Genomic DNA, 71353 nt, shown 5'->3' with positions numbered 1-71353 from the left:
TCAAGTTGGTGCTGTTTTAACCTTCGCAAGGACCGGGCGTAGCCACACTCGGTTCAACTAAAGTGAGAGAGACAGACACCCGCCGGTCACCTTTAAGCAACGAGTGCTCCCAACGGTGAAACCAGTCTCGCGTAAGCGTACGCGTAATGTCGGTCCGGGCCGCTTCATCTCACAATACCGCTGAACCAAAGCATGACATGCTGGTAAGCAGTATGACTTATATCGCCCACAACTCACTTGTGTTCTACTCGTGCATAGCATCAACGCATATAACCAGGCTCGGATGCCACTGTTGGGGAACGTAGTAATTTCAAAAAAATTCCTACGCACACGCAAGATCATGGTGATGCATAGCAACGAGAGGGGAGAGTGTTGTCCACGTACCCTCGTAGACCGAAAGCGGAAGCGTTGTCACAACGCGGTTGATGTAGTCGTACGTCTTCACGATCCAACCGATCAAGTACCGAACGCACGGCACCTCCGAGTTCAGCACACGTTCAGCTCGATGACATCCCTCGAACTCCGATCCAGCCGAGTGTTGAGGGAGAGTTTCGTCAGCACGACGGCGTGGTGACGATGATGATGTTCTACCGACGCAGGGCTTCGCCTAAGCACCGCTACGATATTATCGAGGTGTAATATGGTGGAGGGGGGCACCGCACACGGCTAAGAGATCAATAGATCAATTGTCCTCTAGAGGTGCCCCCCTGCCCCCGTATATAAAGGAGCAAGGGGGAGGCCGCCGGCCTAGGAGGTGTGGCGTGCCAGGAGGAGTCCTACTCCTACCGGGAGTAGGACTCCCCCCCTTTCCTTGTTGGACTAGGAGTGGAAGAAGGGAAGGGAGAAGGAGAAAGAAGGAAAGGGGCGCCCCCCTCCCTAGTCCAATTCGGACTAGCCCATGGGGAGGGGTGCGGCCACCCTTTGGGGTCTTTCTCTCCTTTCCCGTATGGCCCATTAAGGCTCAATACGAATTCCCGTAACTCTCCGGTACTCCGAAAAATACCCGAATCGCTCGGAACCTTTCCGAAGTCCGAATATAGTTGTCCAATATATCGATCTTTACGTCTCGGCCATTTCGAGACTCCTCGTCATGTCCCCGATCTCATCCGGGACTCCGAACTCCTTCGGTACATCAAAACTCAATAAAACTATCATCGTAACGTTAAGCGTGCGGACCCTACGGGTTCGAGAACTATGTAGACATGACCGAGACACCTCTCCGGTCAATAACCAATAGCGGGACCTGGATGCCCATATTGGCTCCCACATATTCTACGAAGATCTTTATCGGTCAGACCGCATAACAACATACGTTATTCCCTTTGTCATCGGTATGTTACTTGCCCGAGATTCGATCGTCGGTATCTCGATACCTAGTTCAATCTCGTTACCGGCAAGTCTCTTTACTCGTTCCGTAATACATCATCCCGCAACTAACTCATTAGTCACAATGCTTGCAAGGCTTATAGTGATGTGCATTACCGAGTGGGCCCAGAGATACCTCTCCGACAATCGGAGTGACAAATCCTAATCTCGAAATACGCCAACCCAACAAGTACCTTTGGAGACACCTATAGAGCACCTTTATAATCACCCATTTACGTTGTGACGTTTGGTAGCACACAAAGTGTTCCTCCGGTAAACGGGAGTTGCATAATCTCATAGTCATAGGAACATGTATAAGTCATGAAGAAAGCAATAGCAACATACTAAACGATCGGGTGCTAAGCTAACGGAATGGGTCAAGTCAATCACGTCATTCTCCTAATGATGTGATCCCGTTAATCAAATGACAACTCATGTCTATGGCTAGGAAACATAACCATCTTTGATTAACGAGCTAGTCAAGTAGAGGCATACTAGTGACACTCTATTTGTCTATGTATTCACACATGTATTATGTTTCCGGTTAATACAATTCTAGCATGAATAATAAACATTTATCATGATATAAGGAAATATATAATACTTTATTATTGCCTCTAGGGCATATTTCCTTCAGGCGGGAGGGTTGCTTGTTGGCCGCAGGGTGAGACGGGAGGCCAATGTGCCACAGACCAGCGGGCCCGGGGAGAGGAGTAGGAGAGCGCGCGCGTCCGTTGCGTGTCCGCGTCGACGCAAATCCGGCTCAAAAATGGGTCGGGAATGGGTCGCCCGCAGACGAAAAACGGACGCGCGTCCGTTTGGATCGGCGCGTTGGGCCGCCTTTTGTGTCTGCACCGACCCAAACGGACGGCCACGGACGAAATGGGTCGCCCCTTTGGAGTCGCTCTTATGAGCACCTTCGAGAGACCGAGCCGGCATATCATCTTAAGATTCATGAAGTCGGGCGCCTCGTAGTCAACGAGAAGGTCTACTTTCACTTAACATGCATCGCCGGAAATCCTGACATAAAACCAGGAATAATACAAGCACCTGGACTTGAACCTTGGTGGGCTGAGGATACCGCTGTCCTCCTAAAAATCCTATCACAGGTTGGTTCGCTACGACATCCTTTCTTAAAGGCATTGTTGTGAAAGAAGTTAATCTAATGGTTGGTGCTGTTTTTCACATCTTGTAATGTTTTGACCCTAGTTGTATTTGTTCTTCACTCTGTTAAATACTCCCTCCGTAATAAAATATAAAATCATGTAGATCACTAAAGTAGTGATCTAAACGCTCTTATATCTCTTTACGGAAGGAGTAATTATAAAAATATCTGTGTGCATCACAATGATGCAGAGCCCAGAGTTTTAACCTCCTTCCAAGAAAAGGAAAAATCATCTCGGCTGAAATGTCCTTTCGTAACGAAGAGAAAAAAACCTGACTAGCCTCTAAACTTAAGGAGCATTACATAAACTCTGTCTTTATACATTTTTTGGCAGAGAAATATTCCAGCCTATAAAACGTGGCCAAACCTGTTGAAATCAAAGTACGCGTACATATAAACAGCACGTATGGATAAAAGAGTTTTACTTTGTTTTTTTTTTTGAAGCTAAAAGAGGTTTAGTTCTACCACGTGCCATAGAATCGTATTCCTGAAGAGGATTTGAGAGTACGTTAAATTCCTTTTTCTTTGCTGCCACTAACTATTTTAATCTTTTTAGCTTTTCATCAGAAATCTTTTTCTCTTTTTACGTTACTATGTTTAATTATTATGTAGAATAAATAATATGATGAGGTAGGTATTTTGGTGTACAAGTAAGGGCAAATCCAAAGCGGACCCTCAAATCGACAGACCGACCTGTCCAGACACAATTTGATATCTAATGTAGTACCCATCGGTCCGCTGATGCGTCCGGACATCCTTTTTTCACAAACCGGAACCAAAACAGGGGGACTTTGCGAGAGTCCGAACATCCACATACGAATCAAAAGCCATCACATACCCTCTCCTCTCTGTCCGTGCAGGATTTGGCGGAAGACTAGAATGATAGCACATGCATTTGGCGGATAGCTTTGAGTGGCTAGCTCTCGTATCAATGTATGGACACCGATCCAGACCGGCATGCGGACATATGCAGTATCCGTTTTAGGGGTATGTGTTGAAGATGCCCTAACCTATCTGTTGTTGTACATCTAGGTAGTTAATGGTAACTCGTTAATGCAGTGTTGTATTGGTGATGTTCTCCTTATAATCTCCTTCGACGAGAGAATAGTACTTGTCGCCAGGTACCACGGTGCAAACTACAAAGCAGGCGCAAGGTGTAGGACGACGCTACAGTATTATAGGTTGTCAAATAATCGCAACATGGATGATGTTGCCAACATCCATTGCAACATGGATCATATTGCGGTCACCTTCGACTTGCGTAACAATTGTAAGTGCGGGCATTTGGTCACCCATTGCAACATGGACCATGTTGTGATCACCCATAACAACATGGATCAAGTTGCAGTCACGTCGTGTTGCGATACAAGGACGATCTCGGCAAGGATATTGCAACATGGTGGTTTTCTTTTTCTTTTCTTTTTTGCAGAAAAACTTCCAATCTACTCCCTCCGTCTAGGTGTGTAAGTCATCTTACGAAAACCAAATAATCTCAAAACACTTAGGCGCGGTACATTAACTCTCATCTCGTTTCTTGTTTCGTGTCATATCAACCAATAAGATATGTGAGCCATGCATGTTTTAAATGACTTGAGACTACCAAACAAGACATGCAGTGGTTAGTCCATTGCATGCAATGTTATTAATTAGCAAAAATACATTAAGTTCTCTCGTTTTTCCATTCACCTTGGTCGCGGTGCGCAACCTAAGATGACTTAGACTAGCCACAATGGGTAGTAACATAGAGTAGTAACATGCACATGTTACTACTCCAGGTTACTACCTCTATAGTGGGGAGTAACATATGTGTGGTAACATGCAATACTTCATTTATTAGGCTATAGACTCATCTTGTCTTGATATGTGTGATGTTACTCATACTAGTAGTAACTAGCTATGTTACCACATGCCTCTCTTTCTTCATTTATTGCTTGTCACATCATCTATTTTATCTAGATATGTGTGATGTTACTACCTATGTTACTCCCATTGTGGGTAGGCTTACACACCTAGACGGAGGGAGTATTCATCTTCAATCATGGCAGTACAACGAACAACAGAAATAAAAATTACATCCAGATCCGTAGACCACCTAGCGATGACTACAAGCACTAAAGCGAGCCGAAGGCACGCCGCAGTCATCGACAATGCAGTTCTTGAAACACGGCGGCTGTGCATGGCAGCGGCGACAAAGGGTATTGCAATGTGGTGGTCTCCACGGTTGCCTTGCAACACGGTGGTTGTTCCAGCAACAATGTGCGGCGACAAGGTAACCTTGCAATTGGATGGTTTCCGCGGTTGCTTTGTAACACGGCGACTATTGCAACGATGGGCGGCGGCGTGCACAGTTCTTCTCATCTGCATCAGTGCATGAGCGTGCGGCTCAATGGCGACGGAGGCATCAGCCATGGCGGTTGCTCGGTGGTGAAGAAAATAAGGAGAGGTTGAGGAAAAGTCGTGTGGAGGAGGAAGGGGATAAGGTAGAGGAGGAGAAAGGTCATGTGGGCCTAGGGCAACGTGACGTGTGATGGAGGTGGTTGATTTCTTTCCATAAATCGGCCAAGTATTTCCCTGTGTTCCCCGTTCCTTTATCTACAAACCGGCCAAGTTCGGTGTCATACGAAAATAGCCTCTCATTTTTGCGAACATGACCCACGTCTATTGAGAAAATTTACTAGAAGTACAAAGCAAAAATTACATCAAAATCACTGGACCACTAGAGTTGTCAGAATGAGACATCGGCGTGCCACTGTCTCTGCTCCCTTACCGGAGTCAGGCCAACCTTGTCGATGACATCCGAAAAGTCTTCGTGCATGTACCCTAAGAACCAACACCACAGAGTTATAGTCGTGGTGAGAGACTCTAACCTCATCGACTCAAGGCGACGACGGGAATCTAAGTCAAAGTTGTGTCGACTCCGCCCAGACGGGCAAACTCGAGGAGGATCGGAGCCAGTAAGACCAGTAGAAAGATGAAGCGTCCCCCCTACAAAGACTGAATAAAACCTAACCTAAACTACTAACCGAGGCATCGGAACTCTCCCCCCCCCCCCCAATCGTTGGCGCCGGAGCGGTAGATAGAGGGACGTCCACAGGCTCGGCAACGGAGCCTCGAGGGCCCATGGTAGGGGGAGGAATAGGTCCATGACGATAGAACAACTCCAACGCGCCGACCCATTTTGTTTGCACGCGTCCGTTTGGGTCAAAACGGACACAAAAGTCGGCCCAAAGCGCGGGTCCAAAAGGACGCGCGTCCAATTTTCGTCCGTTTGGCGACCCATTCCAGGCCCAAATTTGTGCCCCATTTGCGTCGACGCGGACACAAGATGGATGCGCGCGCCGCCCGCCTACTCCTCCCCTGGCCCGCCAGTCGGTGGCACATAGGGCATTCTCTTTCTCCCATCCACAACAAGCACCCGGCCGCCCCACCCCATCGCCGCCGCCGCCTAGTTTCGGTGCCCTTGCCAGCCAGCCGCACCCACATGCCTCCCCCTGCAGCACGCACCTTCCAACGTCGCCGCCACCACCGCCTCGTCGCCGGACCACCGCAGCTTCCTCCAACGTCGTTGCCAGCACCAACTCCCCCCCCCCCCCCCCCGCCCCTTCCCCGTCCAGCTCCTTCGGCGATGACGCCACTGTTGGCTGACGCCGCCACGCTTGCCGGACGCCGCCAGACCAGCTACTATGATATATTTATTTGGCTTGTAAACTTTGTTGCTCCCTCTATCCGGTGAAAAGTGTATGTTTGGCTTCAAAATTTATCCACAAAAGAGTGTACATCTATCTTTCCAATGCACATTAAAGTAGAAAAAATTGCTTCTCGCTTATCACACAGTAATCAAGACCAACAGCATTCGTCTCTTTAATTTTTTTTCATGCACTTAGGTCACTGGGGTAGGGTAATTAAAAACAGAGAGATAGTGGCTTGCACCTTTCCAATGCATTTTTTACTCCACTCCATAATTTCTCCTAAAAATTATATATATACACTTTTCACTAGACGGAGGAAGTATATTTGTTTGATTGTGAAACTACGTAAGATGTTTGTATTTTTTTTGAGGAAAACACGGTTGGCCGGCCGCGAGGGTGAAAATGGGTCCGTGTTGGTGGCACGGCCGACCCAAACGCTAAAGGGAGCGGACGACGAGCGAGCGGGCGATCAAATGGACAAAAAAACAAACAAAGCGCGCGTCCGTTTGGGTCGGCGCGTTGGAGTTGCTCTTATTGCTCTGCCCAACCATCCAAATAACTACCTAGAACACTCAAAAATCTAGTTGGAGGTTCATGTAGTCCAGCCAGAAGCCCAGAAGTGTGACGGCTAACAAGAACACAAAATCTGAGTGACGCTGACAGGTTCATCATCCTTCCTTGGATGGGTACTCATTATTGCGTCCTTATCCGCTGTATCCCCCCATCCCTTGCAGTTAGTTGCAGGCAGCATGGGCCGGCCTCGCAGTTGTGTTCCATGAAGCGAAATCCTTGTATCCTCTTCTTCGGCAAACATAGGCCATGTGAGTGACTGACCGGCATGCATGCCCAATTAAGGGATCTGGTTTGGATAAGGGCTCACTCTCAACTTTCCTGGTAATAATCTGTACTATTTTTTTTCTCTTCTTTGGCAAAATCTTACAACAATGCACGGCAACCGAGTGGAGGATAGATAAACACACACGGATGAACAGTACTCCTGCATGTGTTCTTGATGCAGCTAAGTTTAATTGGTGCTGATAATTAAGTCACGTTCAAGCATATGTTCCCAGTAAGTACATTATGGCTGATGTTAAATCAATTCATGCCCGTACCAGTTGTTCACTTGTCAGCAAGAAAGGTCCATGATTTGTCTTATCACTGTCTCGTTGAATCTCTGATAAATAATTCGGTACTGGTTTTTTAAGCTCCAACCACATGATCGATGATTCTGCATTTGAAAGAACAGCGAGAAATAACAGCACCACCGATCGATCAAGTGAAGATGAAAGATCTAGTCTTGAGCAAGATGGCATGAAGGAAATTGCCGTGGTCAATTGATCTTCTTGTTCAGAGGCCAAATCAAATACGTACAGTAGAAAATAAGGACAAATGTACGTATGCGCGTTGAGTGCCCTCATCATCCCAATTAACTGACGCATCAACTAGAAACAAAAGGATTAAACCAAGCAAGGATCATGAACCATGATCAAGAACAAGAAGTAAAACTAGGAGACAATGATGAAGATTAGAGAGAGCCCCTCGCTTCGCTTCACTTCAGTCCCCCTGTTTAATTAATCCCTCTTCCCCTGTCGGAAGTACAAAAATAATGATGTGGGGATTCGTGAGCTTGTCCCCTCCCATGGCTACGGGCACCCTACCGTTGTTGTTGCTGCTGTTGGGACTGTGGCGGCTGCGGCTGCCTCCTGTGGTGCTTGTTGTTGTGCATCCAGACCTTGAAGACCTGCCGCCGGACGCCAGCCTGCGCGCAGAGCTGCTCCACCAGGGCCTCGTCTTGTTTCAGCATCCGCCACCCCACCCGCTCCGCCAGCGCCAGCATCTGCCCCCTCTGCTCTGCCGTGAACCTCGTCCGGAACCGCTTCGGCCGCCGCGCCTGCCCGTGCCCCTGCCCTGGAGCCGACGTCGAGGGCGGGCCCGGGCCGGGCTCCTCGCTGGACGACTCGGTCGTCGTGCCACCGCCGCTGGGTGTGCGTTGGTATTGGTGGTGGTGGGGGTTGTACGCGAACGGCGGCGCGTGCGGGTGGCCGGCCGCGTAGGGGTGGTGGTGCTGCGGAGGCGGCATGAGCAGCGGCACGCGCGGAGCCGTCGTCGGCGTGGCGGCGGGCGCGGGGAGGAAGAGGCGGGGGTGCTGCTGCCCGTCGTCCCTGCGGTGGAAGCTGCGGTGGCACCCGCAGGCGGCGCACCTGAGGAGGTCGTGGGCGCCGGAGGGCATGAACTCCCCGCAGCCGTCCACGGCGTGCCCGCCCTGCGCGGCCGCGTGGTTGCGCAGGCACTCGCGGTACCTCGCCTCCCAGCTCCCGGCCGCCCCGCTGTTCCCCGAGGAGGCGTCGGAGGGCGCGCGCGTGCCGGGCGGCGTCCCGGCGGCGTGCTCCGGCCCCGTGAACTCCATCACCGCATGCCTCTGGCTCTGGGCTCTGGATGGATGCAGCTAGCGCGCAGGCGCTTGGCCTCTTGTGGTTTTGTAGCCACCAAGGAGCGAGAGCGAGAGATGGGCTTCAGCAGGGGAGACACTGGTTCTGAAATGGCACTTTTGTCTCCTACAGGGCCGGCGATGCGTGGTGGTGGTGGAGCGACGAGCGACCGACAGCGGCACGGCAGGGGAAGGCGTCACCCCCTCCCTGCAGCCCTTTAATTGTCCCACGTGCAGAGATGGGGGTTACTACGAGCATGTGCAACATCTGGTAAAAAAAAAAGTCTAACAATTCCTCCGGTCTGTGTGTTTTTTCATTTATTAACCGGCTATATTGTCCCGCCTTTTATTGAACTAAAATTATACTTTTCTTTGGAAAAAAAGGCCAAAGGTGTTTATCAAATCAAATTAAGTTTTCGATAAATCATAAATTAACATAGTAGAATATTTATGTCCCGCTGCAACGCACAGATGATTATCTAGTGCTAATAAAAAATATTTTTATAATGACTTCTAGTTCAAGCACTAGATCTCTCTTTAGTTTGTTCCCGGATACCAGGATTAGTAATGACATTACCTATATTAAACACTTCGGGTTCATGAACACAAACTTGATATAATTAAAATTGGAATGAGAACCGTTCAAACCTGAATTAAAATTAGCCACATAGGAAGAGCGCTAACTTGATTCGCAAAAAAAAAATGCTAACTCATGTTAACATTTTATTTTATTTTTGCGAGGGAAACTCGTGTTAACATTGTGGCATGCGTAAAGGTTTTTTAAGGCATATCACTAACACAGCACTAAAAACACTAGATCTTCAACTTCCCTAAATGGACATCAAGAAATAATACTACATGGCAAAAAGGGAGAGAGGTGCTTCATCATCAAACGTGATCACCAAGACAAACCAAACCAAACAATTCCATCCATCCTACTACACACTTTAATCTTCGAAAACTTCTTTCTCAAAGAAACGATTGGACGCGAACACGGCGGCTTGCACCACCTAAGGCCGTGGCCATGGCGGGCACCCCACCCTCTCCTGCCATCCAGCTCGCCGCGCACCTCTCCTCCATTTCCCCATCTTCGTTACGCACCGCACGCGTCGAGCCCTCGCCGTCACAGTTGTCGTACAGGGCCTCAAAAACCACCGGATACCGCCTGGCGACCAACTTCTCCCTCGCCGCCCCACGGCGCACCTTCCCCGACGTCGTCTTCGGCACCGCGCCGCTCTGGACAAGCATCACCCGACCAACCCTCACCCTTTCCGCCTCCCACACTGACCGCCTTATGCCGTCGCAGAGACTCGTGTGATCATCGCTGCGGCTTCCCTTCTGCAGCTCCGCGACGACGCACATTTGCTCCTTCGAAGACCTTGTCGCCGGCGCGGTGAAAGCGGCGATGCAGCCACCCCTCACGCGGTCCGGCGCGCTGCCGAAAGCGGCCGTCTCGACGTAGTGTGCGTGCACGTGGCCGTCAAGCGCGGAGACGACCACGTCGACGCTACGGCCGACGACATACAGGTACCGCTCCGGTCCGGTGACCACGCCGCGGTCGCCCGTGCGCACGAAGCACGACCCCGCCCTCCCCGGCATCCTCCCGCAGAATGCCTCGTGGCTCGCCGACGGGTGGCCTAGGTACCCCGACGCGTTGCTCGGCGAGGACACCCAGACCTCCCCCTCCGTGCCGTCCCTCACCGGCTCGCCGGTCTTCTCATCCACCACGACGATCTCGATCTCCGACGCCTCGTGCGCCCTGGACGATGGCAGCCTCGCCGACGGCAGAAGCTTCTTGTACGACGGGAGGCCGTCCACGCGGCCGCTGGTGCTCCGCCACGCCGTGGACACGAACGTGCAGTTCTCGGCGAGGCCGTACGACGGAGAGACCGACTCGGAGCGCAGCCCGTGGCGGCCGAACTCTGCGACGAACTCGTCGACGCACGCCTTGTAGATCGGCTCGTTTATCAGGATCAGGTTGCGGAGGCTGCCGAGCTGCAGTCCGTGCGCCGACGCCGAGCGCCCGCCGCCGCGGCGGAGGACGAGCGGCAACGTGAATGACGGTACGGGCGTGCACGTCGCCTTGAACTCGGAGATGAGCTCTAGCCAAAGGCGCGGGCGCCGGAGGAAGGCGTCGGGCGAGGCCAGCACGCAGGTGGCGCCGGAGACTACCGTGAGGAGCAGGAACATGAGGCCGCAGTCGTGGTACTGCGGCAGCCACGAGACGATCGTGCTGCCGGGGCCCAGGTCGTAGGCCCGCCTCGCCGCCCGCACGTTGTGCGCCGCCGAGCCGGCGGTAACAACCACGGGCTTCGGGACGCCCGTCGCGCCGGACGTGTACTGGACCAGGTACGCGTCTCCCGCGCCGCAGCCCGCGTGGCCCGCCATGGCGCCCGGCAAACCAGCTTCACCTTCGTCCAGCCCGTCCACGGACAGCCAGCGCAGGCCGCTCAGCGCGGCGGCTAGCCGGCTCGACGAAGCGACGGCGGTGACGTAGCGCGCGTCGGCGACGGCAGCGCTGGGCCTCGTCTGAGACACGGCGCGCAGGAGTTGCGCGTGCGCGGGGCCGGGCCTGGACGGGTCGGGCGGGATGACGGGCACCGCGGTGAGACCGGCGCGCTGGCACGCGAAGAGGAGCTTGACGAGGCGGAGGCCCGGGGAGGCGAGCACGAGCACGGTGTCGCCGCGCCGTAGCGTGCCGAGGAGCCCGGACGCCAGGCGCTCCACCGCAGCATTGAGCTCGGAGTAGGTGATCGCGGTGGATGACATGGCGCCGGTGGCCGCGTCGTCGTCGGCCCAGACGAAGGCCGGCTTGGCGGCGAACGCCGGCATCCTGGCCCACAGGGGCAGGTACCGGTGCACCACCGGCTGGTCCGGGTAGCAGGGGTCGTAGTTCTCGGTCGCCATGGCCGTGCGTACTACTGCCAGCTATGTCTCCAGTGTCAGTAACTTGTCTGTAACAACGCATGCAACGCAGCGGTATTTATAGTGGCACCCGATCCGCCATGGCGATGGCGACGGTCGCCAGCGAGCGAGATCGCGACGATCGATGTAGCGCAGGCGATGTGTCAGCCGACGGCGACGTGGACGAAAACAAAGAGGGCGGTGGGTTGGTGTCGCCTCCTTGGGTGCATCCCGGCGGCGGCGGATATGTGAGGGCATATGCCGTGCAAGCTGTTTATTTTTGCCGCGCTCAACAGTCTCGTGATCGGGACCTGCACCGCAGCATGCACCAGTATATCCTCCCACTCATCAGTGATCCCAATCTCTGTCGCCCGCAACAATGTCCGAATCCGTTGATGCCGAGGAGTGTGTGAGAACGACCCCCGGAATGTGGGATCTGCACGGGCATATTCACGCTATCGCACTCACGGAAATGTATTTTTGGGAGGATGTAGCGATTGGGCGATATCGCTCGTGTTGATGCGATGACGCCGACGAGTCTATCCACCTCTCTTTTTTTATGGTAATACGTGCCTCATTTATATCATAAAAAACATTGTACAAGTCACGTACATACCGACCTGACAAAACTGAACAAATAGCAGAACGCTAGCCTTTACACAAAGGCACGCCAGGCAAGAGTAAAACTACAAACAAGACTTAAGAAACCTCTGAGCTTGACACCAACGTCCGTCACCTGCCTCTGGCACCACAGCAGTCATCAAAGGAAAAAAATGACGGATCACCTCCACACCCGAGCTCGACGCGGCTCCATCGCTGATATGCAGCTTTACGGAACTCCAAGGTGGCTCGCCAAAGACAAAATCATTACCATTGAACGAATCAGACCGCGGCAACACCCCGGACACGCCATCGAACTCCAGATCTGGCACCCCCACACGACTAAGACGTCGGAGGAGGAAACCATACCTGCCATCCACGTACTACGAACCCAGCACACGACCCACCATCTTCCAGATGCCGCCGATGTAGACCACAATCTGCATCCGCTCCTGGACTACCTCCCAAGCTCCGTGCGGCGCTTGAGCAAATCCCGTCGCAACGACGAGGCCCAAGGACACAGGTCCACCACGAGGATAACGCCGTCACTGCACCATCCTTGCTTGAACAGGCTGGATTCCAAATCCATCCCTAACCATAGGACCGATCGCCTTGTCAGAGTAGGATCTAAAGAAACTTTATTGAGCGCCGCCATCGCCATCGCCGAAGCCAAGACAATGAACAGCCTAAAAACTAAGCAAATTTGGCGTAAAACTATCCACACGCGTGGATCCGATGACCCCCCCCCCCCCCCCCCCCCCCCACCACCACCACCGACAACCGAGGTCGTCGGCGGAGGAGAGCCGCCGGAGGACGGCGATGGAAGAAGCGCTCCGCGAGGACAGGCGAGATCGCCTTTCTTTCCTCTCCTCGAAGAAAGAAAGGAAATGAGTCTATCCACCTCTACCCGGCGCAACCAGGCTGTTTCCTATTCAATTCTACGCTCGCTTGTCCGTATAATAACACCCACCTCAAGGTTCCCGACCCATTATTCTCAACAACAACAAAAGTTCCCGACCCATTTAGCTTCTTCTTTTTTGCGGGAGATTTAGCTTGTTATTTTTCTCTATATCTACTCCTTTTCTTGTCATTTTCCCTCCATTTTCTTCTCCAGTGTTTTTTCATTTTCTGTTTGACCAACTTTTCCCCTTTTGTGCTTGTTCTTCTTTTTATTATTTGTCCTTTTCACTTTGTTTTGTTGGGAGGGGGTGGGGTTAAATACGCGATTTAAGAAAAATGAACATAAATCCTAGTCGTGCATGAGTTTATTATAGTTACCCCTTTTAAACATTAATACTTTTTTTCTGAGCACCAATTTTTTAACATAATATGAACATTTTCTTCTGTTCTAGAATCATTTATAATTTTCGCTATTCTTATTTTTACTGATTTAGAATAGAAAAATATGTTAAATAAATGATTACTAAGATATTGGCCTTTCCCGTGGCGGGACCATGTAGGAGCTTTGTAGGCATTAAAATGGTAATTTGACGCACAAAACGTTACAAGAACTCGACAACCACTAGGTTCCCACAAAATGAGTTATATCTCGCTTACTACGCTTGCCTTAGTGGGCCCGCACGGTTTTGGGAAGCTTGTGTGGACCCGTGCGAATCAGTTTTAGAACCTTCCACGTGGTTTTATATTTTTCTTAATTTTGCATCGATTTTTTGTTTTTTATTTTCTACGCGTTTTCTGCATTGGTTTCATGGTTTCTTTTGGTTTCTATTTCCCCTTTTTATTTTTAGTTTTAAAATTGTCAAGAAAAATACAGATTGAACATTTTCATATACAGGTTAAAGATTTTCAGATTCGCGTTAAACTTTTTCCAAACACATATTGAACATTTTGTAAAATGCATAATGAACATTTTGTAAAATGGACATTGCACATTTTTTAATACACAATGAAAAAATTTAAACACACTTTTGAATAATTTTTAAAAAAATGCAAACATGTTATTATGTGTTGCAACATTTTTTAAAAATTCCATTAACAGTTTTTTGTATGTTATGACATTTTTTTATATAACTGTGCAAACGAACTTTTACATTTGTGATCATTTTTAAAAATGCCATGAAACATATTTTAAAATGTGTGAATCTTTTTGAAACTTTCATGAGAATGGTATGGAATATTATTTACAAATTATGCGAACACATTCCTAAATTCTCATGAGGATTTAAATAATGTAATTATCATAGTTTTTAAATGCGTGAACACTTTTTAAAATGTGTATATCTTCTCAATTAATTCAGTTTTGTTTCTGTCACTATTGGATCCAAGCACATGTATCAAAATGTGTGTATCTTCTACAATTTGAAAATAAACAATATCTCTAGTTTTCATCAAGAAAATCATTAGTAAAAAATCTTCTACAATTTTAAAATAAACAGTATCTCCCTTAGACTCTTACACATGTATCAAACTAATTATGCATCCACCATCAGTATAACATACAAGGTCACATATTTGCCTTCTTGGTGGACAAAAGATACACTTGCACATACGCATGGTCTTAACATTGACAAAAACAATTCGTTCAAGTCTGCAGTTTCTTGAAAATGCAAAAGTTGGCCTCCATCCAAGCCAAATTGCCTATGTCATGTGAACTCAAAAGACCCAGGTCACTCACTCACAAAAAAATGACCCAGGTCACCAAGTCAGCAATACACATGGTTGACCCCAAGCTAGGATAATAAGAATGATAACTTAGGGATTCTCTTTTGTGATGCCCAATTTGCACACACTGAAGGCATTCAAATTTATCATAGTATAGGCAATGCGAAGGTAATTTTGAAAACTAGTTGCCCAAGCATCCATATTCCTCTCTTCTTTTCCCATACATGTGTTTGCAAAAAAAAAATATGAATAATTCATGGATGCAAGTCAGTTGTATATTTTTCATCTATAAAAAATATTAAGAAAACAATGACTTGTTGTCATATGTATAAAAAGACAAATTTCGGTAAGGTGGTGCCTATTTGGCTCAAGCACTATTACTTTATATCTTTCCTTTTTGTCTAGGTGCCATATGGTCATACTTTTTTTTATTAAATTTGTAAGTCCACATGATGTAGCATGACTTTCATCCATGAATCATATTCTTTCACATTTTTTAAGGCTCGAAAAAGGGGAAAGGAAGGAAGGAAAAGATGTGCATGGGAAACTAGTTGCACATCTATATATTATTTCCCAAATAATTAGTTAATGCTTAAATATTGATGAGTTAAGTTGATTTTGAGTGAGTTAAGGGGATGAGCGAATGATAATGTTACTTTTGGGGTGGAATTGCACACTCGTATGCACATTGCATACCAAAGTAAGAAAAAATATAGTGCGGAAATTTCTCTGTGGATATATTTAAAACTTTAATATTCCACTAAGTACAAGAAAATCATTTTATTAGAAAACACATCAGACTTATAAAAATCGAGGCGCAGTTCCAGAATGCATGGGATGTTGAATGATTGTTGAACCAAAAACATGAAAGAAATATTTGGCCACAAAGAAACCAATAAACAAGCAATGCCAACAATTCGACAACATATCTCTCGTAGATATTCTTTACTCCATCATTATCCCTTCAACTTACTTACACCAAATCATGCACTCTATAAATATTTATCAACTTTAGCACTATTTGTCATGGTATTGAAGGTTCTATAACATAGAAACAAACAAATACATATGCATTGAATTCATCTAAGTTCCATAATTTACATTCTAAAGACATGTAATTTGTTCTTTTCCAATTGTTCACCGATATAGAATAATTTGGTTTGAAAAAAATTAAGTACAATGTCTCAAAATAAAAAAATAAAGCTAACACCACTTTCTTTGCAATATAAGTTTAAATTTATTGAAACGGTGTCTTCCAAAATTGATAACATAATAAAATATGGCTAATTGTATTTGAATATTTAGCTATATTGTTATGTGGTTAATTTCGTTAGTATAATAGAAAAAGATGCTAGTTAAGATTGTATGTCGAGAGAGTAAATTATAAAATGATATAATAGTCTAGTTTAAATAAGTGATAAAAGTCTTCTTCAAGTCTAGGATCGCCAGTGGCTAATGTCAATCACCGCAGCATCGTCGAGGAGAAGTCTAGGATCGGCATTTACACTAGAACAATATTGATGGATTTGGTGTACAACACTCAATAAAAATGAAATCTTCGACAAAGTGATAATTTTCTCTCCAATATTGAATATATTAATGAGGAATTTGCACTACTAGGGAAAAGCCTATACACAGAATCTTACCAGCAGCGCGCTTTAAAATAAGGCGCTGCTGCTAAGTAGTAGTAGCGCGCGAATGCAAAACTCGCTGCTGAAACAAGTTTATCAATAGCGCGCCCACTCTAAGACGCGCTACTGCTATAATTCTCACGACGTCGCCGCGAGGCCAGTTATAGCAGCAGCGCGTTAACACAAAGAGTGTTACTGCTACGGATCATAGCAGTAGCGCATTTACACAATAACCGCTACTGCTAAGTTTACTACAAAAATTTAGTCCCACCTCGCTCCGTGAAGAGAGTTTGTACCACCTTAAATATGTTACTTCTACAACTTTCACAAGCACTTGGTCTTCATTGAACTCTAGGTATAGGATCTGTGGCCGCAATAGGAATCCTCACCGGTGAGGATTCCTATTGACAAATCAGATTGTACACAAAAAAGACCATTGATGATCAATGTATTTTTATGTCCATGTCTATTTTTACATCCTGACACATAGCAGTAGCGCGTTCTCGGCGAAAGGCGCTACTGATAGGTCGTTTAGCAAAACGCGCTACTGCTAAGCCATTCCATCTCCCACCCCCCACTCACCTATCCAATCCAGATCACACTCACACGCTCACTCGATCTTCCCCTCAACCCCCCACGCCGCCGGTCCTCCCCCGTCGCCCCTCCTCCGATCTGCGCCGCCATCACCTCCTCCTCCTCGCTGGACTCGGTACCGGCCTCCTCCTCCGTCCTCCCTCCACTCGCCGCTGGCCGGCCCCTCCTCGCTCCGCCTTCCTCCTCCGTCCTCCCTCCACTCGCCGCCGGCCGGCCCCTCCTCGCTCCGCCTTCCTCCTCCGTCCTACTCTCTTCTCCCTCCTTGAGTCGCCCCTCCTTCTCCCTCCTCCCTGCTACATTTTGATTTAGTAGGCTAGTTCATATGCAACATTTTGATTTAGTTGATATGATTTAGTTGATTTAGTAGGCTAGTTGATTTAGAACATTTTGATTTAGTTGATTTAGTAGGCTAGTTGATTTAGTTCATTTAGTAGGCTAGTTGATTTAGTTGATAGGTAGATGCTTTTGTTTTTTGTAATAAGTTATTTTTTGGCAAAATGTAGGTGCCAATTTAGTTAAATTTGCCACTTGTTTTTTTAATCAATTATCTTAGGCAATAGGGGCCAAATTATTTGGTAGATATTTGTGAAAAGTTTTTTCGGCAATAGGTGCCACCGAAATGCTTTGGTTGGTGGTACCTTGTCATCTAATATGTTACTAGATCTTAGGATTATAATTGTCCATAAAATTGCTTCTCGCGGAAGAACCAAAAATATCACATGCTACTGTTTTTCTTTCCTGTAAAGTGAATCGTTAATCCTTTGCTCATATTGCTTTAGGAAAATGGCGCCACCACCACCACCACTATGTCGACTGTGCAAGTCAAGGTGCGCCAGCAGCCTTGTAACTGGCATGCTGTTCGGCATCTACTTCCAGCCGAGTTTTCGTCATGCGGCGGTAAGAAATTAGATGAAATGTAACAACTATTTTATTTTTAGTGTTGGCATTACTGCATTGTGTCATTTTGCTTTTCTTACACAGATTGTCCCATGCAATGTGAGGTTGAAATTCAACAAGCTGACAGGAGACACTGTGACATTTGAGACTCCTGGGGGGGCCTACACTATGGAGGTCGAGAAAGGACGCAATATGTCGCAGATTGGAGGAGATGGATGGGCCCGTTTCCTCGCCCGCATGCGTCTTACTGGTGGTGAGTTGATCAGCTTCTCCTTCAGAGCAGAAAGACCCAAGCTGGTTGTCATTTATCTCAACCTGGTGGAAGATGATGAAGATGACGAAGATGATGAAGATGACGAAGATGACGAAGATGACGAAGATGATGAGGACCCACTCGATGAAGATGATGAGAACCCACTTCATGAAGCCATCGTAGCTCAAAGAATGAGGCTGGGCGAGGAGGAGGTGTGCAACCTATGGGACATAATTCCGCCACGTGATGACTTTGTCGGGGTGCCATCCGTGACCCGCCTGACAAGTACCATGGTCGATCGGCATGAAATGGTATGTTATACGTACTGACTGTAGTAATTTGATGATATATATATATATATGCTTTATTGTTATACTTACAAATGCAAATTATCCAATGATATGCTTAATGAATCCGATGATATGCTTAGTGTAGAGTTCAATGATATGCTTTATGGAATCTAGTCGATGATATGCTTTATTGTAGAGTCTGGTCACATGCTTATTAGTGTAGAATCCAAGGAACTATTAATAGTGTAGATAATCCATATATACTTAATGATTAATTAGTACAAATGCGTAGTACTGTGTCTTTTGATAGTGTAGAAATCTAGACTTAATAGAAATATATTTGCAAGAGTACGTGTGAGGCTATTTATTAATTGATATGTTTTTCTTATTCAGAAATTGCCAAAGAACCTATCTGTGAGTTGTGGTATCGAGCCTGATGAAGAAGGCTCAGCTGGACTACGCCTTACCGCAAGGGGCTCCGTCACCATCTGTACTTACCGCATGGACACAGACGGTCGCACACACTTAAACTCGGTTGGGTGGAAGAGATTTCTCGTTGGCAAGAATCTTCGTGTTGGACAGGCCATCCTAATTACTATTAGGAACACCCACCGCCCAGGCCTGAGGATGATGATCGTCGTCGATATCATCTAGAACTACATATGTGTGTGTGGCTATATCATCTAGAACTACATATGATGATCGTCGTCGATATCATGTAGAACTACATATGATGATCGTCGTCGATATCATCTAGAACTACATATGATGATCGTCGTCGATGTCACCTTGTACTGCTTGAGGATGCATGTTGAGTATATATGAAATTGTTATCTAGTACTCCCTCGGTTCCAAATTACTCGTCGTGGTTTTAGTTCAATGAACTAAAACCACGACGAGTAATTTGGAACCGAGGGAGTACTACCTAGTACCTATAATACTTTATGAAATTGATATCTAGTAGTACCTAGTATCTGGAAATTGCAATTTATTGAAGCTGAAATGGGAAATGGTGAAAGATATAACAGTAGCGTGGGACCAGGAAATCGCTACAGCTAATTAATAGTAGCGCGTTCCGGAAACGCGCTGCTGATATAGTCAATAGTAGTAGCGCGGGTACACACCGCGCTACTACTAACAGTTAGCTGTAGCGCCTTATTGATAGCGCGGGTGCCCGCGCTGCTGATAGCCTCAAAACCCGCGCTACTACTAGGGTTTTCCCTAGTAGTGTTGACTCATAAAACTCTACGACTTCTTGTACAGAGTTTTGGGTCTCATAATTCATACACGATGGGTAACTCCATAAGCTCATTTGTATTTTTATTCGTTCGTTTTAATTGTTCTTCCATAGATCTGGCATTAATGAGGAATTCGATGTTTTTCTCTCTGAGTGAAAATGTTTAAGACCCTACCTTTCTATTATTTCTCGTCCATTATATGTTTTTCTCTCCTGAGTACGTAATTTGAAACTTTATGCATCACTCTAGCATCCTTGGCTACGATGAAAAATGCGTACCGAAGAAACATCTAATTTGGTGGAAGACCCCAAAAATTTGAGCCCCCCCCCCCTCAAATAGAGAGACCTAGCTATTTCTTGGATAACACATGTCGACGTTTATCTGCCAATAGATCTCGTCTGTTGAATCTAAAAAGTGTTTGGTTTTGAACCATTAATTTTCTCTCATGATGATTGAGTTATTCCCTCCACTATATAAAGAGCTCATTGTCCTCCTCGAGACGGTTCCGACTCTTCGCGAAATCCCTTGCCTCCTAAACCCTCGAGCGCCGCCGCTCTGCATCCAACTTCAATGAACATCATTGCCAACCAACTGCCGATGCAACCTCGTCGTCGTAGTGCGAAATCATCACCACGTTAGGTTATGATCTCGGCGAAACTCGTTCTTCCGTTCCGTCATATTTCGAGTTCATCCCGGTTAATTTCTCTTGATTCTAAATGTTCTGGTAGATCCGTAGGAATTAGTTGTGCACGGTTTGTAGCATGCTCCATGTGCACAGGGAGTAGATCTGTTTTTATGATTTCTCTTGTATGAAGAAAAATGCGTAGATTCTATATTAGTGCAAATCCTTTGATCCACACTAGTATAGAACCACTTGACATTTTTTAGCCTATGAGCATTCTATATTTTAGTGCAAATCCTTTGATCTATAGGTGTCTGTGGTGACTTCCTCAATCTCAAGACGTTGTGTGATGCATTTTGAGCTTTCTTTTTGATAAAAATGTGAGAAATAAATTCCCGAAAAGAATGTCCATGTACTGTCAAAGCTATGTATGGCAAACAGCGTGGTGCTTCGTCAGATTCCTTGTGACAAGTAATTTCCATGTGTATAATTACACGTGTGAAGTTATAGCATGCTCCCAAGCAGTATCTTTGCCTCACCTAGTGCGGATCACAAAATAACCCTTTCTATTACTCCAACAAGCCTACACTTGAAAATGAAGTAGTAGAAAAAACTGCCCTTTTGTGTGTTTGGTCTAGCAAGGCCTATCAGCAAGCATTCTGCATGACAGAGTCCACAACAAAACCTGAAAAGAAACATTTTGATTCCCACAGTTCTTTCCCTTTTGGAACAGATACATTATATATTCTGGGTGATCATTTCAGCAAACTTCTTTTCTTTTCAAAATGGCAGGATTCCTACATTCATTAAGAAGAAAACAGGTATTTGGTTAATTAGGAAAAGCTGAGCGAAAACCAGACAGCCCAATAAATTATGAAAATGGGCAAAAAAGAAACCATCACAACCGCTGAGCAGCACCCATAAGATATCTTACACACACCACTTCAAAGAGGGCCTCACCGAGACAACACGCAGGCGTCATCGTCGTCAATCCTCCCCTTGAGGCGTCATCGCCCTCCCTAAACCCTGAGCAAATGACTCCAGCTTTGCCGTAGGCGATTGTCGACGACTGTAGAGGTCGTGTGGTGTTGAATGAAGATCTGCGCCAGAACTCAGCCACCTGCGACCAGACAGCGTAGCTCCGACTCTGATGGAGAACTGCGAAGGGGGACTAGTGTTAGGACCGAGAGTATATCGACCAGAGGGGGTGAATGGGAGATTCAAATTTTCTTTCGAAAGTTTTGAAACACAACCCAATCACAGCAGCGGAATATAAATACGAAGGAAATTGACAGAGTCAATCTTCTTCATCAGAAACATGTTCATCAATGAAAGCATTGACAACACTACGATCTTGATAGATCATAGGTTTAACCACAAAGAGAGTAATACAACATGCAAACAGATGTAGCAGAATGAGGCACAACATGGATGGAACTGAGTGAAATGCTACAGAACTATTTCACAAGTAAATCTAAAGTACAGGAAAGAGATGAAGAATATAGACGAAGATCAACACCGATACACAGTAAGAAGACACAGAACAAAGTGATCAAGAATACTATCGGTACAGAGCACAAATGATAACTGCTGAAGGAAATGCAGTAGAGTAGATTAACCAGAGGTGCTCGATGGCGACAGAGAGATTTGGTAGACCAGTTCACCCTTCTACCAAAGGGCTACGCCTGGTTGGAGGGGATGTGACTTGACACGGAAGATAAACTCTCTTCACCCTATTCTCCTTCAACGCAGAGCTGATCAGACTCAGGTTGATTTCACTCGTGGCAGATTCTTATCGGCGATCTCCAAACCTTTGGTTGACCTTCGCGAACCACAATCACTCTTGGTTGCTGAAGTTCAGGCTCGGTGATGCTAAACCACTGTCTAAGTTTGGGCTCTTGATTTTTCTCTCGATGGATCTTAACTCAAATCACTCGGAGAGGGGTTGCTCAAATCAATCTCCTCAGAAATCTCAAGCGGAGCAGCCAACGGACAACGTTGAAGCGAGGTGGCTATTTATAGTCGCAGCCTTCCCTGATGGGAAATGACCAAATTGGACATCTGGCTCAGCCAATGGCCGAACGACATGATTCCAATGATCAGATTTGAGCACAACGGTGACATTTCTTGCGGAGCAAGTAATGCTAACTCCTTGGTCTGGGACAAATCTCTAGCAGCGAAGAAGAACTCAGTCTCTTGCTGACGAGTATTTGCTCGGAGCACAAAGAGATTTCTCTCGCAACTTTCATAGGTTTTGGCTAAGCATCACAGCGGATCTAAGCATCGAGAACCTATACCCCTCTTAATAGTACGGAGGTCCTATGACTCAAATGAAATGAAAGAAGAACAACTAAAAGAATGCTGCGTCTTCACTTAGTCTTCGACTTCCATCACTGCAGTCAATTTCTTCGGACAACAGTACCGAGTGAAAAGCTTCGCTTCAGCAGTAAACTTTCGAGAGGTCGATTTCTTCTCATCAATCTTCTCAACTCTATTGCTTCAACAAATATATTTCGTTCTTCTCTGCAACGCAGATATACTTCGGTGAAGTTCCTCAAACTCATCATGTGATTCAACAGTTCCAGTGCAACATATATTGTAAGCTCGGCAGAACTTCTAAAATGCATCAATGATGTACCACATCGATCATTTGCATTGAGTGTCTTGTAAAATGCATCGATGTTCAGTATTAAATATCTAGTAGAGGAAAAAAACTCTTTTACAGACTATTGTGCCACTGCCATTTGCGTCATTTAAGTATTTACAACCTCAAGATGTGATTAAGGTTTTATTCAGTTAACCAGGGTTTGTTAACACCAGTTGTAGCTAACAAAAATTCAGATGATAGCACCTACTTTCCCAACAAGAATACCAACTTCTAAACAAATCCCCATGTATGCTTGGAACTTGATTACATCCAAACTACTCCCTCTGCCCCATAGTAGTTGTCGCTCAAAGGGATAGATCTAGCACTGAAATACGTCTAGATACATTCATTTCAGCGACAACTAATATGGGACGGAGGGAGTACAAGATTACCAGCTTCTATCTATTTATTTATGATAAGCAGGGTGCAAGGAAGCTTGGGATATATCAGATTTCCACAGGAGATTGTAATGAGAAAGAATAGTTACCAGGAACAATAAAATTGCTACGTAGTGACAAACAACAGCATGAAGAAGGGATAACTGCAGACTATGAAATTGCAACAAAGATTTATTCAAATTGATACCAACCTGTGCTGGAGGGCAGAGGCAACAGTTGAGCACAATGTGCACCGAACCAAATATTAGTAGAGATAAATTGTTAGCTCAATTTAACTTAAAAATTCATCGATCAGCGATATTAAAATCATGCAAACAAATGATAACATCTTTATGACCAAGTAATCAACACGGCATGCATGTAAAATGCCCCAAGAAAGGTGCTTCTTATGTTATCACGACTCCAAAGGGGAGGGAGACTCTTACATACTAGGAACTTATTTTTACACGATCTAGACAGCGGTGAATCCCAATCTCTTGCCAAGAACTCACAACACAAATGAACGACACAACACCAACAAACTGAATAACAAATTGCCTTGAAATACTCCTTTCCAATGCTACACTTCTCGGCCCATACAGATAAATGATACACAAATGAAGCAACGGATTCAGATTTCAGCCATCCATCCAAAATCAATAATCAACGAGCAGGAGTGAGTGATACCGAATTCACCCCAATCCTGAAAGCATATTAACCAAATCGATCATTTGGATGGTACTTTACTTGGTTGATACTGTCGTTGGCTGCCTGACAATCAGATACCTGGAAAAAATTCCAAACATGCTGGGCAAAGGAGCAACGGATGAGCAAATGAGCAACAGTCTCATGATTGAGGTCGCACACGTTGCAGACAGCAGAGTGAGGCTAACCAAACGCAGATAAGCGATCAACAGTTCACTTCTTTTTCAACAGTTCAGTTCTGATTTTGGAACGGTAGCCACATATAAAAGCTCACTATGGGGTCAGCCTTGGCCTTCCAGATAGCATTCAGCATAGGATCAGGGGTCCAAGTCAGAAACTGGAAGTCACACGCAGAAGCGGCGGAATACTGACCGTCCGCCATGAGCTTCCAAGAAATCCAGCGGCCCTCAAACAAGGCATCTTTCACAATTAGGTTCTTCCGACGACTGAGAGCAAACAAACCAGGAGCAATTCATTTGGGCGCCTGACAATAAGCCATCGGTCAGCCAGAATTTCAGTGCATGCTGAGAAGAGAGCCTTGTCAAAGTGATCACCAGGGAGGCCAGGACCTGATCAGGGTCTCTGCTCGTCGGTCCATGCATACCCAGGCCAGCGATGTAACAGGTGATGTCCTTTGGTGCTGCTGGCCTTCCCAACATGAGGATCCTCGTCAACATTCCATAAGAAGTTCCTACTGAGCTTCTCAATCTTTTGACCCCATTTATCAGGGGCGAAGCTTGTTAAAAAGTATGTTGCGGCAGAAGTCGACGCAAAATTAATCAAGACCAATCTTACAAATCTATAAAGAAGCTTCCATTTCCATGCTTTGAATTTACTTATACTAGCCATCTTGTCAATGGTGGGTTGCACTTCAGCACGTCTTGGTTTCCTGAAGTTGAGCGGGAGCCCAAGGTAGCAGCAAGGGGGAGAGCCAGCACCACCACCAAAATCATGGATGATCTCCTCAAAATTATGGATGAGCAACACACTTGTTTAGATTGGCTATGAAACCCAAGGCATCACTGAAGCATTGCAGAATTGCCTCGACTCTGAGGATGTCTTGCGTGCAGGGGTTGACGAAGAGGGCGGCATCGTCAGCATATTGGTGCGGAATTGCCTCGACTCTCAGGCAACATACCAGCCCTGGACGCCAGAGTGGACGAAATACCACTTTCAGTAGCCATGTCCAGGAGTTTCTGAAGCGGCTCCATTGCCAATTTGACTACATTTCAGGTGTAGCCTTGTGGGGTGAAGAACATATTGTGCAGTTTTACATGAGTATCTGTGAGCTATGTGATGATCTTTGTGAGAATACTCTAACAGACTTAACTGCTTCAGATACCATCACGGCCTATGATGCAGACTGTATGATGCAGCACCCTGACAGATAACATGGATGAATGCATGATACCTCTGAAAAGGATCATATATATCACGCGCATGTCTACACGAGGACAGGCAAAGAATCTGCTAATAGCTTCCCACCCGTATTACTGAACACATGTAAATTACTTGTCACTTGAGGTAGATGTATTAACGAAAATATGTAATGTATCTTCGATCAAAAGCAATTTGGCAGATATCTTTGACAATGCATGGACAATCTTTTGGGGAATATGTTTCTCACATTTAATCCAAAACAGAAGCTCAAAATGCATCCAGAACATAACAGCTTGGTCTAAATTTATTTGTCGGATACAAATATGTCTAGGGCAACAATGTCTAAAATAGCAGAAATTTACAAATGAACAACACAACACCAACTATAACTGATAATGAAGTTGCATCGAGATCCTCCTGTCCAATGCTACACTTCTCGACCGATACAGAACAATGATACACAAATGAAGTTACAAATTCAGGTTTAAGACATCCATTTCACATCAAGAACAAATGAGCAGAGCGAGTATATACCGAATTCACCCCAATCCTGGAAGCATCTGAACCGGATCGAGCATTTGGATGGCAGCTTGTTGCTGCTGCTGCTGATGCTGATGGTGGTGGTGCTGCTGCTGGTGTTGCTGGAGCATGAACTCCTCACTGGGAGCAGGCATTGCAGGTGGCACGACAGGCATGGCCGCTGCCGTCTGCGCCGCCTTGGACTCGATGAGCCGCCACATGTACCAGGCGGCAACGGAGCGGTAAGGGCGCCAGCGCTCGCAGAGCTTCTCCATCTGCGACGGCCGGGGCACATCCTCCAGCCCATACAGCATCTGCACGCCCTTGCGGATCCCGAGATCCGCGGAGGGGAGCACATCCGGGCGCGCGAGGGAGAAGATCATGAACATGTGGACGCTCCAGGCGCCGATGCCGTTGACCATGGTGAGCATGGCGGCGAGGGAGCGGTCGTCCATGGCGACGATGTTGTCGTCGGAGAGGATCCCCGACGCGTACTTGCGGGCGAGGTCATGGAGGTAGGAGGCCTTGCGCGCGGACACCCCGATTTGGCGGAGCTGCTCGGCGGAGAGCGCGAGGACGGCGTCGGGGAGCACGCCGGCCTCGCCGCCGACGAGCGCGATGAACCGGGAGTAGACGGAGGCGGCGGCCTTGAAGGCGAGCTGCTGGTAGAGGACGGATCGGACGAGGGAGTGGAAGGGGGGATGCGGGCAGTGGAACGACGGGGGATCGTGCGCGTCGATGACTGGGGCCAGGGCCGGGTCGGCCGCGCGCAGGTGGCGGATGGCCGCGTCCACCTCGCCGTCCGCCGAGAGGGGCCGGCCCCGGACGGACGGCACCAGGCGGGGCTTCTTGGGCGCCGGGTTGGAGCCGGACGACCGGGGCTTCTTCTTGGGGCGGGAAGCGGAGGCGGAGACGGCGAGGGCGGTGGCTGGCGGCGTCGCGGCGGCGGATGCGGGGGGCGACGGGGAGAGGGGATGGGGAAAGGGCTGGGAGAGGGATTGCTCGCCCATGGATGAGGAGGAAAAAGGTGGGTTCTTGACCTTGGGTGGATCTGGGGCTGGGGGCGTTTGTGGTATTTCCGAGCTGCGACTTATTAAGGTGGGGTTGGCCTGGATCTGAAGCCGATCGACGACCATTATCACTTTCCAAAAGGAGATAAATCTATTTTTCTAATAGTTTTGAATTAAAAAATGAATTTGGACAAAAAATTGTACTACGACGTATGTTTTGGTTATGGGGCAAGCTACGCGTCGGCCGGCGGTCTTTCTAAAAGATCCGCCGCCTCGCGAGCCATCTGATCTAGGTTGCTCAGCGTGCCATACCTCTTTGCAACAAGAGTATTGTTTCAGAAATAATTATGATTATTGTAACAAAAGATTTGTTTCAGAAACACATCGACGATCATTCAACAATTATGACTATTAAGGTGGGGTTGGCCCTCACCGGCCTGGCGATCGATGACCATTATCACTTTCCAAAATCAATTTCAAAAAAGAAAGAAATCTTTTTTTAATGGTTTTGAAATTTTTTTCAACAAAAATTTGACATAAAATTGTACTAGTAGGTATGTTTTGATTATGGAATTTTGGAGACGGTGAGGTCTGAAACTGTTGGGGCGAGCTGCATCACAGGGATCTAAAAAATCAACTCTTACATTAAGCAACCCGATCTGGATCAGGACGGGCCGGTTAGGGCTGCGACGAGTTGTCTCCAGCTGGTCTGCCGAGGCACCTCGCGATAGGGACGGCTGCTACGGCGCGGCATCCGTTGTAGCGTGGCGGCTGGAGCTTCACGGGCCCGATCTGGGCCCGGCCAGGCACTTGCCCTAGTCTGCTCCTGCTGCTGCGCCCAGTCTGCTACTGCCTAAGCCGGTGGAGGATGTTCCCTCCCACGTGGCTGCGGTACTGCCGGCCCCTGTCTACAGTTGTTTCGTTTTGCTCCGGGCGGCCTCGCGGTGTTTGCCATGGTAAGACGGCGATGATGAGCTCAAGACTATGCAGGCGGCAAGTGTGGTGGCGCTGACAGTTGGTCCTGGGTTGTGGATGTGTGGGTGTCGGGATAAATCTATGTTGGTCCGTGCCGACACCGAAGTGGTGACGCTTGTGGGCGCCGCCTCCCTTCTTGAAGGGCGTCGGGTGTACCCATTCCCCACTCCCCTTCGTGCACAAGGAGAAATCCCAGAGACCGTCCAGGCTGCAGCGTCGTCATCATCAACATCGCAATCCTTCTTGAAGGTGTTGCTTGGTACACGGCACTTCGGAGGCATAGGAGCGTGGTGGAATTCTCCGGAGGGCGTCGTGGTTGCCGGAAATCGTCGCCTTCGTCGATCCGGCACTGTTGGCATTTTTTATCTTGTTTTTCTTTTTGGTCTTGTTTGTGTTGTTTGCCAAGCAGTGGTTTCTCGATTGTATCAGAGGGTTGCTATATTAATATAGCGGGGTGAAAGCCTATTTCGAGAGAGGAATATCTTAAAGCCCTGAAATATTGTCTACTTGTCTGTATGGAGTTAATTGTTTATTTCTATGCTTATGATTATGGTTACAGGTTTCACATATCCACATGGTTTGATGATAGTTAAGCGAATATGACCAACGATACAAATGCAATCATATCCATATAATTTTGGAACATAATGATGACAAAAAACAAATATAGTGGTTGTTCTTATTTCCATACTTCTTATTTTAGACACATTAGCTAGGGGACACCTCACCCTGTAGTCTTATGACTTGAGTCCTGTTCCTCGTGTCTTCTTCCCTGCAATGTCACATCCTTCCATTCCTAACGCCCCACAGATTGCCTTCTTAAGATTAGGTCACCCACCGCCCCTATCCCCTCTATCACATATGCTTTTCATATCCAATATGGTCTTCCTTCCTTTAATAAAATTTTGTGTATGTAATGGGGCGACAAGCCGGCGACGACGTCCTAAAGTCGGAATAAGGTTCTTCCCGCTACGTCTCTGCCTCGGCGATGCATCCTATGTCGGTGAAGGGAGCGTAGTTTTATTCCAATAGATCTAGTTAGATCCAACATTTTGGGTTGGTGTTATCGGTCCCTGAAGTTGTGTCAGTGAGAGGTGGTTGTTTATTCCTCTTCGTCAAGTTTTTTCATGCTCCTCATCATGCTTCTCTTTCTGCAATGGCGGTGGCAGGGTGACTCATTGTGCATGGGCGATCCTCGACCGATGATCTTTGTCTTGGGTACAGATCACGTATTCTAGGATGGGATGAATCTTGTGCTCTTCCAAGCACATGGTGGCGACAACTTGGGCATGCTTCGGAAGTTCCTGAGTGTTAACTTCCTTCTACGTTTGCCTCAATGGAGGTGGAAGGAAGGAGTGTGGCGGGAAAGATGACGAGCGTGAAGACGGTGTTATGTATGGGTTTCTTTGTATTCACCTTTTGCAAAGCCTCTTTGTAATGCACGGGACATTGATCCTAATAGAATGCCCTTTGGGGTGTTAAAAAGAAGGAATTAGATATAAAAAATGTTTCTTCATATCATGTGAGACCCAATCCATATGATGTCACATGTTAGCACCAAACCTAATCATACGTCGGGTCGGGCTTGGAAAAGTACAATCTTGAAACTACAAGCCCGAGCCTGGCCCAAACATTCTATTTCAACCTACACACATGGAAGCCCAACCAAAAATAAGGAAATGGAATCCCAAGCACAGCCCGAATACTCCTCCGGGTCATGAAAATGACGACCGAGCCCAATTCAAAAAGGCAAACTCGATCTGGCTTGAACAGGTCGTTGCCTGGCTATCTATGACCAGATTTAGTTAGCCCCTATCTCAAAGACTCACACCATCTTCATCTTCAGGCGCGCCTATGTCTCACTTATAGCGAGACAAATGGTTGACTCTCCCGCAAACACACTACACGGACTTGGTGGTGGCCCGTCTCAGTAGGGACGTGGCGAAATCGTGCTGACGTCATGCTAAATTCTTTTATTCACATTATTATTTTTCAATGGATATCGTTAAAGATAATAATTTACTTAAAAATAAAAAACGTGAATTTGAGAATGTTACCATAGTAACAAAAAATGCTGATAACTTAAAAAATATGTTTGTGACAATGAGAAAGTGTTTCCGTGTTTCAGAAAAATTACTATGAAATTTTTGAAAATATGTATACATTATAAAAAATGTTTTGCTTAGTATAAAAAACTGTCGTGTAGCATTTAAAAATGTAGGTGACATTTTATAAAAATGTTGCCGTGTTTAAAAAAATGTTTCTGCCACTTGAAAAACATGTTAATCACTACTTAAAAATGATAAATGTGTATAGGACGATTTTCATGTATACCGAAAATGTACAATCTGTATAAAAAAAGATACTCCCTCCATGTCTACACTAGTTGTTAAAAACATGTATTAAAAATTGTTAATTATGTTAGTCATGCACTTAAAAATCTTTAAAACATGTACAAAAAGTATTTTATGTATATGTAAAATGTACAATATGTATGAAGAAAAGATACTCCCTCCGTTCCATATTATTAATATGTATCGGACGGAGTAGACTCTAAAACATACTCCCTCAATTTGGAATTACTTGTTGTAATTCCGGACTGAGGTACTATATCTGAAAAAATGTTAATCATGTATTTGAAAAATGTTAAATGTCTATAAGGAAATGTTATTTATGTATACGAAAAGTGTACAATCCATATGAAAAAAGTAGACATCGAAACATATATCTAAAAAAAATTTAATCATGTATTTGAAAAATGTTTAACGACTATTAAAAATGTTCTTACAATCCTACAACATGCGGAAGATCTACAATCTGTCTGAAAAAAGTAGACCTCAAAACATATATTTTTAAAAAATGTTATCATGTATTTTAAAAATGATAAGCATGTATAAAATATGTTTTTGTTGTATATGAAAAATGTACAATGTTCACTAAATAAAAGTAGATATAAAAAAATTGTTAATCCTATAGTTAAAAAAACTAAGCGTGTATATATAAATGTTCCTAATGTATACGAAAAATGTACATTTTGTGTGAAAAGATGTCTACTGCCATTAAAAAAATGTTCATGGTGTATTTTATTTTTTTACTATAAATTCAGAAAATTGTTCAAAACATGTATTTAAGAAGAAAATATGTACATTGTGTATTTAAAGATTGTTCAACGTGTATCAACAAAATGATTCACGTGTACACTAAAAATGTACATTATGTACGGAAAGAAGTAGACATGTGTTCTACAAAAAAGTAACCTATGAAAACCAATAAAGAAACAAAGAGAAATGAAGAAAAACGATGAGAACAAAAAAGGAAACAAATAAACCAAAAACAAAACCAATGAATTAAAACGTAGAAACCGAGAAAGAAACAAGAAAAGGAAAGAAAAAATCCAACGAAAACAAAACATAAAAAAACAGTGAAAAAAGGATAGAAAATGGAAGAAGACCATGAAGAAACAAAGAAAGAAAAAGAAAAAAAGAAGAAATTAAAGAACCAGACCAAACTAATGAACATCATAGCAACGAGAAGTCAGCGAACAAAAAGGAACATCGAAGTGGATCGGCCCATAAATGACGAAAGAGTAAAACCCTTCAGGAGAGACGAGCTTCCATCTCGCTTTAATCAAGATATAACTTTAGCGTTCATCTTCCCCCAAAGCTTATTCCTGACAGGAGGAAGCCGATTGAGCAATTTGTTTATTTTTGTATTCTGACTATTTGGATCTGAATAGTTAAATCTCATGCCCTCTTGAATCCCAATCAGCACCCAACTTTAACGTGCCTCGTCTGTCGCTGGATCTAGGAGAAGGGGGTTCGTGGGGAGGAAGAAAGGGAAGCAAGGTAGGCGAAGGAGGAGGAAGGATTCAGAGGAGATCAGCTCCTGTTCATTGTTTGCATTAACAATTTGTACCCCTCCACACTACACACACCACACAATATAAGGTTCACCACTGCCAGTTGTCTATGCCGGCTCATCTACGTTGTCTCGATCATTGCCCTTGTCGCCAAACGCTAGACAAGTGGCATTTTGCATGATGGTCGTTTTAAACAAAGAGTAATTGGTTTGATAATCCGTCGAGTCAGGCCTCGATGTTTGGATCATGTAGTTCGCAACCATGGTTTTGTATCATGTGTTGTGCAATAATGTATCAAATTATTTATTTAGATTGTAGTGTGTCACTTTGCATGTGTATGTGTAATAGAATGTGGGGTGGAATCTTGCAAAGAGATGGACACTCACACTCCCAGCTCCTTGCAGTCACGGGAGTGCACATGAGAACAGAAGTTTGTTGGTACTTGGTTTTGTTCATGAGAAGTTGTGCCAAATAGAATAGAATGATGTAAATGTAAGTCCCGGTAATAAATAACATGCTACATGTTTTGTTTCTTTTGTGAGCTCCATCATTTCCAGTGGCCGGTCTTTAGTAACAGCCAGTGTCTACGATATGGTCATGCATGTAAGTTCCCATAATCTCTTGCATGAGAGTCTTGATGACAAAAGGTTTGTTTTAGTTTGTTGGACATTTGGGCCTTCTCTTCGGTCTTAAGAGCGTCTCTAGACGACCCCTTATATCTTAACTCCTCGTATGCCTCCTTATACTTAACCCCTTATAGTTTGAGGAGTCAAATGGTGTCCGGATCTAGCCGAGTCCCTATATTTAACTCTCTAATTTTTGTTGACCAATTCTTCTAGCTTTTGTCACATACATTTCAAACAATTGCACGATATTTCATCAATCATTCAAATGATTCAAATTGACCCCTATTCAAGAATTTGTCCGATTAAGCAGTTAACTTGCCGATTGACCCCTACTCGTAGGGTCACTGAGTAGCCGATAAACCGATTAATTGTTCGATTAATTGATTAAATGGCCGATTAACTTGCCAATTAGACCATTAATCCCATACTCGCCAGCCAACCGAGCAGTTACCAGTTAACGATTTCCTCAACAATTGAACATACACAACAAATCAACCATAAACATGCATATAGTTCATCTAATTGAGAATATCAAATTAAAACATGCATAGAGTTGATCGAAAAGGAACCACAACGATGAAGTTTCATCCAAAATCACCACAACATAGGACATCTTATGTCGTGAATTGAGCACTACCAAAGGCATGTAACACGAAATCAAGCACTTTCATGCTCATCACCACCACCATTCTCCGAATTCACTACTCATTGGCAACTAGCTCATTGCAGCAATGGTGCAACATGAAGGCCTTGGAATTATTCTTCTTGTTGTGTTACTTGTATGTGTCTTGGATGACAGGCCCATACTCCATGATTTTCACCCCACTCGGTCGTGCATGGTTGACTTGATCAATACAACCAGACCATCAGTTATATTGCACTTGGATGGTGCCCCAACGGTGTCCAAGAGAGCCTTGAGTGCGGTTCTATGAGACGGTCACGGTGTTGCAATAGTAGTCTTCAATCCTACTCAAAAATCTCTCCTGGGTTTGATTCATGCCAACTGATGCATCAAGCGACACGTTGATCCAAGCATGGCACAAAGCAATGTCTTCATCTAGGGAGTAGTTTTGTGTCCTTGATCCCTTGGTGCTTGTTTGAGTATCCGCGGGATCTTTTACATCCTCCACTTCGGGATCATCATTCTCCTTACGTGGAACTACCATAATGTAGATCTTCGAGGCCTTAGATGTGCGACGAATGCAATTGAGACATGAAGCTTCCCTCCTGCACACTACAATCAACAACAAAAAGCTCAAACCCATAGCCGCAAACCATCATCAATGTGTCGGCCAAAAAAGAAAAGGCATTTTTTTTACCTCTCCAACATATCATTGAGCACGTGGCGGCCATGGTCCTCAACCACGGCTGTGGACTGCGGTGGCCGAACGCGCCAGAAGAGGAGGTGTAGGGGTGGCCGGAGTGAGGCTACGAGCCACCAGACAAGAATAAGGAGGTGTAGACGTCTGCATCCACCTTCTTCTTCATCACTGTCACTGCCTCGGTGAGCACCTTCATCGCCTCCGTCAGTATCCTCGCTCGCTTGCCGCCAGTCGGAGCAATGGGAGGGCGACCTGGCATCATCACGACCGTTGGGGCCTTGCCCGCTCCTTCATAGAGAGTGCGACGGTCCGCAACACGTTCTTCATCCCCAACCTCTTCCTTAGCACGGGAGGTGGCAGGAGGGGGGATTCTGACGGAGTGTCCGGCGAGGTGGTGGAGTCACCTTCTGGTTCCATTGGGTTGGGCGACAGTGGCGGGAAAAGGTGGCGCCTCCAGCGGGAGTGGGGAGCGCTCGAAATTATCCTGAGAAGTGGCGTCGACCGAGTGAAAATGAGAGACTTGGTTACCAAGTCCATCTTTCTTGCACCTTCTTCTTTTGATGATGACATATCTTTCATACCTTTGCACATGTTGCCTTGTGATGCATAAGTCATGCACCGTCCACCGCCACTTCCTTCCTTCCTCTGCTACTGATGCTTCCCTTATCATGTCTGACCAGTGACCACGATCTATGGTGCCAAAAAGAGGGATGTTGACACCTCCACCAGGCTTTCATCTAAACACAAGGAGCATTGGTATAGCTCATCATGTTGTTAGTTAACTTTTGTTTTTTCCTCCCTCCACCCATGTCCTTCGCTACTTTCTCCTCATTTCATCCCTTGATACTCCTCTCTTCATTCATTTATCCAGATCAGATGGTCACCCAATGATCTGCTAACGGGTGTTTTTATGACAACTTTACTTGTAAAAAAGTCAGGGTTGGATTGCTTCGTGTCACATGTGTGACACTTACCACTTTGAAAAAATTGTCAATACTAGTGCTAATCATATAATTAATGTGCAGATAATATCTCTACTCCTAATGTCTCAGTTGATAGTCCGCGTTCCGGGTTTTCCCACCTCACGCTCAGCCGCAATGAATCAAGAAAAACCCTCCAACCGAATCCCCCACCCGCCCCCACGCGCCTAACCTCCCGAAGAACCCATCTGTCACGAACGAAAACAAACCGGCGAAGATTAACCAGCGAAAAAAAATCGCTGACCAAACTCCCGCATGTCCTCGAGCGAGAAACAGTCGCCCGACTCTCTGCCCTCGTTCGCCCGCCGCCGCCCTTCGTCCCTTCGCCGCCGCCCTCCAGATCCCTTCGCCGCCGCCCGGCGCTGCCAGCCCCCGACCTCCTCCCCGGCTCCCGGCGCCGCCCGACCCCCAACCTCCCTGGATCCCGGCCGCCCCGCCCCCACCTCCTCCCTCGCTCCCGTCCGCCCATGCCGCCTATCCGCTCCCCTCCCACACACTCCCGACCTCCTCCCGGCGTGCCACCGCCCCTGCTCCTCCCTCCTCCAGGAGGACGCGCCGCCGCCCCTGTTCTTCCTTCCTCCTGTCGGCATGCGCGCCGCCGCCCCTCTGGCCGTCGCCGGCATCCCGTTCAAGCCCGTGGATCCGAGGAAGATGGAGACGATGGATGATGGGAAGGAGCAGCGGCTGCCTCGTGGTGACCTCGTGGAAGCAGACGGTCGACAAAGACCATCATCGAGGCTGCTACTGGTATGTGTTGTGCAATCTTCAGAGATGAAAAAAAGATAGTACAGAGAGGAGGGAGGATTGCAATTCAGACAGATTGGCTGGTAAGGTTGAGAGATGTTGCTGAAGATTTTTTTTGTTATGCAAATGCACTTCTCCTTGCTTTAGGTTTTATGCATATGTGACCGTGATTGCTAGAAGTTGTAACAAAAGACGTAGAAGTGGTTCTGCTCTTGCTATTTTCGTGTATTATCATTGGTTCGAAGTGGAAGAGGATTAGAGCATAGCATGCAATCTATAGTAATCCAAAAAAATCTGTTTTGTAGGAGTTCAGCAGAAGGATTCACATCAGTGCAAATCTCCGGTGGGAGTAAGTTCAGAGGGGGAAAATGCATCTGGCCCAACCGCCTCGACCTCAACAAGCCCCGTCAAGATTCGGCACCGTGGGCTGCACCCCCTCTCTTCCTTCACAACTAGGAGTTGTGGAGGAGCATTGATTGGTTGTCTACTCGGAAAGAAAAGAAGATGAAGTACGTGACCATCGTAGCTACTGTTGAAGAGACGTTGTGCGGCTGGTTGTGGATGAGAATTGTCTAGCCGGCAATGGATTTCCAGCAAGGGCGGCAGAGAAAAATCCATGACGAGATGAACACCACCACGACAGCATCATGGATGTGATCGAGGTACCTCTGTTTCCACAGTCCTACCAGGAAAGTTTTCAGGTTATCCTGGTTCCAGGTTCAGATTGTTTATAGAGTAATCATACATCGATAGTGTGTGCGCAGTCTGTACAAAATGGATAGGCGTAGTTTTTATTAACCAACTTGTTGCGCATTATTGGTTCTAGCTGAAATATCTTTTTCCCTGCATCTTACACCAAGAGAGATTCAGGGAAGAAGTGAGGTGCATAAGTATAACAACAAGGCAGGCAAGATACCAGGGTGCAGGCTTCAACATTCAGTCATTGTGGCCAGCATGCACTCTTATTTCATAATCTACCTTGCATGTCTTATATTTGAGAGGGAATTAGATTTAGCCTGGCCGTTCCATCCATCCCGGATGCTACTAAATTGTGTAACTACCTAAGTTCTTTTTTTACTGTGCAGAAATAGCATTGGCTGCAACGATGGAGTATGTTTTACATGTTTTTTTGTTGATGAAAAAAGTATGCGTTTCATCTTAACCGTACACTCGACAAAAAATGCTATTTTGCCAAAGAACGTCTTGTCAGCTATGGTATTTAAGCTCAGAGTTACTAACTCAATGAGGTGTATTATAAGTTTGGGGCTACTATTTTTTTCCATATACATAAATGTATTTGACACCTCTGAGCATCTAGAAATTTTGCAATTGGTAGATAGCATTTGCCTTCCGAAAATTTTCCTTGAGACCATGAGAGTCTGAAATTTTTTTGATTAATTATTAATGTTGTTATATTTATGCAAGTTGAATGCTATTAAAAATTTCTTATTTCCCTTATCGGGAATGAATTGTGATTTATACTAGCTGTTAGACAAATATTGGAACACAATGTGCATGATAGTTCTTTTTAGAATACGTAAAGAACTTTGTGTCCCGATGAACTCACAGAAAAAGAGATTTGAAATTATGTCCAAGCCTAAAGAAGGGCCACGTCTAAAATAGAACACCACACCCCTTTTTAAAATTACTGACGGGTTGATGTTGTTGCATGTCGTGGCGGGGACGGCCGTGTAGCAGCCGTATGCGCACTGCTTGTGCTGGGCGCCGATCTGGAGGCCCCTGATCGGAAGGGACGCCACTGGAGCTGCTGCGGGAGATGGTAGCGGTACGCCCAGTGGCAAGGCACCATATGACAGACAATTGTGGTCTGCATTTTTTTACCAAAATACTGAACATGTTCTGATTTTACCAGAATACTGATGTGGACATTCAAGCTGCAATAGTGGAGCTGCATGTGCTGCTATAGATTGGTCCTTGCAGCTTATGAAGGCATCAACTATTGGCGGCACAAAATTGTGGAGCTTAAGATTCCCCACCCTTATTTTTGAAGGAAAGCTAAAGTTCGGGGTGCTAATCTCCGAGGATTTTCTCAGTGGTGAACATTTTTCTTTTGTTTCTCTTGTTCTAATCTATACCTCAAGATGCAATAGTTCTTATTGTACTGCTTGGATTGCTCTCTCATTGTAATCAATACTGTTAATTAATATATAATAATCATATATTTTTCATGCAGGAGGGTTTATTTAACACTAACAAGCCTTTCAAAATTTTATATGGTAATATGGTGATAGGTTGGAATGTTTGATCACCCAGGAATGTGGATTACTATCGCATGATATTTTTCCTCTTGATGGTGCTTCCACTGAATGTTATGCACCCCTGTACAACCATATATCTAAGTTTGCCTGTTCATTCAGAAGATTATATTGACTATTCAATTCAGGGTTCAACCTTTGAATAACACAGTTCTGGCTCAGTAGTTTGAGATTCTATTGTGCAACTGGATCTTGATAGACATCTAGACCTATAGCTGCGTTTTATTTTCATTATCCCTTTTAGAATCTTACACGCTAACTTGGTGGATTAAACCGGTGTTCTAATTAAATGATAAATGAGTATAAATATTTTCTTTTTTTACTGTTATATGACAAAATGAATGAACATGTGATCACTATCCAGATTAGTCAGGCCATCTTGCAAATAACTATGGGATACATTACTGATATTTTCTTAGGATGGCCAAATAGACATGCATTCTTTGCTAGGTTAAGTTTTGTTATTCTTTGTACTTATTTGCTCAATCTTTGTAGTGAAATAGTGCAAGATGAGGAACTGGCTCAACTTCAGAGTTTCAGTTAAGTGCATAGTTAAAGAAAAATTGTAACAACTCGGATGCAACTCAGAGGTCAAATATCATGATGCAGAGTAGGCACTAAACCTAATGTATCTACTTGATTTTGTTGTTGCAGATTAAATGGCTATCTTATCTGTACACAGCTGATTAGGCAGTATAGCAGTACCCGCACGTTTAGTAGTTGTTAGATAGTTTTTGTGCATAGTTGAACTGTGTATTGAGATGGGAAGCCAAGTTGTCTAATTTGCAGATTCCATTTGTCAGACTGGTGGCATTCCTTAATTTCTGATCCCTGGTTATGATTTGATTCTTATTTATATTGTCCTATGGAAAGAGCATTAGGATAGGACAAGCAAACAAGCCTTTCGACATTCATGGTGTATATTTTGTTTCACCGAGCCATGTTGCTTATGATTTTGAATTCGAACGGATCTGCTTCTGTTCACTAAAGAAATAAATGCATGGATAGACAAGGTATGCTCTAAGCTGTTTTCCCTTAGTTTAAAGGAAGGATTAGTAGTACATGTAACTGTCTTTTCTTTTCTTGGTATTCAAACAAGAACAAATCACTGTTGATGTTTAAACTCTCTAGAATCTCATAAATGTTATTATTCCTCTTAAACTTCTGATACAAAATTGGAGTTGTAAATTATTTATTCTGGCACAACCAACTGCTTCTTCTTCTGCCTAGCTTGCTTTCGATGAAGTATTCCTGGTGACCTGGTCAATAGACTGCACTTGCCTATTCCAAGCACATACAGGCCTAAGGATGTCCTGTAAGAAAAGCTTTAACGAAATCACTTTGGTTTGTAAATGTCCTTGAGGATTGAATTAATAGAAACTAGCAATTCTTCTGCCTAAACTGATTCCTGCAAATTTTCTTGCCGAACTACTACATGGTAATACTCCCTCCATTCCATATTCTAATGCACATAGTTTTTTGCCTAGATTCCGAAATGTAGTGCGCATAAGCTGCTTTGGACTAAAGTAGCCCTGGACTGTTCACAGGAACGCAGCAGCAGACACCCACGTGCTGTGACAGAGCGAGCAGCTGGAGGGCAATTCCTGTCCAAATGAGAATGCCAGCTCACGCATTGGTATAAACGCTACACACAAAGGCGCATTATAAAGTGGAACAGTGGGAGTACTAAATTCATATGTAATACTAAATTCCTACAGGTCATAAATTAGATTTTTTGACAATAAGTACCTAAGTCTATGTTATGTTTAAGTTAAAAAACAATGTCGATGTGAGACATACATACACCGATTAATAAAGCGGTTAGTACTTAAATTGACCGTCATGTCCTATGTGCCTTAGGGGTAAGTTTTCATCTCCACCATTGACCCGCTTAAGGTGGCTATACTGAAGCAGACCCCTTATAATTATGAATGGTTTATGAAGTTGAAGGATGAAACTTGAACGAACACAATGTTGAGGTTTGTAAAGTGAAGCCTAAGACAAGTTTGAGGGGTTAATATGGACTTCTCTCAAACTATATTACCAGAGGACAATGAGGGCCTTGAAGACAATGACAGCGATGAGTTTCTCCTGGTTCTGTTTTGTTGTAGGCGAAGTTCTTAATTATAATTATCAATGCGTTTGTTTTTCTTAAGGATGCAGTGACATGCAAGGCGAGGCAAATTGAAGCCAAAACAGCAGGACGGTCGGAAGTGTGCCATTTTTTCTATATAGGTTAGTGATTTTATCCTTTTTGTATTTTTACATTGCTAGGTACAGTAGTTTATATGAAATGATTTGTTAGGGCAGGGGGTGGTTCTTCAATCTTCAGGGAATCAAGCGGTAGCACCGGATGCTGACATGCATGGAAGGTAGGAGTGATGGAGTATATGTATTTGTAGCAATTCATCATCGCCCATAAATAAATCATCTTTGCCCCGCTTCCTCTGTCCGTCCGTCAACTCAAATTGCTTTGGTTCACAAGTTCGTTTCATCGTACATCTAGGTATACTAGAACAGAGAGACTACTTTCCTTGAATGGCTCATGCGAGTAAACTGACAATAGTGTTCATCCAAGATGCAGTTGTATATGTATCTTCATAGAGATGTAGATGCGTAGGTAGTTCAATAGTGCACATGTTCATCGACAGGGATGTAGATGTAGTATACAACCGAGGTTACATTGACAAGTTAGTCCATTATGCTCCCAGGAAAAATAAAATATGGTATATTGTTTCACACTATCATCAATAGTGAAGCTTGTATTTAATATTTCTTCGTTTTGCAATGCTGAATATTTGGGGAACACACAGTGAGGTGTAATATGTAGAGTATAGACTACAGATTCACCGAATCAGCTTGAACATTGTTATATCATGCTTCATATTATTTGGTAATGATTTTAAAACATGGAATGGGGCAAATAAAGTTGAAACCTGGTACTGTTCGTCACAGAAAAAACAGTTACTATCGAGAGGTTTCATACTGACATTATTTCTTACCAACTAATGGTGCATTTCTCCGGCCATGATTACATCAGCTAACTACTCCATGATTACAGCAGTAAACATTGATAGGAATACAAGCATTGGAGTACTCGCCATGTTCGAGGAATTCGTAGCTGATGGCGGCATCATCATGGAGCAGGCACCATCTTCTCCTCTATTTAAACTGTAGTACTTCATGTACTCCCACTTGTAAACTTTCTGAAATGCAAATCCACTCCAAGAATGTGCTCTGAAATGGAGAAACATGGAGTATACTCTAAAAATCAGTTTGGTGCCTGCCCAGTAGATCCATCAAAGTACTCCGGGCATGATAAAAAGAATACTACAACATGAGTACTACAGCAGAATCAGTTTGGTTTGAGCCAAGCAAGAGTACTAAAATCCTGATAAAAAGAATACTACAACATGATAAACATGATTTCAGAGATGTTGATTTATAGTACATGCAACCCATTGATAAACATGATTTTCAGAAATGTTGATTTCAGTTAAACTACTACATTTACTCCAAGCAAATACTCTAAGAAACAATACAAGTACTACAGTACTGAAAGTACTCATGTAGTACAATACTCTAGGCTGAATGTACTCCTACAGTACTGAAAGTGTACTCCTGTGAGTACTGAGTTTACTGAATTCAGAGGCATCAAAATTTCACACCCAAGTTCAGTCATCTACACATGGAGTAGTGCAACCGAGTGGTCTTTACCATGCCCGAATCGACGAGAAGCAGCGGCGGCAGCAGCAGCATCGTCCAGGAGCAGCAGCAGCCTTTCCAATCTCTCCTTGCGCCTTGCCTTTCCAATCTACTCCCGCGGCAGAGAGCAGTTCTTGGCCACATCACATCTGCATCCATATTCCATCCACAACAACAAACAGTCACAATCAGCTCCAGAATCTCTTCTTGCCTTTCCCCGAATCCTAGGCTCTAGAGATTGGAAATGTGTGGGGAAAATTAAGAATGCAAACCTTGCAGGTCGAGCGTGGGGAGCTCGACTTAGGGGGCGACCTGGGAGCAGGTGACAGGTAACTCGTAGCGGACCAGCAGCGTCAGGGATGGCAACGTCCAACACGGCGCTCCTCCTTGCAGGTCGATGGCGACGAGGAGCGCTAGCGTTCGTCGCCGCTGTCATCGAGCATGACAAGGTCGTCGTGCCCACGCTCCTCATGCTCCTACTCGACCTCGCTAAAACAATCAACTTTGGCTCGACCGTGGCGCAAAGGATGTGGGTGAAAGGGAGAGGCGACGCGGACAAGAAGGCTAGGCGGCGACACCTGAGGAGAAGGGCACCAATGCGGCTGAGTCACCGGCGCAGGTGACGGGAAGGTGCGTCGCCGCCGCGGGCTAGGGATTTGGGGGAGTGGGTGAGCGAGGGGAATGAGCTTGAGGAGGCGACTGAGCGAGTGGGTGAGTGAGTGAGTGAGTGAGTGAGCGAGGAGCAAAACTGGAAACCACTGAAATTTCATAATGTTGTGACAAATGTACTACAAAACCTTCGACATTCAAAATACAAGCATTTATTTTTGTTATCACTATATTCAAAATAATACTAATTTAGGAAATTGCAGGGAGGTGTCTGGCTATTATGGTTTTTTATGCTTTATTTATGCTCTGATGAAATGGTAAAGAATTAGTTCGTCCGGTTAGCACCATGAGAATTCTCCATTACACATTTTAAGACCTTAGATGTGAAGTATGCTCTGTCACACGTTGCTTGTGCAAGATGTGTATAAGCTAAGGAAGAAGTTTTTATTATACTCCATCCGGTCCTTTTTACTCTGCATATAAGAGTTGTCTGAAGTCAAACTTCGTAAATTTTGACCATATTTATACGAAAAAATATTAACATCTACAATGCTAAATTTGTACAATATGAAAACTAATGTTACGACGCATCTAATGTTGTTGATTTCACATTCTGAATGTTAGTATTTTATTCTATAAACTTGGTCAAAATTTATTTTGTTTGACTTCAGACAAATCTTATATGCGAACTAAAAAGGATCGGAGGGAGTACTTACTCAAATGTGCGAATGAAGCTAAAGACAACATTCCTGATATTGTGTGAGAATTTCTTAAGCGCAACAACTAGATATTAATTTATAATGAATTTTTAGTTAGATCATCGCTCTATATGTATATATCATTAATTTTTTATCAATTTACATTGCAAGTGAATTGGAATTCAATAAATACCCGATTGTGCCCGTGCTATCTTGTCTCTACATGTGAAATTTGACATGCGTCATGTTTACATAAATTCAGCAAAAATCTCTATATGTAAAAAATAAACATGCATTATGTTCTCAACAAAAATATTTCAAAAGCCCGTGGCAACGCACGGGCATTTTACTAGTCCTACCTAGTAATCCAGTGATCCAAATGATCTTGACCAGCAAACCAGGTCAATCCAATGACCTAGATTACTCCATTTTTTAGCATGCAATTAAACCATACCAAATATTCAACATTAGTGTTAATCACATAATTAATGCGCACATAATATCCACCTAACATTTTCATGTAATTAATATAATACTATCACCGTCTGGAATTACTTGTCGATGTATCTAGTACTATTTTAGCGCTAGATACATTCATTTGAGGTACGTAATATCAACATGCAATTGCCTGTACATATTTACTAGTAGAAAGATGGGCCCCATATAGAAAACTAAAACAAAATTGTATCACACTGATTTGTACATGCTCCCATGGGATCCCACACGTGAGCATTCGACGGTCAGAATTTTTTTGGAATTTTAGATTCACAATAATAGCAGGAGGAAAGGGCCAAACAGGTGGAAAGGTACGCGTCTCTCTCTCTCTCTCTTGTCTCCAGCTCACCGTCGTGCGTCCGTCAGATCTCACACGCACACGGAAGGAAAACCGGAGGAGAAAACACAGCGACACTGTCCATCCTCCGTCCACAAAGCTCGCTCCTTTGTCCTCCCCATCCCCCCAATCACGCCCGCGAATCGTGCCACGCACGGAAGCGAGCGAGCGAGCCAATCCGATCCGAGCCCGCGCGGCGGCGGCGGCGCGATGAGCTTCCGGGACGAGAGCGGCGGGGAGGACGGCAGCGGGGGCCGGTCGTCCTCGGCGTCCGACCTGCGCAAGCCCTTCCTGCACACGGGCAGCTGGTACAGGATGTCCGCGGCCGGCGGCGGCGCCATGGACCGCCTCGGCTCCTCCGCCTACGGCCTCCGCGACAGCTCCATCTCCGCCCTGCTCTGCACCCTCATCGTCGCGCTCGGCCCCATCCAGTTCGGCTTCACCTGCGGCTACTCCTCGCCCACCCAGGACGCCATCATGGCCGACCTCGGCCTCACCCTCTCCGAGGTTCTTCTCCTCTTATAGTCTTATTACGCTTCTTGCCTCCATGGCCTTTGCTTTATGCCGTCTCTTTGCTTGCAGTTCTCTTTATTCGGATCCCTGTCCAACGTCGGGGCCATGGTGGGCGCCATTGCCAGTGGCCAGATCGCCGAGTACATCGGCCGTAAAGGGGTGAGGTTTCAGTTCCCTTTGACCTCTGTCTGCTCCTGTGACCGACAATTGTACTGTTAGATGTACGGAGTATTGGATTCTCGGATCTGCTCCTGGGATTTTCCGATGGAACTGGATTCAGTCGAGCACTCACTGACTGACGATGCTCTCTAATGTATTCCTGCTGCAGTCTCTGATGATCGCCGCGATCCCGAACATCATTGGGTGGCTTGCAATATCATTTGCAAATGTAAGATTGCTTAATTCACCACTGTTATTTGTAGGGATGCTCGTCAGTTTAACTTACTTCTGAATTGTTCTGTGCAGGATTCCTCATTCTTGTTCATGGGCCGTTTGCTGGAAGGATTTGGGGTCGGTGTGATATCCTACACGGTCTGTATCCTTCTGCTCCTAACCTTGTAAACAAATTCACTCCATAGTCCAAACATGAATTGATAATTCGTTTGCTGTCTTCGGCAACTGGTTCTTAAGTCCCAGCTCCCAAGTTCCAAGTCCCAACACATGGGAGAGTAGACTGTATTTAAGCTTAACCAAATACCAAGTGTAAACAGCAGTTGTATTTCCTATTCTGGGACATCAAGGGCGTAAAGATGCGCTGTTGCCTGTTGGTATGGCCTATGATATGGTAGCTTCCCCTGGCCTAATCATAATCCAACAGTATTTATCATCAAAGTAGCTTCTCTGTCTGTTCAGTCTCTGTACAGAAAAGGATGAAAACATCAAACTCTTTTCTTGATCAAAATCAACTTAATTAGCCTATAGGAGGAACTGAAGAAGCTGATATTCTGTGTGGACTTACAGCTGTGCAGCTGAGTTGTGGTTTTTTTGACTTAGAACCTCTCTTTTTGCTGGGTATTGAAGTTGGGGATTTTCATGAATGCTATTGAACTTCAGCGCTACTTTGCATTAAAATAGCATATCTAGATATCATTCGAACTCGTGCATACTGATTGTTCTGAAGTTTATTGGATTGGGTGTTCACTGATGAACAATATCTTATACTTTAGGGGCACTCTAGCTGCATCCACTTGGATATTTTCATGCCTGACATTACTTTCTGTCTGAAAATTTCGTTTCATGTTGTCAGGTGCCAGTTTATATAGCAGAAATTGCTCCACAAAACATGAGAGGAGCTCTTGGTTCGGTCAATCAGGTCAGCACTTGTATAAACAATAGCATTTGATTTAGTGTAGTCTGTCTTCTGGTCTGACCATTTGTCTTCAAGTTTTAACCCTGTCCATAATTTCTTACGCAGCTCTCTGTTACAATCGGTATATTGCTTGCCTACACATTAGGCATGTTTGTTCCCTGGAGAATTCTTTCTGTTCTTGGTAAGATGGACAAACTAGTTTGTGTTCATGTGTTTGTTTACTATGATAAGATGTCCTGCTCCTCTAAATCAGCTTTGCTAAATTAATAGATTGGTTGATACAGAATATTATCCTAACTCATTTATGTTACATTCACATTTCTAAGGCATTTTACCTTGCTCAATCCTGATACCTGGGCTGTTCTTCATCCCTGAATCACCAAGGTGGCTGGTAAGTGACCTGATCTGTTGCATTATTTTTTGCTGACATTAACATAAGCATCTAACAGAGCAACTGTTGGACCAGGCAAAAATGGGAAAGATAGAAGATTTTGAATCTTCGCTGCAGGTCCTGCGCGGATTTGAAACTGATATCTCAGCAGAAGTAAATGAAATAAAGGTAACATGTAGTAACAGGGATCAATTTTGTTGCAATCATGTCATATGCAATGTACACATTGCTGGCAACTTTATGCTTTATGCTACACCTGAAAATATTTTTCTTTTAAGTAATATATGAGGGTCTGAAAACATTTTTCTTTTAAGTAATATATGAGGGAATGTAAACCTTTTTTTTTTTTACATTTTGCTAACACAGAGATCAGTTGCCTCATCTAGGAGGAGGACAACCATACGATTTGCAGAGATCAAACACAAGAGATATAGTGTTCCTCTTATGGTTGGTAATTTGCATTAAATATTTTGCTTTAACACATCAATGTTCCTCTATTTGCTTACTGGTTTTCACTTGTTTAGATAGGAATTGGTCTCCTTATACTTCAGCAACTAAGTGGTGTCAACGGCATTTTCTTCTATGCTGCAAGTATCTTCAAAGCTGCTGGTGAGGCTCTGCTTATTAAGCATGCTTGTGGGTAATAGTTTTCCTCACACATTTAATAACTCTACAGCATACTGTGAACGTGCAATTGAACTAAATGGTAAATTCAAAAGTTAGTAAGCATGCTGCACATCCATAGCAGTTTGATTGGGATATTCGGAACACTTGAAAAATGTGATGCTGCCCTGTTTGTATGTGATTTGTACTCGCAGGAAGCTCATATCGCAGTACTGAGCCTTAATACGTCAGCAGTAGCAATAGCTTGTATGTCATCTCTGATATCTTACAAAGTTCTTTTCCTAAACAGGTCTTAAAAATAGTAATCTAGCAACATGTGGTTTGGGGGCTGTTCAGGTATATTCATCTTATCGTTACATCCACATTGTGCCTATGAACTTTGTGGGATTGTGGGTTTGGTATTTGCGTACTTATTGGGATCTTTTCATTGTTAGGTGGTTGCTACTGGAATAACAACCTGGTTGACTGACAAAGCTGGTCGACGGCTACTTCTCATTGTTAGTTACATCACAAGACAAGTTTTTTTTAAGACGAAAATATGATTTGCATTGATTAATTTCTTTTACTTTCCAGATCTCTGCTACAGGGATGACAATCAGTCTTCTCGTTGTTTCTGTGTCATTTTTTGTGAAGGTAACTCCACTTAAAATGTTAATTGCATATGTAATGGTTTGCTGTACAATTGTCTAATCTAGATCAATCAGTACTACCTGAGTTTCCCTCTGATACATTTTAGTGTCAATTCTGAAACAGGACAACATAGAGGAAGCTTCTCATTTACACTTTGTGATGAGTATGCTTTCACTGGCTGGACTTGTGGTTAGTTTCAGTTCTGTCTATATACGTCTCTGTTTTATTGGTCAGAGTGAGCAGGTTTAATGCCTTGCCTTTTGCTACTGCAGGCATTTGTGCTTGCATTTTCCCTTGGCATGGGAGCCATCCCATGGATTATAATGTCTGAGGTATAGTCTGCTCCTCCTCGCTGCAAATATCTAGAGCCTCAAGTTCAATAATTACACTCACATCTATCTGATTTTATCTCAGTAGTTGTTGCCACTATCATTTGCCACTTCTGTTCCTGTCTGTGAATATCATCTATAGCCTCTCTTTTTCTTTATCAATGAGCCGTCCTACGAACACAGCTTTTTACCTATGAAATGGAGTGAAACGCTGCAGTTGCAGTCGCTCTTGTGGTTTCGTCGACCAGCTGCTGCTTCAAGACATACAGGAAACTGCATTTTTTGTAATGTAGCCAAGATTACACTGACCGTAGCTGTACCTATCACTAAAGACTGCAACTACTGCTTTTAGCTTTAGCTGCACTATCACCAAAAACTGCAGTGGTTGCTTTGTGTTTCATATCTGTAGTTGCAAGTGACAGTGACAACTTACCTAGAGCAAACTTCACACTGAACATATCTAGAAATATAATAATGTGTCGTCCACCTTGTGTCCCTTCAGATTCTTCCTGTTAACATCAAGAGCCTTGCCGGAAGCACCGCCACCCTTGCAAACTGGATGACGTCGTGGCTCATCACGATGACCGCGAGCTTGATGCTAAACTGGAGCAACGGAGGTCAGTCCATTCCTCCCTCTCTGTCCCAGTTCCTTGCTACCTCTTTTATGACGCCGTGTCTTACCACGTACCATCCATCTGGTTTCGAGCAGGAACCTTTGCTATATACGCCGCGGTGTCCATGGGCACCCTCCTCTTCGTGTGCCTGTGTGTGCCGGAGACCAAGGGAAGGACCCTGGAAGAGATCGCGTTCTCGTTCCGCTGAAGCCCGGAACCACGGCGCGTAGGGTAGACAGGCAGGCAGGCGGGCGTTGTGCTACATGATGGCTGTTTCGGGTCAGGCCTCGGGGCCTGGATCAGGTAGTCGCGCAGCCGTGTTTTTTGCAGGAGGGATATTTGTATCATGTGTTTGTGTAATAGTGTACTATCAGTGTACCATTTGTGTATGCGCAATAGAATGGGGGAGGGGTGGAATGTAGCAAGGGACAGACAGGTCACCCAGCCCCTTTTGCAGGCAGTCAGTCAGTCAGGGGAGTGTGCAGTCAGTAGAAGAGCAATTTGGTGGTCAGTACATTGGGTTTCATATATACAGCAGCAGCTGTGGCCAAAGGAATAATTCAGATGTAATGTCAAACAATAAATTTTGAGCTAGTTTCAGTGTGCTGCATTATGGGTATGGCTGTAGTGTGCATTCTGGTTCCCAGAAACTATTGCCTGAAAGTCTTGTTGAGGAGAAAAAGAAATGTTGTGCCGTCAGCTGTACATTTGGGCCGTCTCCTTGTGCTTAAGACACATATCTTTGCCCATACTGTACTGTACTGTAGTCATGCAGTATACCGTTGGAGGTTGATGCCGACAGAGGGCAAGACTGCCGGCACAGGTCTCCTGCTGATGCCGACAGAGGGTCAAGGAAACAGCGGAGGATCAGCAGGAGCATATCTCGCTTCTCTCAAGGTCACTCAGACCCTCCACGATCCTCTGTGCTTGCCTACTCCCTCGCCAAGAGGCCCAAGACTGACTAGGCAGTAGGCACGCTTCAGATCCCCAGCACCAGTATAGCTAGCAGCCTTGCACTAACCTATGCTCCTAACCAGTAGAGATTATGCTCCCTCCATTTTTTAAGTCTGTAAATAAAAAAAATTCAAAAGTCAAATTTCATGTGTTTGACCATTCCTTTTTTTTTTCAAATATAGTTTGGAGTGCTCACCACATGTGTCACGTCGTATATGTTTGACCAACTTTGTAGAAAAAATATTAACACTCAGAATATAAAATCAATATCATCAGATGCATCATGGAATTAATTTTCAGATTATATAGCTTTAGTATTATAGATGTTGATGGTTTTAATATGAATTTTGTTAAACTTTGCATAGTTTGACTTCAAGCACTTTTATATACGGAGTAACCAGAAACGGAAGGAGTCCATTACTCCCTTGTAGACACTCACTAGACGCGTCACTGGCTGTGGGAATTATTTCCGTGAGATTTAGTTGTGCGAAACAACATTACTATTTGGATTAATAATATGAGAATTTAAACTAAAATACAAAGAATTTATTGTACTAAATTATTGTACTGCTCGTCAGTTTTTATTTGGCAAAACTTTTTTTGGGGTCATTTGTGCATGGTGGCTTGACGAGCTGGCATAGTGGCAAGTGCAAAGAATTAAAATTAGTGGGATCAACTATTTAAGTATATAAGATCATATTAGACACCAATGTTATCTCAGAGGACGAAAATCTAAGGCCCATCCAAAACACTGATATGAAAAAAATATATCAAAAACTGAAAAAACAAACTAATAGAAGGATTACATACGCAAAACATAATGCAAAACACAAGACAATTAGTTGTTTGTCTTGCATATGCAAGACGGGCCTTGGACCGTCTTTGATTCATAGGACAGGAGTACCATAGATATGAGAAAAATGTAGAAACTGAGATGGCATATATCACAAATCTTATAAATATTGAGAACACAAAAATAAGAAGAAAAAAGAATGTCATTTGGTTCAAACTACAATTTATTTTATTAGATTTGACCTAATGTTTTCTTTTCATTTTAGACTGTAAAGCATCAGTGCCAATCCTATATATAGGAATATGATTCTAACCCTGCAAACCAAGAGGTCTTAAAGATTTTTTCTTCTTCGGGAATCCTATCTTATAGAATTCCTAGGCCTAAAAAGGCCATTTATATTTTTTGATGGATTATTGTTTATGCTGCTATTATCTCTGTTTAATGTTACACTCGAGTGCTACGAGGTATGAGCAATAGGGCAAATGGGGCAAGGGCATCTCCAGCGCAGACCGCTAAACGGACACTGTATCCGTCCGCCGACGTGTCCGGGCACATCCGTGACAGTGATATGAGAGTCGGCCATCCAATCGCGTCCGCATACGTTTCAAACTAGATTTGAACAAATAGAACGACTTTCATGCAAATCGGATAATTTCCTTTTAAACCGGACCATATTCATTACATTTTTGACTGATTTCATGAAACAAAAGAGTTTGAAAGCTAACCTAGTCTAAATCTTCCCCGGCGCTCGCCCACCAAGTCCTTGTTGTTCCCCTCCATGTCCATGTGGTAGCCGTGAGCCCCGGGAGCCCCCGGGAAGGTGTGGTCGCCGGTGAGGAAGAGTAGAATTTAGGACATGGACTGGTCCCCATGGGACACGAGGCGCAACTGTCTTCCATGCCCTACTCTTTCTCGTTGGAGTCCATGCCTTGGCCGTCGCCAGTGGAGGTGAGGTCGGTGATGGACGTGGACAGACCGACCTCGTTGTCGTAGCAACGCCAAATGGGTGCATGCCATCTTTTCTATTCGCGACCGCCTACGCGTCCAACGCCGCCTCGCGAGTGTTGCACGCGGTCTCGTAGAGCGCCCGCTACTCCTCCACGAAGTTCGGATTCTCACCGCCACAGCCTCCATGCTCGCAAAGTCGCCGTAGATTTGGCCCTCCGATAGTCGGTGGTGCACGAGGAGGGCGAGGATTTAGAGATGCTCCTAGTGCGTCAGCCGGAATGCCGACACTGACTACGACACTTGCTCCTCCTCCGCCATGACGGCGTCGAAGTGCGCATGTGCTTGCTCCATAGCGAGGCCGACATGGAGCAGCGCAAGCAGGGGCACCGGCTCATCGTCGGAGGCTTCCTCCATCGTCAGGTCGTCGCCGCTCACCTCTAGTGAGCTCATTGGCAAGCGTGCATGTATCCGCCGTGCATGATAGACCTGCGAGCCAGCCACAAGGCTGGCCACCTTGTGATTTTGCTCCGTCAAGAGACTCTTCCACATTGCTCCAGAGCTTGCAGTCATGACGGAGGTGGTGCTCGGAAGTAGGGCTGCAAACGAGTCGAGTTTGAGTGAGTTGGATCAGGTTCAGCTCAATTTGTACAAAAATTCGAGCGAGCTCAAACCAAGCGAAGCTCATGGTCGAGCCGTAGAACATGGCTCGTGCTCAGCTTGTAACAATCTCGAGTCGATCTCGAGCTAGTTTCGAGCTAAATAATATGATTTAATAATTTAAGACAATTTGAAAATAAGATAGATCACAACACAATATAAAAACCGTTATATAATATTATTTCTAAACCACAGACTTAATAAAAGAGATCGTGGAAGAACTAGTAGCAAGAGAAAAAAATGTAGATGCGTCTGCTTTCAAACTTTTGCTAAAACTAGTCAATGTGTACGTGCAATGCACGTTAATTTGAATGTATATTAAGTGCATGTGGATATTAAGTAGAATATTATTTGCGTATTACTCCCTCTGTTCCCAAATATTTGTCTTTTTAGAGATTTCAAATGGACTACCACATACGGATGTATGTAGACATACTTTAGAGTGTAGATTCACTCGTTTTGCTCCATATGTAGTCACTTGTTGAAATCTTTAGAAAGACAAATATTTAAGAACGGAGGGAGTATTATGCAATTAGCACCATATTTGGCATGAAATTAACTGCACGCTAAACGTGTTGAGCGCTCGACATTGAAGTAGTCTAGGTCGTTGGATTTACATGATTTGATAACCGAGATTAATTGGATCTGCCTCTTTGGGTCTTTTTATATTGGTATAGATAACATGATATTTAACACATGGTGATCACATACCATAGTGGGGCTAAATTTTCTCTAGTGTTAATTTACTTTTCATGTTTGGTACAGTAGGTAAAATTGAGAAAATCAAACACAACGTGTATGGTAATAAATTATTTTTGACTATCCATATGGTAATAAATCGTCCCATTTATCTTTAATATATATCAAAATTAAGTAATATAATTATATGATCTCGGGCTATCGACAGAGCCGGTGTTGACTCAAGATCAGTTCATTTCTCGATCTAGCTACATAGAGTGTTCATACTCACTTCATTTCTTTTCGAGTCGAGCAAAAATACAAATCGATCTCGAGTGACTCACGAGCTTCGAGCTTTTTTTTCCAACCTACACGGAAGTGGATTGGAAGCATACGTCGTGTGGTGCCGGCCGGACGAGGCCTCGTTTAAAAAGCAGGTGCCGGCTAGGCCAAGCGGCGGGCTATTTCAATTTGAGCACCGGAGTGGGGTTTTCGGCCAACACGCCTTTTAATGTCGAAAGGATGAATGATAGGAAATTGGTTTGACTACAGTAGATAGTTGTCCCATCCCGTCCAACCACATCTTGGCATTGACTAGGCGCGGTGACTGAGACGTGGCGCGGGCGGCTTTCTCGGCCTACGCACTACTTCAATGCCGTCTTTAGTGAGAAGTTTGAGAGCGTCGATTTAGTGTCCACGGGTGTAGATGCTCTAAGCTCGAAATAACGGTCAAAACAGTTCCAAGTTACAAATGTCTAATCACATATGGATGTTATGCAAAATCTAGAATGTGATCAAATCTAAAACATAAGGAGTATTATTTCTTATCTGATCCGATGTATTTATTCCTTGTTCTCCTTCTAAGAGCATCTTCAATGCCGACCCTCAAATCTCCTGCAACCGTCCGGACTAGGAATGCAAGCGGGCATCCCGCATAAATGGAGGATTAGTTCAAATTGAACTAAATCTAATTATAACTAACTTAAATCTATTTTGCCTACGAAGCGGGGCGGATCGGGCGCCGCTCTGCACCCCTAGTCCGGACCACGAAAGCCATCCAACACAATCTTCTATCGGTTCGCGGAGCGGTCCAGACGTGATTTCTTCCACAAACTAGAGACAAAACTGGGGAGGTTTGCGGGAGTCCGGACCGATCCCAAGCCCAATTCTGACCGTCCCGGCCTACCAAAAAACACCCCCCACTCCCGCTCGTGCATCCCGCCTGGCGCCATCTGCCCGCATTCATGCCGCTGTAGAGCGCGCCACTCCGCATTGAAGGCGGCTCAGGGCGGTCGCAACCTCCCACTGCCTCCGCCATTGAAGCGGCGCGCCGGCTGAGGTCGCCGCGCGCTGCACGCCCGGCTGAACATGCCTCCTCGCCGCATTCATACGCCTCCATTAAACCCGTGTGGAAGCCGATAAACCTACTCCGGCCACACGTCCGTTCACAAGCAAGCCGACATTAAACGCAAACGCCGGCCAAGCTTTGCCCGTCCGCCCTCTATTTAGATGAGGCCAGGCGTCGGGCAAGAATCGCACCCCTCCGCCGCTCCTCCATCTCCTCCTTCACCATTTTCTCCACTTTTCCGATGGCTTCCGAAGAGCAGTTCTATGGCGTACAAGCCAGCTGGGTAGCCCGCCATACGAGCTAGACAGCTCGCCCCTGCACCTCCCTCACCTAGCACGACGGAGCCGGTTGCCCCCCCAAGCCGACGCGTAGTTCAGCAACTCGCAGCTCCAGGCCAGCTCGATGAGGAGTGCCGAGTTGCTCCACATCGGCACGGCGAGGAGCATGGCGGCATGGGCGTCGTCGCTTCCGTCGACGACGCCGCGTGCGACCGCGCCTCCCGTGTGTGTGCGCGCGCGCTCTAGTGTCTGCGACCGCGTCTCCCGTGCTTGCGCCCGCGCCTGCGCCCACGCTATGCAGGCAGAGACAGAAGCCGGATGCGCGGAGAGTGACAAGTCGGTGGCCATGGCCTCCGCATCTGCCGCCATCATCGAGGAGAAATAGAACACGGGAGGCCGCTGCTACTTGGGTCCCATGAAGGCTAACGCCGAGGAAACGCCGGCGTACACAGCCCGTGTCTTGCCCGATTCTTCTCTTGCAAGGACCTCTCCGTCGTTCCCACACGGCCTCCACGGAAGCATAGGCACCGCCTTCGCCTCCCGCTGAATCATCAGTCGGGGGTTCCACTCCGATGAGCGGTGGGGAAGCGAGCCATCCTTTGCGCTGAAGCATATACCTCCGGGACTCTCGGCAGTCCGGTGATTGGGCTGCCGGACATGAGGAAGACAAAGGGATCTGCGGGCAGCCATGGCATGGACTGCCCGATTCAGCTCTCGGGCGAGGGCGCACGTGTTTCTCCACTACCGCTTCTTTACAGTGTGGGTGCGGATGGCTTCCTCCTCTGCGGCAGCCCGCGCCGCCACCGCCATCTCGGTAACAAGTCAGGCCTCGGCGACCCTCGTCCTCTCCTTCCCACGGCGGGCACAACGGTTCTCGTAGAACTCATACTCTGGCGGACCAGTGATGGGGAAAGGGATATTGGAAGGTTCTCGAGAGGACCGCGATGATCCAGCACCGGAGGATCCGAGCGCTCGATGCGATGACGCAATGGACTCGCGCTGGACAGATCCCACCGTCGATTGGGCGTTGTCCTCCCGGGAGCGGCATCATGCAATGTGGACGCCCATTGACACCTCCAAACCGCACGGGACAACACCCCACTCGATGGATATGTACCGCTCGTCGCCGGATCCGCTGCCCGCTATGCCTGAGATCGCCGGACGGGAGCTTGGATGGTGAAGGGGAGTGAAGTGAAGTGGATAGGGTTTCGTCTAGGGAGCGGATGAGGAGGAATATATGTGGGGTCGAGTGAGCCAACGTGGGCTGGGTCCGACGTGGCGGACGTGCACGGACGCGTCCGGGCACCCCCATATTCGCCCTACATTTAGGCTGGATATGAGGGGTGCCGGTTAGCCCGGTTTGAGGCCCGTTTGTGACGCTTGTCTGGATCTATTTTTTTTGTGATCGGTCACTGACCTCTCTGTTCGTCTGGGAGTATGAGACGGGTTTGAGACCGTAGGCTGTAGATGCTCTTGGGCGCTTTGCTATTTCCTCTCAAATATCAGCTCTACCCAAGGCCAAGGTCATGGACAAGTTTGCGTGATCACCGATGCACGCACTGCATCGATCAATCGGTACACGCCTAAGCTGCCTCTGGCCTCTTTGCCTCGTCTCTTTCCCTTCTTTGACTCGAGGAGATGGAAAGCAAGGGAAGAAAGCTACATGTATGCATTTCCACACATATCCGTTGTGTTCTTGTGATCGACGTACGTACACGAGCACCTCGATGTACGCACATGCGAGTGCATGCATGTACTGTAGTATGGCAGTAGGAGGAGTACTTATACATGGTTTATGATGGATTCGATGCGTGGAGTGACTCCACGCATCTCCGAAAGGGAAAGCCTGCCGATGCCCACTGTTGAGTATGTATTTTATACTGCATGTGTATTGGAGTTGAGGTATAGGCCTTCCCTTGTATTATATATGCGTGCACCAGCACCCAATCAATATATCGTGCAATTCTCATAATCTACATGGTATCAGTTTTTTAGGTTTCGTTCTCGCTTTCACACTGCTGTCGCTGCCGCCGCACGTCACCTCCACGCCGGCCGCCGCCGCCGCCGCCGCCACCCAGCCGCCGCCGCCCGCGCTCCCGCACCGGCCGCCGCTCCAACTCCCACCCGCGTGCATCGCTAGCAGCCGATCCATCGCAACGCCGCCAGCCGCGCGCGTAGCTAGCTAGCCTCGATCCATCTCTTGCACGTAGCAAGCCCCAATCCACACTTGCACGTAGCTAGCCCCGATCCATTGCTCCAAACTCCAGCCGCGCGCGTTGCCATCTCGTGAAGCTGCGCTGCTGCGTCCCTTCTCGTCGCCGCCGCTGCGTCTTCGCGCCGCCGCCGCTCCCCACTGCCGCCGCTGCCGTGCAGCGCCTCTCCGCTCGCGCCGCCGCCACCGTCGCTCCCCACCGCCGCCGCCGCCGCCGCGCAGCGCCTCTCCGCGCGCGCCGCCGCCGCCGTGCACTTCCTCCTCCCGCCGCTTCTAACGTCTTCCATGGACTCTCCGAGCTACTTCACCATCTGCGGTGGAACCGCTCCACCGGCCGCGCCGATCCAGTCGCGTCCTCCCGCACCCACCGGGTGTTACCCGTTGTCGCCACCAGCGCCTCCCCCGCAGCACCCGCAAGGGAGAGGGGGCCGACGCAACCGGCGTGGCGGAGGTCGCCGCCGCCTGCAGCAGCAGGCCCAGGACGCCGGGGGGGGGGGGGCACCGCACTATCAGCCGGCTCTCCCCGCTGGCCACCATGCGCCCATCGGCGCGCCCTTCCAGCCGACTAGCGCCGGCTACGGCGCCCTCCTTGCGTCGCTGCCTCTCGGTGGTTATGGCCCGCCCGTCCCGGCGCCGCCCTACGGGGGCCTTCCGCCGCTGCCTCTCGGTGGTTATGGCCCGCCCGTCCCGGCGCCGCCCTACGGGGGCCTTCCGCCGCCGCCGGTACCTGTGGCACGGGACCCCACCCTCCTCGCCGCCCAGCACCCCGCGCCGTCGTCGAGTAGCTCTGTCGGTGGAGGCGACTGGTACATGGACTAAGGTGCTACTGCGCACATGGCAGCTCATCCCGGTAACCTAACCTCCTCCACTCCCGTTCACACACCCACTCGTATCACCGTCGGCAACGGCTCCTCCTTACCTATTACTCATATCGGTAGCACTAGCTTTCCCTCCACCTCCACACCCATCACTATGTCTAATGTTCTTGTTTCACCTGATTTAGTCACGAACCTAGTTTCCGTTCGTCGTCTTACTCGTGAGAACCCACTTACTATTGAATTTGACGGTGTTGGCTTTTCTGTGAAAGACGCCCTTACCCGGATGGTCCTTCACCGCTGTGACAGTCCCGATGAGCTCTACCCCGTGCACGCCGGCGCCTCCACATCCACACCCGTCGCCCTTGCCGCCGGCGTTGACCTTTGGCACGCTCGCTTGGGTCACCCCAACCACACTGTCTTACGTCAAATTCTTAGGAGTTTCTCTTTCTCATGTGATAAGCTCGACGAGCACTCTTGTGAGGCTTGTCGCTTAGGCAAGCACGGTCGTCTTCCCTTTAGTGCGTCTTCTTCCGTTTCCACTTTTCCGTTTCAATTACTTCATAGTGATGTTTGGACATCTCCCGTCGCGAGTAACACGGGCTATCTATACTACTTGGTGATTTTAGATGATTATTCTCATTATGTGTGGACTTTTCCCCTTCATCGTAAATCCGATGCTTTAGCCACGCTCATCGTCTTTTATTCCTATGTCACCACCCAGTTCGGTCGCCCCATACTCGCACTCCAAACTGATAATGGAAAAGAGTTTGACAACGTCGCTTTTCGCACACTTCTCGCCTCTCACGGCACCACCTTCCGTCTGGCTTGCCCCTACACTTCCCAGCAGAACGGCCGCGCCGAGCGCATTCTCCGCACTCTTAATGACTGCGTTCGCACGTTACTCTTTCACTCTAACGTGCCCGCTCGGTTTTGGCCCAATGCCCTTGCTACCGCCACTCTCTTAGTTAACATTCGTCCGTGTCGCCCTCGGTGGAACTACGCCCCTCACCACCTTCTCTTCGGCACACCACCGTCCTATGATGGTCTCCGCATCTTCGGATGTCTCTGTTATCCTAGCACCGCATCCACCATGCCACACAAGCTCGCACCACGATCTGTCCCATGCGTCTTCCTTGGCTACCCTCCTAACACCAAAGGTTACCGGTGCTATGATCCTGTTACTCATCGTGTGTACACCTCGAGGCATGTGTACTTTGTCAAGACGGTGTTCCCTTTTTTTCAGGTTCCTCCGGCTTCGGCCCCTTCGGCGCCGGCCCCCGCGCCCCCTTCATGGAGCGATGCGCGGCGGCAGCCCCCGGCGCCCACCCCGGCACGACGCCCTCTGTCGCCACCACCTGGCTTCGTGACTCCCTCCCCCGAGGTCGAGTCCGAGCGGCCCCCTGGGTCCCCGTCTCCCTCATACGAGGTTGAGCCCGGCACCCCGTCCACCCACCCTGCGACGGGCTCGACGTCACCCTCGCCCGTCGCCTCTTCCGCCGTCGGCTCGGCCGCCGCCGCCGCACCGGGTGCCCCCGCCGCCGCGTCCCCCACCGACGCGGACCCTGCTACCGCGGCACCCGCCGGCCCTACTGCCCCGCCACTTGGCGTGACTACCCGTGCCCGAGCAGGTGTGCTTCGGCCTAGCACGCGCTACTCCGCCAACGAGTATGTGTGCGCCGCCTCGACGTCGACGCCATCATCCGTCCCCACCTCCGCTCGCGCTGCCCTTCGGGATCCCCACTGGCTAGCTGCGATGCAGGAGGAGTTCGACGCCTTACAGCGCAACCGCACGTGGCAACTTGTTCCGCGACCCCTCCGTGCCAACATCATCTCTGGCAAGTGGGTGTTTCGCCACAAGACTCGCCCGGACGGTTCTCTCGAGCGCTACAAGGCTCGATGGGTGGTTCGTGGTTTTCGGCAGCGCGCGGGCGTGGACTTCACCGACACCTTCGCCCCGGTTGTGAAACCGGGCACGATCCGCGCCGTCCTTCAGCTGGCCGTCTCGCGCGCCTGGCCTGTGCATCAGTTGGATATTTCCAACGCCTTCTTGCACGGTCATCTCGCCGAGCAGGTGTTCTGTGAGCAGCCTACGGGTTTCGTCGACGCCGAGCACCCCGACTTCGTGTGCTTGCTCTCCGGCTCTCTGTACGGGTTGAAGCAGGCGCCTCGGGCTTGGTACCAGCGTATCGCAGCCTTCCTGCAGTCTCTGGGCTTTCGGTCCACTCGCTCCGATGCCTCACTCTTTGTGTATCATCAGGGAGCTGACACTGCATATCTGCTGCTCTACGTCGACGACATCATCCTCACGGCGTTCACCCCCGATCTCCTTCAGCAGCTGACTGCTCATCTTCGTGATGAGTTTGCCCTCAAGGACTTGGGGCCCCTGCACTACTTTCTCGGCATCGAGGTGATCCGCCGGGCTGACGGTTTCTTTCTGCATCAGCAGAAGTACGCCCACGAGCTCCTTGAGCGTGCCGGTATGCTTAACTGCAAGCCGGCGCCCACCCCTGTCGACACGAAGGCGAAGGTCTCTGCTCTGGAGGGGTCTCTCGCGTCCGATGGAGCGTTATATCGCTCTATTGTCGGTGCTTTACAGTACTTGACGCTGACTCGCCCCGACCTGCAGTACGCTGTTCAGCAGGTGTGCCTCCATATGCACGCACTGCGTGACTCTCACTGGACTCTGGTGAAGCGTATTCTCCGTTACATACGCGGCACCATGTCCTTGGGACTCACCCTGACGGCCTCCGCCTCCACCGACCTCGTGGCCTACTCGGATGCTGACTGGGCTGGCTGCCCCGACACGCGACGCTCTACGTCAGGCTACTGCGTCTACCTTGGGCCCTCGTTGATCTCTTGGTCATCGAAGCGGCAGCCCACGGTCTCCCGCTCCAGCGCCGAGGCAGAGTATCGCGCCGTGGCCGAGTGCTCTTGGATACGTCAGCTGCTCCAGGAGTTGCTTTGTGATGTTCACAAGGCTACTCTTGTCTACTGCGATAACGTCAGCGCGGTCTACCTCTCCGCCAACCCGGTGCACCATCGATGAACGAAACATATTGAGCTCGATATTCACTTCGTGCGTGAGCAAGTTGCCCTTGGCCGTGTTCGGGTTCTCCACGTGCCGACGACGCAACAGTTTGCTGATGTGATGACTAAGGGATTGCCTACTCCCGTCTTCGAGGAGTTTCGGTCCAGTCTCCGGCGACGCTTCGACTGCCGGGGGGGGGGGGGGGGGAGGGGGTGTTGAGTATGTATTTTGTACTGCACGTGTATTGGGAGTTGTGGCCACCTCCTAGTCTTGTATAGTTGAGGTAGAGGTCTTCCCTTGTATTATATATGCGTGCACCAGCACCCCAATCAATATATCGTGCAATTCTCATAATCTACACCCACGAAAAAACGGAGAAAGAGAGCAAAGCAGCAGGTGTACATACGGTCTTCAGACAGCGTAGATGCAAGGTTGGCTGTAATCTGTTTCCAGTCTCTTTCCTGTATACTTTCGCCGCTCCTGCATACACTCATTTTCATCTGGTTTGCACCTTCGGTCTTTTCTTCCTTTTGATGCTTCCTGTACTCCATTTGTTTTTTAATCATACGACCGCAGCAGCCTTCCTTCTCCCGTAAAAAAAAGAAAAAAATGAGCGCCAGTCATTTGGTTGGAAATTTGCTAACAACTAGGTAAATACTCACTCCGTCTCAAAATAAGTGACTAAACTTTATACTAACTTTAATAAATATTACAAAGTAAGTATAAACTTGAGTCAATTATTTTGGGACTGAGGGAGTAATAGCTAATCACACAATCAGCCATTTCATTGACCAACTACGAGTCGACACACATGAACTGCCAACACTTTTTATCATGTGATATGTACACCGGCCGGCCCGACGAGCAGGCAGGCACGACCGCAGCACAGTGGTTCAGTTAAGGGATGAGTAGTACAGCACCACAGTGGTTCAGTTATGGGATGCGTAGTACAGCAGCGTCTAGTCTAGGTGCATCATGCACGTACCAACACGACTTTGTAGCGGCGCGTACGTACGTACGTACTAGGTGCACGTTGGTATGGCGACGTCTCATGGATGTACCACGTACGTCCCTTTAATCTTCTTCGAGCACGCCACTGTTCCACGTGCCATTGATCGGTCGCGAGCAATCCAGGTACGTGCGAGCGCACGGACATTCATCGGGCCGACTCAGTCGGCTCGTGCGTACTGCGCCCGTAGCCACCGCCCACCGGTGGGCATGCAGATGCAGGGCTCCGGGCGGCCGGCGCCTCCGCCTGCTCGACACGACGCGCCAAGTACGCGCGCAGGCCACCGTATGCGCATGCATGACGTCGCCGGCCGGCCGGCCGAAGCTGCACGCGGTCGCTTTCCGAGTCAGTCAGGCTGTGATGAAGGGCAGTGCTCGCCTTGCCCACTACCCACGCGCAGGATCGTCGTAACTGCATATCATGCCCAGTGACACACGCGTGTAATCACCCCCGTCCAGTTATATAAGTCATTTTAGGTTGTGCATCGCAATCAAGACCAAAGGAAAAAGAGAGAATTTCATGTTTATTTGCTAATTAATAGCATCGTATGCAATGAACTGATCATTACATGTCGAGTTTGATAGTCTCAAATCATTGAAAGAATACACGCCACACATCTCTTATTGGTTTTTTCCTTTATTTATGTCAAAAATCAATAAACAAGGCGAGAGTTAATACACCGCGCCTAAGTATTTTTGAATTATTTAGTTTTCACAAGATGACTTATACACCTAGACAGAGGGAGTACCGTTTTTCCTTTTAGGGCAGTGCTTGCCTTCCCCAGGGCTGCCCTCTTTGCGGGGGAGGAGATGGATCACCATTAATCGCAAAAAAAAAAGAGAGATCACCACTATCTGCTAAAGGCCGCACATGAGGATTTTGCCCTCAATGAATATCCAGATTGACATTGCTAAATACACTTCATTGTGAGGGATATCCAGCACGGCTACATGTTGATCCCGCATGAGAAGGAGTAGGGAAGCTCATATCAACGACCACGTGCTCCAGATCGGACGACGACTGCTTGGACAGTGGCACGGACAGCAATGGAGGTGCTGGTGACCGAGGAGGTCACCCCTACACCGGTACCTCGCCTTGTTTAAATTAGTATTAGTTTAAGTTTAGGTTGAACTTGTGTAAATTTTGTCGTTTGGTTGTATTATATTGAACTTTGCTTCAATTTCGCCGGTGCTGGTGTGCGTTCCTTGTGAAATAGCATGGACGTTTGGTTTGGTGTCTAGGGTTGGATGGTTGGAACCAACGCGCTGTCCTCGGAAATTTGGCGTCGTCCATTTGGTGATCCGTGTTGAACTTGCCATAAGTGTCATCCGGAATAACTGTTTATTTCTCTCTAAAGAAAAGAATATATTTTCACATATTTTTTCCCATACGACATCCTAATTGGTCGGCGCCTGTTTGGAATCGGGGATAAGAAAAATACAAAAATATGGAAACCGCAGAAATTGGAAGCATGTCTTGTAAATCTTAATTCAAAGGGCAGCACAAAACAATGCCTATAGGATCCCATTCCCATGAAATTCCTCTGTTCCAAACGGGGCTGCGGTTTGTTAATGTGTTGAGGTGCGCTAAAACCCTGGTCAGTTTCTTCACCGCAAATGTCAAATCTTGCTCTCTTTTTTCTACTATGTTGTGTAACTTTTTTTGTCTTATAATATGACTAGTGCAAAATAAAAATGCCAATAACTTAACACATACCTCATATAAACCTTTGAAGTTTCTAGGCGCAATTTAGTCATTCAAGAAATTGTTAGGTAATCAATACTACATTACCTAAGAAAGATCGTACTCCATGGTGACGAAAAAGTCACAATGAGGGGCTCAATTATTCGACAATGAATAAGAAAGGGAAGAAGCTCAATGTGAAACGTTGCCGACGCAGCTGAGAAACCATCATATGTGTATCTATTTTGTGTACGCACTTAAGTAACCGTTGTCGGTCAAATGATGTATACATCATATCCCGTTCAATTACCACCATATATATGCATGGTTCTGGTGATATTCGCGCAGTTGGGAGGGAGACGCCGTCATCGTCGGGACAAAACAAATAAAATAAAAACAAAAGGGAGAAAGCAATACAAAAGAAAAAAGAAAAGTAAACAGAAAAAAGGAAAATAATAAAAATAAAAGAAAACTAAAAACTAGAAAAGGAAAATAATAAAAGGAAAATAAAAATAAAAATTGGAATAGTTAGCAGTACCACTGGATAAGGAACCAGCGCTATATAGCGCTGGATCCTAAACTAGCGCTACTGCTATTTCTATTTTATAATTAAAAAATAAAGATTGGAATATTTAGCAGTAGCACTGGATTGGGAACTAGCGCTATAGCTAAGTTATCTATAGCGCTGGTTTCCAATCCAGCGCTACTGCTACTTTGAGTTAACCCTCCGACGCGCGAGCTCAAAATTTCACCAAGTCATTCCCCCCTCTCCTCCACCTCTCCCCCCACTCAGTTGCCGGTCGTCGCCCCTGCCCGCCGTCGCCCCTGCTCGCCGCCGGCCCTCGCCCAAGCCCTCCCTCGACCCCGCCGTCACCGCGCGGGCCCGCCCTCGACCTCGCCGCCACCGCCCTCTCCCCTGCCCTCGACCTCGCCGCCGCCGCCCTCTCCCCTGCCGCCCTCTCCCCCGCCCTCAACCTCGTCGCCGCCCCGTAAGCCTCTCCCTCTCCTCTCCCCTGCCATCCTCTCTCTCTGCGCTCTCTCTACTCTCTGCTCTCTCTCTAATATGAATCCTATCCTAGCTAGCAGTTGGATGTATGAACCCTAGGAGATGTAGCAGAGAGAGAGAGAGAGAGAGCAATTTAGTTTAGTGCAATTTAGCAAATTTGTTTAGGGAAATTTAGTTTAGGGTATATAAAATACCTTTAAATAAAAAACAATAACAAATTGCAGTAAACTAAAAAACAGTAGCAAATTTTTGTTTAGGGCAGTAGCAGAAAGAGAGAGAGAGAGAGAGAGAGAGAGATCATTTAGGAAAAAAATAGTAGCAAATTTAGTTTAGGGCAATTTAGCAAATTTAGTTTAGGGCAATTTAGCAAATTTGTGTAGGGAAATTTAGTTCAGGGTATATAAAACCCTAGATGATGTTTTAGTTGCATGATATGCGCTGTGGTGACTAGCACAAGCATGCAAAGTAGCCTATACAATGTTGTTGTTTTTATCACTTGGTTAATTTGCTAAGTCCTGGAAATATGTTATATGATGTTTGTTGGGGAACGTAGTATTTCAAAAAAATTCCTACGCACACGCAAGATCACAGTGATGCATAGCAACGAGAGGGGAGAGTGTTGTCCACGTACTCTCGTAGACCGTAAGCGGAAGCGTTATGACAACGCGGTTGATGTAGTCGTACGTCTTCACGATCGACCGATCCTAGTACCGAAAGTACGGCACCTCCGCGATCTGCAGACGTTCAGCTCGGTGACGTCCCACGAACTCACGATCCAGCAGAGTGTCGAGGGAGAGCTTCGTCAGCACGACGGCGTGATGACGGTGATAATGAAGCTACCGGCGCAGGGCTTCGCCTAACCACTGCAACGATATGACTGAGGTGGATTATGGTGGAGGGGGGCACCGCACATGGCTAAGCGATCAATGATCAACTTATGTGTTCTAGGGTGCCCCCCTGCCCCCGTATATAAAGGAACAAGGGGGGAGGCCGGCCGGCCCTTGGGGTGCGCCAAGGAGGGGAGGAGTCCTCCTCCTAGTAGGAGTAGGACTCCCCCTTTCCTAGTCCAACTCGGAGGAGGAAGGGGGAAGGAAGGAGAGCTAGGGAGAGAGGGAGGGAAAGAGGGGGCGCCGCCCCCTCCTTGTCCAATTCGGACTCTCAAGGGGGGGCAGCCCTATGGCCCCTCCTCTCTCTCTCACAAGGCCCATGTTGGCCCATTAGTTCCCCCGAGGGTTCCGATAACCCCCCGGCACTCCGATAATTATCCGGTGAACCCCAGAACTCATCCGGTGTCCGAATATAGTCATCCAATATATCAATCTTTATGTCTCGACCATTTTGAGACTCCTCGTCATGTCCGTGATCACATCCGGGACTCGAAACTATCTTCAGTACATCAAAACACATAAACTCATAATACCAATCGTCACCGAATGTTAAGCGTGCGGACCCTACGGGTTCGAGAACTATGTAGACATGACCGAGACATGTCTCCGGTCAATAACCAATAGCGGAACCTGGATGTTCATATTGGCTCCCAAATATTCTACGAAGATCTTTATCGGTCAAACCGCATAACAACATACGTTGTTCCCTTTGTCATCGGTATGTTAATTGCCCGATATTTGATCGTCGGTATCTCAATACCTAGTTCAATCTTGTTACCGGCAAGTCTCTTTACTCGTTCCGTAATGCATCATCCCGCAACTAACTCATTAGTCACATTGCTTGCAAGGCTTATAGTGATGTGCATTACCGAGAGGGCCCACAGATACCTCTCCGACAATCGGAGTGACAAATCCTAATCTCGATCTATGCCAACTCAACAAGTACCATCGGAGACACCTGTAGAGCACCTTTATAATCACCCAGTTACGTTGTGACGTTTTGTAGCACAAAAAGTGTTCCTCCGGTATTCAGGAGTTGCATAATCTCATAGTCATAGGAACATGTATAAGTCATGAAGAAAGCAATAGCAACATACTAAACGATCAAGTGCTAAGCTAACGGAATGGGTCAAGTCAATCACATCATTCTCTAATGATGTGATCCCGTTAATCAAATGACAACTCATGTCTATAGCTAGGAAACTTAACCATCTTTGATTCAACGAGCTAGTCAAGTAGATGCATACTAGTGACACACTGTTTGTTTATGTATTCACACATGTACTAAGTTTGCGGTTAATACAATTCTAGCATGAATAATAAACATTTATCATGATATAAGGAAATATAAATAACAACTTTATTATTGCCTCTAGGGAATATTTCCTTCAATGTTGCCATGTTCTCTTGATGATACCATCAAATCCATGCTTCGTTTGGATATGTTCAGTAAGCATGTTTCCTCCCTTGTTGAATGGACAATCGTCGAAGAATATCCGAGTGGCCTAAGTTTTGCCGGAATGTTGATTCATTTCTGTTCCGGCAATTTTCAGGCACTCCATATGTCCACTTTTTAGCAAAGGTCATGCCGAAAATTTCCTTGATTTTTCTCCATGACTTGTGCTAGAAACTAGGACATATGGAGTGCCCCGGATTTTCCGGAAGGGGAATGAAACAACATTCCGACCAAATATAGGCCCCCTTTTCTCTTCACCATATCTTTTGTTTACAATTGTTGAATCGGAAACATGTCTAGCCACGCCGAAGCATGGGTTCTGGTCGCCTCGAAGAAGACCCGGTCGTGGCAGCAAATCATTATTTCGATTACATGGATGAACACCAGTTGCGGGTGCAGGGTGGGGGCGGTGGCACCAACCCCGACACCGACACTGGCACCAACACCACCCCCGAGACCGGCAATGATGCCGCCATAGCCGGTAAAGCACCGAAGTAGAAGAGGACATGAAGACCAAACGAGTTCGGCATCAGACAAATTGTGGTCATGGAGATTCACCCCAAGAAATTAGAGCCAACGGCGCCAGAGGAAGCGCGCTCGTGCTGGGGCAATCAACTAGGATGCATCCTCATCGAAACCGCCAACATCAATGACGAGAAGTTGAAGAAGATACCACATATGGAGCACATGCTCCTAAAGAAGTTGCACAATAGGATCCTGTTCCCCGACCGGAATGAAAGCAAAGATCCGTGGGACGATGATGTCGCTTGAAGCTACATCGGTATTTCCCCAAAGAGGAAGGGATGATGCAGCACAGCGGCGGTAGGTATTTCTCTCAGAAATGAAACCAAGGTTATCGAACCAGTAGGAGAACCAAGCAACACAACGTAAACAGCCCCTGCACACAAATAACAACCACTCACAACCCGACGTGTTAAAGGGGTTGTCAATCCCTTTCGGGTAACGGCGCCAGAAACGGTGCATGGACGGAAGAAAGTTGTAATAGATTGAATAAATAGGTCTCAAATAAAATAAAGTGCAGCAAAGTATTTTTGTATTTTTGGTTTAATAGATCTGAAAAAAAAGTGCAAATAAAATAGATCGCAAAGCAAATAAATGAGAAAGAAGACCCGGGGGCCGTAGATTTCACTAATGGCTTCTCTCAAGGAAGATAGCAAACGGTGGGTAAACAAATTACTGTTGGGCAATTGATAGAACCTCAAATAATTATGACGATATCCAGACAATGATCATTACATAGGCATCATGTCCAAGATTAGTAGACCAACTCCTGCCTGCATCTACTACTATTACTCCACACATCGACCGCTATCCAGCATGCATCTAGTGTATTAAGTTCATGGAAAAACGGAGTAATGCAATAAGAAGGATGACATGATGTAGACAAGATCTATCTATGTAGAGATAGACCCCACCGTTTTATCCTTAGTAGCAATGATAGATATGTGTCGTTTCCCTTTCTGTCACTGGGCAAGCACCATAAGATCGAACCCACTACCGGGCACCTCTTCCCATTGCAAGATAAATAGATAAAGTTGGCCAAACAAAACCCAAATATCGGAGAAGAAATACGAGTCTATAAGAGATCATGCATATAGGAGATCAAATAAACTCAAATAACTTTCATGGATATAAAAAGATATGACTGATCATAAACTCAAAGTTCATCAGATCCCAACAAACACACCGCAAAAAGAGTTACATCATATGGATCTCCAAGAGACCATTGTATTGAGAATTCAGCGAGAGAGAGAAAGCCATCTAGCTAGTAACTACGGACCCGGAGGTCTACAAAGAACTACTCACGCATCATCAGAGAGGCACCAATGGAGGTGGTGAACCCCATCCGAGATGGTGTCTAGATTGGATCTGGTGGTTCTGGACTCTACGAAGGCTGGATGAATATTTCGTTGACTCCCCTAGGGTTCTGGGATTTTTGGGGTATTAATAGAGCAAAGAGGCGGTCCGGGGGGCACCTGAGGGGGGCCAAACCCACCAAGGCGCGCCTGGGCCTCCTGGCATGCCCTGGTGGGTTGTCCCCTCCTTGGGACTCCCCCCAGGTGCAACCAGAGCCCAATATATTCCTTCTGGTCTATAAAAAATCTCCACGAAGTTTCGTGGCATTTGGACTCCCTTTGGTATTGATTTCCGCCGATGTAAAAAACATGGAAAAAAACAGCAACTGGCACTTGGCACTATGTCAATAGGTTAGTACCAAAAGATGATATAAAATGACTATAAAATGATTATAGAACATCCAAGATTGATAATAAAACAGCATGGAACAATCAAAATTATAGATACTTTGGAGACGTATCAACATCCCCAAGTTTAACTCCTGCTCGTCCTCGAGTAGGTAAGTGATAAAAACAGAATTTTTGATGTGGAGTGCTGTTTATCATGTCATATCATATTCTTTTCTTTATAGCATGGATAATTGGACTTTTATGTGATTCAAAGCAATAGTCTAGTTTTGACAAAATAATTTAGATAATCAAGTATATCAACAAGCAACCATGTCTTTCAAAATGTCAACGCTAAAATAAGTTATCCCTAGCCCATCATGCTCATGTTGGGGAACGTAGTATTTCAAAAAAAATCCTACGATCACGCAAGATCTATCTAGGAGATGCATAGCAACGAGCGGGGAGAGTGTGTCCACGTACCCTCGTAGACCGAAAGGGGAAGCGTTAAGTAACGCGGTTGATGTAGTCGAACGTCTTCGCGATCCAACCGATCAAGTATCGAACGCACGTCACCTCCGCGATCTGCACACGTTTAGCTCGGTGATGTCCCACGAACTCTAGATCCAGCTGAGGCCGAGGGAGAGTTTCGTCAGCACGACGGCGTGTTGACGGTGATGATGAAGTTACTGACGCAGGGCTTCGCCTAAGCACAACGACGATATGACCGAGGTGGAAATCTGTGAAGGGGGGCACCACACACGACTAAGAAATCAACTTGTGTGTCTATGGGGTGCCCCCCTCCCCCGTATATACAGGAGTGGAGGAGGGAGAGGGCCGGCCTCCTGGGGCGCGCCCCAAGGGGGGATTCCTACTCCTACTAGGAGTAGGTTTCCCCCGTTTCCTAGTCCAACTAGGAGGGGGGAAGGAAGGGAAGAGGGAGAGAAGGAAAGGGGGGGGGGCGGCCCCCTCCCTAATTCGGATTGGGCTTGGGGGGCGTGCCCCACCACTTGGCCGCCTCCTCCTCTCTTCCACCATGGCCCATGAAGGCCCATTAACTCCCTGGGGGGTTCCGGTAACCCCCCCGGTACTCCGGAAAATGCCCGAACTCATCCGAAACCTTTCCGGTGTCAAAACATAACCTTCCAACATATCAATCTTCATGTCTCGGCCATTTCGAGACTCATCATCATGTCCGTGATCACATCCGGGACTCCGAACAACCTTCGGTACATCAAATCACGAAACTCATAATACATGTCATCATCGAATGTTAAGCATGCTGACCCTACGGTTTCGATAACTATGTAGACATGACCGAGACTCATCTCCGGTCAATAACCAATAGCGGAACGTGGATGCTCATATTGGTTCCTACATATTCTACGAAGATCTTTATCGGTCAAACCGCACAACAACATATGTTGTTCCCTTTGTCATCGGTATGTTACTTGCCCGAGATTCGATCGTTGGTGTCATCATAGCTAGTTCAATCTCGTTACCGGCAAGTCTCTTTACTCGTTCCGTAATGCATCATCCCACAACTAACTCATTAGTTACATTGCTTGCAAGGATTATAGTGATGTGCATTACCGAGAGGGCCCAGAGATACCTCCCCGATACACAGAGTGACAAATCCTAATCTCGATCTATGCCAACCCAACAAACACCTTCGCAGACACCTGTACATCATTTTTATAATCACCCAGTTATGTTGTGACGTTTCATAGCACACAAGGTGTTCCTCCGGTATTCGGGAGTTGCATAATCTCATAGTGAGAGGAACATGTATAGTCATGAAGAAAGCCATAGCAATAAAACTCAACGTTCATAATGCTAAGCTAACGGATGGGTCTTGTCCATCACATCATTCTCTAATGATGTGATCCCGTTCATCAAATGACAACACATGTTTATGGTCAAGAACCATAACCATCTTTGATTAACGAGCTAGTCAAGTAGAGGCATACTAGGGACACTCTGTTTTGTCTATGTATTCACACATGTATTAAGTTTTCAGTTAATATAATTCTAGAATGAATAATAAACATTTATCGTGATATAAGGAAATATAAACAACAACTTTATAATTGCCTCTAGGGTATATTTCCTTCAGTCTCCCACTTGCACTAGAGTTAATAATCTAGTTCACATCGCCATGTGATTTAACCAATAGTTCACATTACCATGTGATTAGTTCACATCGCCATGTCACTAATACCCAAAGGGTTTTACTAGAGTCAATAATCTAGTTCACATCGCTACGTAATTAACACCCAAAGAGTACTAAGGTGTGATCATGTTTTGCTTATGAGAGAAGCTTAGTCAATGGGTCGAGCCGTATGTATTTTGCAAATTTTCTATGTCTACAATGCTCTGCATGGAGCTACTCTAGCTAATTGCTCCCACTTTCAATATGTATCCAGATTGAGACTCAGGGTCATTCGGATCGGTGCAAAAGCTTGCATCAGCGTAACTCTTTACGATGAACTCTTTATCACCTCCATAACCGAGAAATATCTCCTTAGTCTTCAAAGATAATTTTGACCGTTGTCAAGTGATCCACACCTGGATCACTATTGTACCCTCTTGCCAAACTCATGGTGAGGTTCACAATAGGTACACAACATAGCATACTTCATAGAACCTATGACTGAGGCATAAGGAATGAATTTTCATTCTCTTTCTATTTTCTACCGTGGTCGTGTTTTTTGAGTCTTTACTCAACTTCACATCTTGCAACACAGGCAAGAACTCCTTCTTTGACTGTTCCATTTTGAACTACTTCGAAATCTTGTCAAGGTATGTACTCATTGAAAATCTTATCAAGCGTCTTGATCTATCTCTACAGATCTTGATGCTCAATATGTAAGCAGCTTCACCGAGGTCTTTCTTTGAAAAACTCCTTTCAAACACTCCTGTATGCTTTCCAGAAAAATTCTACATTATTTCCGATCAACAATATGTCATTCACATATACTTATCAGAAATGTTTTAGTGCTCCCACTCACTTTCTTGTAAATATAGGCTTCACCCAAGTCTGTATAAAACTATATGCTTTGACCAACTTATCAAAGCGTATATTCCAACTCTGAGATGCTTGCACCAGTCCATAGATGGATCGCTGGAGCTTGCACACTTTGTTAGCACCTTTTGAATCGACAAAACCTTCTTGTTGCATCATATACAACTCTTCTATAAGACATCCATTAAGGAATGCAGTTTTGACATCCATTTGCCAAATTTTATAATCATAAAATGCGGCAATTGCTAACATGATTCAGACAGACATAAGCATCAATACGACAGAAAATCTCATCGTAGTCAACACCTTGAACTTGTCAAAAACCTTTTTGCGACAATTCGAGCTTTGTAGATAGTAACACTATCGTCAGCGTCTGTCTTCCTCTTGAAGATCCATT

The 71353-nt window shown here is 46.4% G+C and overlaps 5 protein-coding genes and 1 long non-coding RNA gene across 8 annotated transcripts; 2 read left to right on the top strand and 4 right to left on the bottom strand.

Moving 5' to 3' along the window:
• Positions 1-7516: 7516 nt before the first annotated feature.
• LOC109740221 (zinc-finger homeodomain protein 6) lies at positions 7517-8885 on the bottom strand. Its single transcript, XM_020299259.3, has one exon. The coding sequence runs from the start codon at positions 8624-8626 to the stop codon at positions 7874-7876; it is 753 nt and encodes a 250-aa protein (XP_020154848.1). The 5' UTR covers positions 8627-8885; the 3' UTR covers positions 7517-7873.
• Positions 8886-9416: 531 nt separating this feature from the next.
• On the bottom strand, positions 9417-11554 carry LOC109740106 (uncharacterized). The gene has a single exon (XM_020299139.4). It carries the CDS (start codon positions 11552-11554, stop codon positions 9617-9619), a length of 1938 nt encoding a protein of 645 aa, XP_020154728.1. The 3' UTR covers positions 9417-9616.
• Positions 11555-25632: 14078 nt separating this feature from the next.
• Positions 25633-26993, bottom strand: LOC109739947 (alkylbase DNA glycosidase-like protein mag2). Its single transcript, XM_020299008.2, has one exon. The coding sequence runs from the start codon at positions 26934-26936 to the stop codon at positions 25947-25949; it is 990 nt and encodes a 329-aa protein (XP_020154597.1). The 5' UTR covers positions 26937-26993; the 3' UTR covers positions 25633-25946.
• A 7932-nt stretch (positions 26994-34925) lies between these two features.
• On the top strand, positions 34926-40490 carry LOC109739932 (uncharacterized). Of its 3 annotated transcripts, XM_073502424.1 has the most exons (5): positions 34926-35445; positions 35748-36104; positions 37138-37228; positions 37316-37498; positions 37637-40490. In XM_073502424.1, the coding sequence occupies exons 1-2, from the start codon at positions 34954-34956 to the stop codon at positions 35793-35795; spliced, it is 540 nt and encodes a 179-aa protein (XP_073358525.1). In that variant the 5' UTR covers positions 34926-34953; the 3' UTR covers positions 35796-36104; positions 37138-37228; positions 37316-37498; positions 37637-40490. The 3 variants fall into 3 exon arrangements, 2 of the variants coding, with proteins under 2 accessions (XP_073358525.1, XP_073358528.1); XM_073502427.1 differs by lacking the exon at positions 37637-40490 and having other exon boundaries at positions 37141-37228; positions 37316-37631; XR_006665202.2 differs by lacking the exon at positions 37637-40490 and having other exon boundaries at positions 34944-35525; positions 35748-37228; positions 37316-37631.
• A 114-nt stretch (positions 40491-40604) lies between these two features.
• Positions 40605-42859, bottom strand: LOC109739924 (uncharacterized). The gene is made up of 3 exons (XR_002227138.4): positions 41696-42859; positions 41436-41572; positions 40605-40955 (listed from the first exon to the last, which is right to left on the bottom strand). It is a non-coding gene; the product is annotated as an uncharacterized lncRNA (long non-coding RNA).
• A 676-nt stretch (positions 42860-43535) lies between these two features.
• LOC109739906 (sugar transporter ERD6-like 4) lies at positions 43536-48591 on the top strand. The gene is made up of 17 exons (XM_020298980.4): positions 43536-44069; positions 44145-44234; positions 44404-44463; positions 44541-44606; positions 45322-45387; positions 45490-45565; positions 45711-45775; positions 45851-45943; positions 46142-46222; positions 46300-46384; positions 46689-46735; positions 46834-46896; positions 46973-47032; positions 47153-47218; positions 47302-47361; positions 47861-47975; positions 48068-48591. Exons 1-17 carry the CDS (start codon positions 43773-43775, stop codon positions 48178-48180), a joined length of 1503 nt encoding a protein of 500 aa, XP_020154569.1. The 5' UTR covers positions 43536-43772; the 3' UTR covers positions 48181-48591.
• The last annotated feature ends 22762 nt before the right edge of the window (positions 48592-71353 follow it).

This window comes from Aegilops tauschii, chromosome 1 (assembly GCF_002575655.3).
Source record: "Aegilops tauschii subsp. strangulata cultivar AL8/78 chromosome 1, Aet v6.0, whole genome shotgun sequence".
NCBI lineage: Eukaryota > Viridiplantae > Streptophyta > Magnoliopsida > Poales > Poaceae > Aegilops > Aegilops tauschii.
Note: the sequence above shows the minus strand (reverse complement) of the source record. Positions and strands in the feature narration are given on the sequence as shown.

Coding starts and splice junctions, on each gene's coding strand:
- LOC109740221 (XM_020299259.3), bottom strand. CDS start 8,626: ATGGAGTTCACGGGGCCGGAGCACGCCGCCGGGACGCCGCCCGGCACG.
- LOC109740106 (XM_020299139.4), bottom strand. CDS start 11,554: ATGGCGACCGAGAACTACGACCCCTGCTACCCGGACCAGCCGGTGGTG.
- LOC109739947 (XM_020299008.2), bottom strand. CDS start 26,936: ATGGGCGAGCAATCCCTCTCCCAGCCCTTTCCCCATCCCCTCTCCCCG.
- LOC109739932 (XM_073502424.1), top strand. CDS start 34,954: ATGTCCTCGAGCGAGAAACAGTCGCCCGACTCTCTGCCCTCGTTCGCC. Junction 35,446..35,747: donor CATCATCGAGGCTGCTACTG/GTATGTGTTGTG, acceptor TCTGTTTTGTAG/GAGTTCAGCAGAAGGATTCA.
- LOC109739906 (XM_020298980.4), top strand. CDS start 43,773: ATGAGCTTCCGGGACGAGAGCGGCGGGGAGGACGGCAGCGGGGGCCGG. Junction 44,235..44,403: donor AGTACATCGGCCGTAAAGGG/GTGAGGTTTCAG, acceptor TTCCTGCTGCAG/TCTCTGATGATCGCCGCGAT. Junction 47,219..47,301: donor TTTCACTGGCTGGACTTGTG/GTTAGTTTCAGT, acceptor TTGCTACTGCAG/GCATTTGTGCTTGCATTTTC.